The sequence below is a fragment of the Ornithodoros turicata genome, chromosome 1 (genome assembly GCF_037126465.1).
Source record: "Ornithodoros turicata isolate Travis chromosome 1, ASM3712646v1, whole genome shotgun sequence".
Classification (NCBI taxonomy): Eukaryota; Metazoa; Arthropoda; class Arachnida; order Ixodida; family Argasidae; genus Ornithodoros; species Ornithodoros turicata.
This window is the reverse complement of record NC_088201.1, coordinates 5,506,756-5,578,844: the sequence shown is the minus strand read 5'-3', so window position 1 is coordinate 5,578,844 and position 72,089 is coordinate 5,506,756. Positions and strand designations below refer to the sequence as shown.

General features: G+C 46.1%; 1 protein-coding gene across 1 annotated transcript; it reads left to right on the top strand.

Annotated features, from left to right (window-relative positions):
• Positions 1-28,849: 28,849 nt before the first annotated feature.
• LOC135365710 (homeobox protein HMX1-like) lies at positions 28,850-71,352 on the top strand. The gene is made up of 2 exons (XM_064601882.1): positions 28,850-29,075; positions 70,479-71,352. Exons 1-2 carry the CDS (start codon positions 28,850-28,852, stop codon positions 70,982-70,984), a joined length of 732 nt encoding a protein of 243 aa, XP_064457952.1. The 3' UTR covers positions 70,985-71,352.
• The last annotated feature ends 737 nt before the right edge of the window (positions 71,353-72,089 follow it).

The following is a 72,089-nucleotide window of genomic DNA, read 5'->3' as shown; positions in this document are numbered from 1 at the left end:
AACAGGGGCTGTCCGTCTTCTGGGCGCAAGAAAGAGACGACGGTGCGGTTACCCTACGAGGTAATCGGATGTCGTCGGTAGCGAACGTAGAAAAATAACACTTACAGCGAGCCGAGGATGAAATGTTAAGGGAACAGCCTGAGGACGAGAGACGCCGACATTTCCAAGAGGGACTGTTCGTCTTCTAGGCGCAAGAAAGAGACGACGGTGTACTTACCCCCCGAGGTAATCGGATGTCATCGGTAGCGAACGTAGAAATATAGCACTTACAGCGAGGTGGTGAAGAAATGTTAAGGGAACAGCCTGAGGACGAGAGACGCCGACATTTGCAACAGGGGCTGTCCGTCTTCTGGGCGCAAGAAAGAGACGACGGTGCGCTTACCCCACGAGGTAATCGGATGTCGTCGGTAGCGAACGTAGAAAAATAACACTTACAGCGAGCCGAGGATGAAATGTTAAGGGAACAGCCTGAGGACGAGAGACGCCGACATTTCCAAGAGGGACTGTTCGTCTTCTAGGCGCAAGAAAGAGACGACGGTGTACTTACCCCCCGAGGTAATCGGATGTCATCGGTAGCGAACGTAGAAATATAGCACTTACAGCGAGGTGGTGAAGAAATGTTAAGGGAACAGCCTGAGGACGAGAGACGCCGACATTTGCAACAGGGGCTGTCCGTCTTCTGGGCGCAAGAAAGAGACGACGGTGCGCTTACCCCACGAGGTAATCGGATGTCGTCGGTAGCGAACGTAGAAAAATAACACTTACAGCGAGCCGAGGATGAATTGTTAAGGGAACAGGCTGAGGACGAGAGACGCCGACATTTCCAAGAGGGACTGTTCGTCTTCTAGGCGCAAGAAAGAGACGACGGTGTACTTACCCCCCGAGGTAATCGGATGTCATCGGTAGCGAACGTAGAAATATAGCACTTACAGCGAGGTGGTGAAGGAATGTTAAGGGAACAGCCTGAGGACGAGAGACGCCGACATTTGCAACAGGGGCTGTCCGTCTTCGGGGCTCAAGAAAGAGACGACGGTGCGCTTACCCCACGAGGTAATCGGATGTCATCGGTAGCGAACGTAGAAATATAGCACTTACAGCGAGGTGGTGAAGAAATGTTAAGGGAACAGCCTGAGGACGAGAGACGTCGACATTTGCAACAGGGGCTGTCCGTCTTCTGGGCGCAAGAAAGAGACGACGGTGCGCTTACCCCACGAGGTAATCGGATGTCGTCGGTAGCGAACGTAGAAAAATAACACTTACAGTGAGCCGAGGATGAAATGTTAAGGGAACAGCCTGAGGACGAGAGACGCCGACATTTCCAAGAGGGACTGTTCGTCTTCTAGGCGCAAGAAAGAGACGACGGTGTACTTACCCCCCGAGGTAATCGGATGTCATCGGTAGCGAACGTAGAAATATAGCACTTACAGCGAGGTGGTGAAGAAATGTTAAGGGAACAGCCTGAGGACGAGAGACGCCGACATTTGCAACAGGGGCTGTCCGTCTTCTGGGCGCAAGAAAGAGACGACGGTGCGCTTACCCCACGAGGTAATCGGATGTCGTCGGTAGCGAACGTAGAAAAATAACACTTACAGCGAGCCGAGGATGAATTGTTAAGGGAACAGCCTGAGGACGAGAGACGCCGACATTTCCAAGAGGGACTGTTCGTCTTCTAGGCGCAAGAAAGAGACGACGGTGTACTTACCCCCCGAGGTAATCGGATGTCATCGGTAGCGAACGTAGAAATATAGCACTTACAGCGAGGTGGTGAAGGAATGTTAAGGGAACAGCCTGAGGACGAGAGACGCCGACATTTGCAACAGGGGCTATCCGTCTTCGGGGCTCAAGAAAGAGACGACGGTGCGCTTACCCCACGAGGTAATCGGATGTCGTCGGTAGCGAACGTAGAAAAATAACACTTACAGCGAGCCGAGGATGAAATGTTAAGGGAACAGCCTGAGGACGAGAGACGCCGACATTTCCAAGAGGGACTGTTCGTCTTCTAGGCGCAAGAAAGAGACGACGGTGTACTTACCCCCCGAGGTAATCGGATGTCATCGGTAGCGAACGTAGAAATATAGCACTTACAGCGAGGTGGTGAAGGAATGTTAAGGGAACAGCCTGAGGACGAGAGACGCCGACATTTGCAACAGGGGCTATCCGTCTTCGGGGCTCAAGAAAGAGACGACGGTGCGCTTACCCCACGAGGTAATCGGATGTCGTCGGTAGCGAACGTAGAAAAATAACACTTACAGCGAGCCGAGGATGAAATGTTAAGGGAACAGCCTGAGGACGAGAGACGCCGACATTTCCAAGAGGGACTGTTCGTCTTCTAGGCGCAAGAAAGAGACGACGGTGTACTTACCCCCCGAGGTAATCGGATGTCATCGGTAGCGAACGTAGAAATATAGCACTTACAGCGAGGTGGTGAAGAAATGTTAAGGGAACAGCCTGAGGACGAGACACGCCGACATTTGCAACAGGGGCTGTCCGTCTTCTGGGCGCAAGAAAGAGACGACGGTGCGCTTACCCCATGAGGTAATCGGATGTCGTCGGTAGCGAACGTAGAAAAATAACACTTACAGCGAGCCGAGGATGAAATGTTAAGGGAACAGCCTGAGGACAAGAGACGCCGACATTTCCAAGAGGGACTGTTCGTCTTCTAGGCGCAAGAAAGAGTCGACGTTGAACTTACCCCCTGACGTAATTGGATATCGTCGGTAGTGAACGTAGAAAAATAGCACTTACAGCGAGCCGGGGTGAAATGATAAGGGAACAGCCTGAGGACGAGAGCTACCGACATTTCCAGCAGGGACTGTTCGTCTTCTAGGCGCAAGAAAGAGACGACGGTTGTTGAGAGAGTTGTTGAGAGAGGAATGTTGAGGTAATCGGTCGGTAGTGAACGGAGAAAAATAGACAATACAGCGATCCGGTGAGGAAATGTTAATGTGAGCCTCAGGACGAGAGCCGTCCATATTTCGAACAAAGACTGTTTTTCTTCTGGGCGCGAGAAAGATATTATTGTGTGCTTACCTGCTAAGGTAATCGCTCGGTAGCGAAGGGGGAGAAATAGACAATACAGTGAACCAGTGAGGAAATGGTAATGCAAGAGCCTCAGGACGAGAGCCGCCGATATTTCGAACAAAGACTGTTCTTCTTCTGGGCGCAAGAAAGAGAGGATGGTGCGCTTACCTCCTGAGGTAGTAGGTCGACAGCGAACGTGGAAAAATAGATAATACAGTGAGCCGGTGCGGAATTGTTAATGCAAGAGCCTCAGGACAAGAGCCGCCGATATTTCGAATAGGGACTGTTCTACGTCTGGGCGCGAGAAAGAGAGGATGGTGCACTTAATTCCTGAGGTAATCGGCCGGTAGCGAACAGAGAAAACTAGGCAATACAGCGATCCGGTGAGGAAATGTTAATGGGAGAGCCTCAGGACGAGAGCCGTCCGTATTTCGAATAAAGACTGTTCTTCTGGGCGCGAGAAAGAGATGATTATGTGCTTACCTCCTGAGGTAGTGGGTCGGTAGCGAACAGAGAAAACTAGACAATACAGCGATCCGGTGAGGAAATGTTAATGGGAGAGCCTCAGGACGAGAGCCGTCCGTATTTCGAATAAAGACTGTTCTTCTGGGCGCGAGAAAGAGATGATTATGTGCTTACCTCCTGAGGTAGTGGGTCGGTAGCGAACAGAGAAAACTAGACAATACAGCGATCCGGTGAGGAAATGTTAATGGGAGAGACTCAGGACGAGAGCCGCCGAGATTTCTAACACAGACTGTTCTTCTTCTGGGCGCGAGAAAGGGAGGATGGCGCGCTTAGCTCCTGAGGTAGTGGGTCGATAGCGAACGTAGAGAAATAGATAATACAGTGAGCCGGTGCGGAATTGTTAATGCAAAAGCCTCAGGACGAGAGCCGCCGATATTTCGAATAGGGACTGTTCTTCTTCTGGGCGCGAGAAAGAGAGGATGGTGCACTTAATTCCTGAGGTAATCGGCCGGTAGCGAACAGAGAAAACTAGACAATACAGCGATCCGGTGAGGAAATGTTAATGGGAGAGCCTCAGGACGAGAGCCGCCCATATTTCGAATAAAGACTGTTCTTCTTCTGGGCGCGAGAAAGAGATGATTATGTGCTTACCTCCTGAGGTAGTGGGTCGGTAGCGAACGGAGGAAAATAGACAATACAGCGATCCGGTGAGGATATGTTAAGGGAACAGCCTAAGGACGAGAGCCGCCGAGATTCCTAACACAGACTGTTCTTCTTCTGGGCGCGAGAATGGGAGGATGGCGCGCTTAGCTCCTGAGGTAGTGGGTCGATAGCGAACGTGGAAAAATAGATAATACAGTGAGCCGGTGCGGAATTGTTAATGCAAGAGCCTCAGGACGAGAGCCGCCGATATTTCGAATAGGGACTGTTCGTCTTCTGGGCGCGAGAAAGAGAGGATGGTGCACTTACGTCCTGAGGTAATCGGCCGGTAGCGAACAGAGAAAACTAGACAATACAGCGATCCGGTGAGGAAATGTTAATGGGAGACCCTCAGGACGAGTGCCGCCCATATTTGGAATAAAGGCTGTTCTTCTTCTGGGCGCGAGAAAGAGATGATTATGTGCTTACCTCCTGAGGTAGTGGGTTGGTAGCGAACGGAGGAAAATAGACAATACAACGAATCGGTGAGTAAACGTTATTGGGAGAGCCTCAGGACGAGTGCTGCCGATGTTTCGAACATTAGCTGATATCGTCTGTGGCGAACGTAGAAAAATAGACAGTACTGCGAATAGTTGAGGAAACGATAAGCGAAGGGCGCACTATTGCCTGAGTTCCTTATGCGCCATTAAAATTGAATTGATGAGTGAAGGGCTTCGGAACAAAAGTTGGCGATATTTCGAACAAAGAGTGTTCTTGTTGAAACTGCAAAGCTGGATTCGAACCCACCACCTCTGAGCATAAAATTAGAGTATCCACCAACGAGTGGATGTTGTACCCAAAGCCACTCCGCTGGATAAATATCAGTATAGTTTCCCACGAAGTTCGCCCAAATCGCTTCATCCCCTCAAGCAACATACCGCCAAGGGTGGCAAGCGAATCGCTCGGAAGTTAAATGGCGCCAACAACGAACCATTTCCTCATCCGACAGGGATTTGAAGAATAAGCATGTATATATATAATGAATAATAATGAATGTATTCAAAGAAGGAGCCTCGTGCAATGCATACAAGACGGAAAAAAGTGATACCGTCGTTGATTCATAATTAACGTTGTGCACGATATGCATTCCAGTTCAAAGACAATATGGCAGCCCGGATACAGCGATGGCACTCGTACACGATAACTCTATACCACGAAAGAAATTTGGAGCGACGCTGTTGATGGAGAGGGTGGCGTCGCCATCTTGGTGTTCTTTACGTGGATCGATATCATCCACGGAGTGATTAGTGACAGGTCTCCGACAAGGCCACAATGCGCTCCCCTGATTTAATGTTGGCCGCCCCAATCGAATCAAGAAGAGCCGGCTGAAAGCCGATTTGTGAGCCTCTGCAAATTGCATTCGCCCATCGATTTTTTGGTCCGATGCAAATGGAGGGGGTAACCGACAAGTTAATCCGGCTCTGTCAAGAGTTGACGGCAAATGGGCCAGTAAGTGTGTGTAACCCAATCTGGCTCCCGGAGGACAATTACCGCCCACCAGATGGTGCCATTTCTACCTGACGGTGTCATCCGATTTGTCTTCATTGCGGTCGCCGAGTGACAGCTTGTCGTGTCCCCATGGCAACGTGCCTTTGGGCCCCGGGGCGGCCGCCCTCGAAATCAGAGCTCGCGATCGATGCTGCTTTTAATCGGGTTATCGGACGGCAAAGCTCCTTACTCGGGGATTACTCCCGCCGCCACCATTGTGCAACAACCCCACGAGAGCGTCCACAATGCCTCCATTAGCTGGATCACGCGCCGCCGCAATTAAAGGACGCAAGCAAACAGCAGCGCCGCCGCCGCTGCCGCCGGTGGAACACTCAGCGCTTCATTGGAAAAAAGTCGCTGCAACCAAAAACCCCCGCGCCTTTAATGGAGTCTGATAGAGACTTGAAGTGCTGAGATTGGATATCCTGGCAGAAAAGAGAGAAAAACCTGTGCGGAGCTTGAAAACGGAGCGTGCACAGGTACACGGGTTCCTTTGCTTTTTGAAAATGTGATGTGCGCTAGATTCAGTGCGGAGGGGAGCCTTTTGTTATGACTTGCGAGGCAGGAAGTAGTCCGTAATGTACGGGGGGGCACAGTTGTAAAAAAGTTGTAAAAGTAAAACAGTGCAGAGAGATCGTGTAAGTCAAATCAGAGTTGCCTGTTTCTTATTAATAGCCATCATCATAACATAACAATGCTCCTTTTGAGTCGACCAAAAAAGACGAAACAATTTGTTTTAAAAAAGAAAAATAGCGTTTGAATACGAGTCACAGAGAATGTATAGCTGGGAAATTTATTATACGTTTTACTAATGCTCCGTTAGGATTTTGTATGAGATGACTTGAGAGCAGGATTAGATATGTTCTCAACGCATTCTACGATGCTGAACATTGCGTTTTAAATTGCAGGGTGATTGAGTGAAGAGGCGCATTTATCGAGGCATGCCTACGACGTTGACGTATACAGTGTTCGCATTAAGACATTAATTTTGACCAGCATCTATACTCTTTACGATTATGAGGAATAGAACATATCCCTGTAGAAAAGTCAAAACTAGGATGGCCCATAAATTTGAAGGCAAAAAAGGAGAAAAGGCAGGTATTTGGACGCTGAGAAGTGCAGGAACCGGTGATAAATATCTTTAAATAGGTCTTGCACCTTACTCCAGTCTGTTTACTAAACCCATGTCTCATCTCAATAACGCGTCTTGTTCCGAAATCGCGTGTCAATACTTACGTCCTGTACCCAAGGCAATGTGAATGCAACGTGTTGTACCCCACGCAATTTTTGCGATCCTCTTCCGAGCGCACACCATTTTGCCTGCAGCTCTATTTCGTCATTTTTTGAGAACCCCATCCACTTCTTCCCGTTCAAACAGTCTTCTCTTACCTTGGCTGTTTTTTCTCTTACTTGTTGTTTTTTTTTTCTTTTTTTGCAACCGAATTCCCCTCGGAACATCTCCGACTGCGGTGTTTGAAATCGACTCTGTGTCATCTTGAATTTCGATCCTGTTATGCTCCTCAATCCTCCAGTTGAAAATACCCATTCCATATATGTGGCTGGCTTCCGCGCGTCCCGGCTTTTGGCAAGTTCAAAACATTCACGTGACATTTTTGGTTTTGTTTTTAATCTTTAAATGATATTTTTCTTTTGCCTTTATCTCCTTCATTTTGGTACGTCCAGATTTTTCGAGCGGCTTTAGGCGCCGTTCGTAACACATTACCCGCCTGGGTGGATATAAGTTCGTGGCATCCCAAGGTAGTGGGTTCGGCCCAGGGGAAGTCCGAACCTGAAAAGAAGCCTGACGACGCAGGCAACTTGGTGGCATGGTGCGAGCTGCTTAGGCACATTGTTCTGCGCCGGGGACGACATTTTAGCGCATGCTGAAGGGCGTCAGGTGGTCAAAATGAAGCCACAGACCAGGCGCTCATGGTTGACTCGCGACGTAAAGCTCCCCGTTATCATCTTCATCAACATGTGAGAATTAGCTACATCACCACCTGACGAATTATTCCGAAATCAGGTGCACTGATACTCTGACGCACAATTGTGATGGAAGATAAGGTAGTCTGAAACAAGCAGCAGGATGGAAAGAAAATGACCCAAAATTTTATCATTTGTGTGGCCCTAATTCTGGCATGCGGCCTGCTCTGCGTGGATGGCTGCAACGCTATGTGGGTACGTGATAAGGCACTGGCCTTACTGATATTATATCTCAGTTGCAATCAGTATACGTAGATGTACAGTAGGGCTGTGCAGCATGCAGGGTGTTCACCTCGTTAGCCCACATGTTAGGTTCTCTATGTTAAGAATATTGTTAATACAGACACGCCTGTGCTTTTCTAAGCAGACGACACGAGTGTGTTTCTTGTCTGACGAACCAAGATTACTGCTACGACAAGCCCTGTTGAGGACGCCAGCGACCGGATGCTTATATATGCAGTTTTTCGCGTGAAACATTAAATACGGTGTGCCATGGGCTGAGGTTTCGACGCACGTAAAAACAATCTCAGGAGGGCAACATTAATCAACATAGACAGACGTCTGTGGCATCGCTCACGATAGTAGTTATAAAGCCACGCATTTTCACTGTCAATACGAAAGCAAGCACATTGCTTGTTGCTCTAGATGTCTGGAGCAAAAAAAAAAAAAAAAAAACGAATGTATAACATAGACCGTAAAAGGAAAAAAAAAGGTCGTTTTATTAAGAGAAAAAATGAAGCAGTGGATGCTATACAATATGGAAATCGGTAATGACAAAATTGAAGATATAACTTCGTGTATAATATACCCTGGTGTGAACATTATCTTAGAATGCTCCCGTTCACATTGTAACAAAAAGTTGCGACAAAAGCAACACGTATCTTGCAGAGAACACGATATATATATTTGGTCATTTGCAGCATCACCAAAACTCAATTTGGGACATTACAATATATCGGAAAACCCCAACGTTGGAGAACGTTTGCAAGAAGGGTAACTACAATTATGTCTAACGCATCGTAGCACGTACAGGCCCACTTTCAAATAAATTTCATATTTTCAGATAGTCTTCATAAGTATAATAATGCTCCACTGGCAGGAACTAAAAGAATAACGATTTTTTTCCCCCTCACGTTTTAGCACGGTCTCATTTAGGAAACCTTGATGGAAAGAAACAATATCGCGCCAAATCCAATAAGTATATGATTCCAATATTGTCAAATAAGCCAATGTGTAAATCCATATAAATCGAAACTGCTTCCGACCGAATCTTGAAGTTGATATTAGAGTACACCGTATATAACCCAACCGTCCAAGAACTCGCATATACTTTGCTTGCATGAGCGCGCAATGAGCTGTCAGTGCATTTAAAAAGCAAGCTCGATAGAAACTTCCAGGGCATCGTTCACCAGAAAACCTTCAGCCTCCAGCTCAGCCACACTACGCGGGGTTGTACTGGCGAAATAGAAAGAAGGCTTGTCTCTGTTAGGTCTGCCACACGCTTCCGCACCTTGATACTCGATCCCTAACGGTTGCGGCGACTTCTTCGGACTCTTCAAGAGCACAGAGCACGACGCGTCCAGTGGCCAGCGCAAGAACGCGTCACGAGGTCCGACACATACTTCCAGCCAAAACATGAGCTTCCAGTCAGCGACGTCCACTTCGCTTAAACAGACGTGCATTCTCATGTAATAACCGCCGACGACGATGGGCCCGACGAGCCTCGTCGGTCCCCCAGTAGCCTCCCGAGCCAAATCTTTGCACCCGCTCATGTCTTCAACATAAACCGTCGTCGAATGGATGCTTGTCTTGTGTTCATCAACGGAACGACCTGGTTTCGCAAGCGCATCAGAGACAACGCTCGGTGCGTTCTTCAGCACACTCGTCGACGATTTCTGAACGGCGGGTGCTTCTTCGATCACGCGACACGGCCTCGACGTCACATCTTGCGATGCCCCCTTGCCTGTTATGGAACGTCGAGCCCATCCTTTTAGAACGACAGACAGCCCGCGACAGCTCTGTAGATGGCTTTTCATTTCACTCCTAACCAGGGACATCGCGCACTTCTTGCACGTGACATTATGAAACTCGCACTTGCGCGCAAAGTGTGTCAGCCAGTCCGAAAGTGTTCCCTCGAAGTCACACCCACTTTGAGCATTCGTGCAACGAACTGGTTGCGCAAGTCGGTCTTTCTCGAACCAGCACACGGTCTTCACTCTGTTCTTGTCGAATGCCTTTTGGTCGAGAGGGCATACCTTGCGCTGACGAATGCCGGACTGGTAACAGACGAGACAGATGCGATGAGAACATGGCAGAAGCTGGATGCGAAATGCCAGGACGCCGCAGACGCTACAACCGCTGTCTGGCGGGTTGACAAAGTCGATGGGCCGCCAGTTGAGATGCTCGGAGTATCCTGCGAGCATCAAGAGGACCATTTCGATCGGTCTGGAATGGCAACGATGCCAACGCCCAGTTGAAACTGCGCAGGAAAGTGGAATACAGCGTAGAGCTGGAACGCTGCCAAGAAAGAGAGCCAGACTGGGGAGGAAAATTATCGCGTCCGCTGCGAATGCAGACTTCGGCACGATAGCGGCGCGTGACTGATACGAGTAAGGAAGCGAACGCTAGGCGTTATGTTCTGTCTTTAGAGGCTCCTTTTAAAGAACCCTCAGGAGGGCATAAATTGATCCACAGACTGGCCACTGTGACATCGCTATCGTAATCGCAGCTTTATCTCGCGTCGTAAGGTAAGGCCACGTCGTACTTATAAAAGAAACAAAATTTGTTCGAACCAGTTTTCCTACAATTTTTTCCCAATTTTTAGCCGCAATATTTTGCGGCGATATCCGAAGAGGGAACTTGCTTCTCAAGGACGGCGTCTTTCGTGACTTCCGACTCGGCGCGCCATGGGCCTGTTGCTCTGGGCCAGGTGGCGCGAGTGAGCAGCAACATCAGCGCCCCAAATCATGCAGCACTACCCAGTTTAGCAGATGACGCGGCACTTTCAAGTACACGGTTTCGAGTTGTTCGCGCTTTTCAAGAAGCACCGCTTTTTCTGTGGATTTCCTACATGTTTTGTAGCTTCCTTGGCACCATACCGTTTGACACACCATGCAAAACCCGCTGATGGAACTCCTTACTGTTGGGATCCGCGGCCGTTTGGGCCCGAAATGGCGCTGTGCAAACTTCAGTGCAACAGCCCTATTGGTTGGCGCAGCAGCAAATCGGGGTATATACACACGAAACGGCAGTTGTGCGGTGTACACACAGGGGTGACACAAACCCGCCATTGTTGTAACTACCCTCAAGCGGGTGCTTTTGGCAAAACTGCCATCTTGTCCTGGTCGCACGCCATAGAAAACGTCATTTTGGGGTCATGTGACTTTGTTTACATGTCGTTTTGCCGCTTACCGACATATTGTCACCGTCATAACGCCAAGAGATGACCGTATTTTGCCAGCGTAAACTGTGCGGTGCTTCTTCCTTAACATGGTAGCCCATTTCACCTTAGTTTAAGTACATCGCATCGGCTCGGTAAGTCTTAACGCGCGGTCCGCATCCCATCTTTGGAAGTTGTCAACAATACGAGGCTTTATGTGTAAAACTGCGCGTTTTACTGCGAGATTATCGGATAAAAATAATTACCGTGATCGAAAAACATCCAAAACGTCGTCCAGAAACAACAACCGCATTGTTTACAAACGGTTTGGCCACCGATCACGGGTGCCGCCATCTTTAAGGTCACGTGTGCCTTGACGTTTGCTGTGACGTGCGACCAGGACCTGTCCAGGATGCATTGCGTTCGCCCAGTACGCTTTCGTCTACACTCTTACAAATGAACTTCACCACATAGCACGCTCCTAGCCAACCATCATCCCGAATGACAACGTTCTCGCCCCTGATTGGTTGAAAACGGGAGGAGGAGCCTATATTGTGCCATTATGCACGGCACAGAATAGACTCCTCCTCCCGTTTTCAACAAATCTGGGGCGAGAACGTTGTCATTCGGAGTAACTGTTGGCTAGGAGCGTGCTATGTGGTGAAGTTCATTTTTAAGAGTGTACGGAGCAATACATTGGATGCCACCCCTGTGGATGGTCCCTTCGAATCTCAACGCTTGCTCACTTGTGAACCAGTCGGTTGCTCCTTCTTATTTATTTGTTTTTTTTAAGACTTTATGAAAGATACAGGCGGCGACGTGGAGTGCATCTGTATGCGAAGCGGTATGCGGTATTTCATTCCGCCTTAACCCGGTGAAGCAAATATTGATATGAGCGGTAGACAGATGGAGGGTTTAGTACACGTCCTGAGCCGGGGGAAGTGTTCACAGATATCACTCGTTTGCCTTGGTACTGTTGTTTGTGGAAAAGTTTCTAAGTTTGGTGCAGCACCCTGTACCAGTAGTTCATCCAGAACCGCAAGCTCGGGCGTGTTGCAAAAAAAAAAGAAAGCAGAAATATTGGGAGCGCAGTTACATTGTAACAATAGTACACAGGAAAAGGAATTCGGGGATGCGTACAAACATTTGGAGGGGGGGGGGGGAGGTGTTGGAGTGGTCTGGATAAACCACTGCCCTGTACGATGGCGCTTAAATTTTCTTCTTCCTTGCTTCCTTCTTTTCTTTCTTCTGCATTCTTTTTCTTTTATTTATTTTATTCCTCTTCCTTCATCTTCGTTCTTCTTCTTTTCTTTTTATTTATTTTATTCTTCTTGCTTCATCTTCATTAATTTTCTTTTTGTTGCGGAATAGCAAGCTGACGTCCCGTTTGGCTGATCTTTCCTCCGGTTTTTTTTTTCCCTTTCGCCCAATAAATATATTCCCCCCCCCCTAAATTTTTCAAGGAAAACGCTCATACATCACACAAGAGGCAGGGAGTATACGTATTCTCACATGCGTTTGTTATTCATCGATATGCAGAAATTCTCGAATCACTGATACAGGTGTGTTGTAAGTCATCCGGGCGAAGCTGTATATCGGGTGTTTCAGTTAAATCCCCGGGCTAAATAATTCGCGAACGGGTGCACCAATCCACGAACTTTCTTTTTTACAAGTATCTGTCCGATACCACCTACAAGCTGCACACCGTGTGAATGAGTGGGAGGCGCTCATTATTAAAATAAAAATGCAAATGAGTTTCGTAAAAAGCGTAACTTCTAAAGCAGGGCGCTGTCGGCATCAAAATGGGTACTACCCCTTTTGGGACCTTTTAGAGAAAAATCTGCCACCGAAGCGGGTCATTTGTTGCAGTAATTAATTGGTTTCGGTTTACGTATTTTTTTCGCGGCTGGTCGCGGCGAAGCGCAAAAGGGCGTATTTCATTGGTGTAATTCATTGGTGTAAGGACGTAATTCATTGATGGATAAGGGAGTGAAAGAGCGTCCTTTTGTACTTCGCAGCGACAAGCCCCGACAAAAATACGTAAACCGAAACCAATTAATTACTGCAACAAATGACCCGCTTCGGTGGCAGATTTTTCTCTGAAAGGTGTCCACTGAAGGTCCCAAAAGGGGTAGTACCCATTTTAATACCGACAGCGCCCTGCTTTAGAAGTTACGCTTTTTTACGAAACTCATTTGCATTTTTATTTAAATAATGAGCGCCTCCCGCTCATTCACGCGGTGCGCATCTTGTAGGCGGTATTGGACAGATACTTGTAAAAAAGAAAGTTATTCGATTGGTGCACCGGTTCGCGAATTATTTAGCCCGGGGATTTAACTGAAACACCCTGTATATGCAGCTGTATAGGGATATGGAATTACTCGCGTTGCGTCACGTCACTGTAACGTCTTGTTACAAAAGGCTTTCTCACCATGAGATCGCTGAAAACGCTATTTAACGAGCTCGAAGCTCACGAAGAGGTCGTTGAACATGTTGGCTCCTTCCGGGATGTCAGGACGATTCCTCGTGGCGGTAATAGATGAGCCGTATGCGAGGGTGCAGTGATTCATGGAGTCCCCAACGGGGACTGAGCCCAATTAACCCCGTTAGCGGATTTTCCCAAAGCTGTGAAGAAGGGAAATCCTTCCATTAGTGGGATCCCGTCACAAAATGTTCCATTCAAGGAGAAAACCTGCAATCCATTTAACGGGTGCGAGGATCCGTCAGTCCGGAATTATTGCAGTATATGAGGGCGTTTCTCACTGACGCGCGTCTGCATTCGGACAAACTTGGAACTTTCTGACAGCGTTATGAAAAGTTGAGAACGCTCAAGGGTCAGTCCGGACTACACTCTTAAAAATGAACTGCACCACATAGCACGCTCCTAGCCAACTATAATCTCGAATGATATCGTTATCAGCCCTGATTTGTTGAAAACGGGAGGCGTACGCCTTTTTGTGACACTTATGCAGTTCATAATTGTCACAAAAAAGGCGTACGCCTCACGTTTTCAACAAATCAGGGCAGATAACGATATCATTCAAGATTATGGTTGGCTAGGAGCGTGCTATGCGATGAAGTTCATTTCTAACAGTGTAGGTCTTGCCTCACGTTTTATTATAAATAATAACGCGGTCACGTTCATCATCAATAGTAATAATTCTGCGACATTCATTTAATATTAATACATAATATAAGCGATAATATACAAATAATAAAATGTGACGCACGTAGATTTCAATTTTTATTATTACCATCGTTTTATTATTTACGTGCGGAATTAATTTCTGATTTTAAGAAATCTGACGTAACAATGTGAGCGATTCAGTTCCTGCTTGGCAACAAAGTTGCTCGACGCGCGCCTTCCGATTCCAAAGCGCTCACATCTGCGCCGTCACTGCACACTATAGTTAAACAGAAAGTGCTTGATTGGTGGGTGACGTTTTGTTGCCGAGCGATCTGCCTGCCGATATGGTCGAATGTTGCTCGGGTATAGTCGTGCGTATCACGCTTAAAAATGAACTTCACCACATAGCACGCTCCTAGCCAACCATCGTCCCGAATGACAACGTTCTCGCCCCCGATTTGTTGAAAACGGGAGGCGGAACCTATTCTGTGCCGTGCATAATGAGCACAGAATAGGCTCCGCCTCCCGTTTTCAACAAATCAGGGGCGAGAACGTTGTCATTCGGGATGATGGTTGGCTAAGAGCGTGCTATGTGGTGAAGTTCATTTCTAAGAGTATTGACATGTTTCAGGTTTATTTGGTAATGTGCACGCGCAAAAGGGACATGCAAAATTTCCGGAAATTTTGAATCGCTCGAAAAAAAAAAAAAAAGGTTCTTTCCGGGGGGGTTTCCGAAAAATTGGTAAAAATGGAAACAAACGTGGTTACTGCTGCGTCGAAGCATTGCCGGCCAAACCACAGCATACAGTGAGCTAGAAGCTTCAGTAGTCTTCATCCTCTATAGGCATCGACCAACATGCCGGGCTCAGTAATGTACAGTCTTCCCGTCCTGCACGGACTTCCTCAGACACTGGTACAAAGGATTCGAGCCTTCGGGTATGTCTTGGGGTCCCGCGAGGCGCTGAAACCCGCCTAGTATAGTTGCTGAGGACAAGGGACGTTCCCATTGAGGTTCTACGTACTCGGGAAACTGCACGTCACTATCTGCGTCTACGTGCCCATCATAGATGTCACCCTCTGATTCGCAAGCTTCATTCTAGACGGAACGCGACGGTTTATGCTTCTATAACATCATTCAGACCTCATATTCCCAAATTCATAGTCGGCCCGACGGCACCCAAAGTGCCTCTATGGACATTGCCATTGCCGCTTGTCACTGTCTCCATACCCGGCCTCAAGAACAACAAAAAGAGCTATCCTGGTGTTATCCTTAGGCAACTTACCCTAGTTCTTTACTGTGTGTTGAAATTTAGCTGATATATTTAGCTGATATGTTTAGATAGCACGTTTAGCTGATTGCACGTTTAGCAAAAGCTGGTTGTGTGTTGGGGTTATCATGGTGTGTCGGCCGCCGATTCTTCTGGTACACCAAGATGTCAAAATCATACCAGTATGCACCTGCCAATGAAAACTTAGGACCGTATTGCGATTTGTTGGGCCGCTACATCCATGGTAAAAAACGGGAAATGCATGGTTTTTCATTTTTCTTATAGCTATTGGTCTTAGCGTTCATTTAAAAGGTCCTACCTAAATGCCAGTTTCGTAACTCTGACATTTAGCGTGTCGTCTGACAGGTATGCAAACCGGCCCAGGACATAAAGCTCACGTAGAGCTCACTTCATCGAGGCACAACACTGCAACGGTACCGCTGTATACACGGATTGATCGTCGAGCACTGACAAGCCTTTGCCATTCCGTCAGAGTCCGTTACACGTGGATGTCGTCTGTCTCACCGCACCTCATCGACGTCCGCTGAGCTTTGTGCTATCCTGCTATTCTTGACATATGCTGCAGGCTGTGAACCCGGCAATGGGTAATTTATACCGACTCCAAAGCAGCTCTCCCGTGCATTAAAAGCATGGGCATCCGCGGTTCCATATCATCAGTGGTGATAGATATCCTGTGCGCCATGAAGTCTCTACAAGAACGTTCTCACTCCGCTGCCTTTCAGTGGGTACCAGGGCGTTGCGGAATAACTGGGAACCACGAGGCCGACGCTGCCGCTGCACATCAATAACGGCCTTCTACGCCCATTATCCTTTCGAGAGGAGACAGAAGATCCCTCCTCAGGCATTTGTCTGATTCCTGGTCTACCCTACAGTGGCAACGCGACATTCCAACCAGGTCCTCTTTGCGAAGCGTAGACCCAACGCTGTCTGCATAGCTTCCTCGTCCCCTGAAGTCGCTCATCCACAGGCTACGTCTGAACGTGGCCTTCACTCCGTTCTATCGCTACCAGCTAGGCTGTGAGGCTAGCCCTATTTACAATGAGTGTGGTGTACTTGTCAACGTAGAGCACATACTCCTCCGCTGTCGGACTTATATCAACGAGTGGCGTACACTGCAATCGCAGCTTCTCACCCTTGGCAGCCGCCCCTTCAACTTGTTGTGCATCCTCGGCCCTTGGGACACCGCGCCCACTCCAGGGCGGCCTTACGTCATGCAGTTGATTTTTTTTTAGGTGACTGGTCTAATGTACTCATTGTGACCCCGACAGCGCCCTCGGACATTCCCGCCATCACGATCAGGATCGCCATCGCCACTCTGATCATCATCGTCATCACTCATATTAGACCTGCATGCTATGGGGTATAGCGTTCCACTCCTATAGAGTGGAAAACCTCCCCACTTCATCGTCAGAATATAATTATTGTTGTTGTTGTTGTTTTGGTAAAGGATTTCCCATAGTGGCCCTATGGTGAGCTAGAAGCTTCTAGCTCACCATAGTGGCCCCACTGCCGTCTTTTCAGAGGAAGAAGAAGACGGCAAGGAGAACGGCGCGAGCAGGGGTGCGTGCGCGAAACATTGACATCGGACAGCCGCCTTGGCTGAGCAGACAGAGCTCACTCCCTTAGAAGCCGGCCCAAGACGCACGTTTCCATGGCGCGTTAGTCGTGACGTTGCCCACCTCTGTGAGGCCGACAACAGCGAGACCTTTCACCACCACCACCACCACTTCTTTGCCAACAACAGCAAGCCAGTTTCGACATTATCTCCCCTCCCCCCTCACTTCTTTCTTCTTTTATTATTAATGAACTCCCCCCCCCCTCCCACTGGACGACGCTTTTCTTTGTCTTGATGATTGCTTGAGGCTGGATGCTTAAAGGGACAGCCCGGGAAAACCGGAAGTTGATTTTTTCCAACTGTCACGGAAGCTTACATGCTGGGTGGAAAGTTTCAGCTCACAAAACGGCGTGGTTTTCGAGATATCGAATAAAAAATACTCCTATGAAGACATCCGGTTTCGTTTTTCTCCCTCGCATACTCCTTGCCCCTAGGATGCTCTATGTACGTCAGCCGTCACGTGAGCATGACGTCCCCAATGGACAAAGTGGAGCGGAGGACTGCGCCGTTGCTGGGAATGCAGAGAGGTGTTTTTGTCTATGAGTGTACTGAACAGAAGGCTACGTCGTGATACCTCTGTTTACATTGACGCTACTCTGCATTTTAGTCTACATAACGCGTGATTGCTACTCAAAAACATCATAATGGACAAATGCTAGCACGCAACAATCAACTATCGCGCAAACAGGCATGCGCAAGTCACGTGCGGCATAGCTCTTATGCACGTCACGCGAGAGCTCGCTGCGGCCTTTACTCGCTGCGGCATAGAAAAATGTCGATTATAAATCGTGCGATACGATTTCTTCTGAAATATTTTGCAGAGTTGTTGTGAGAAGTATTAGAAATCATAAGGCGGTGTTTCCCAGACCTATGTTTTCGACCGGACTGTCACTTTAAGGACAATGCTACCATAGTAGTAAACGTACCATATAGTCTACACGAGTCCAACGAGTCTTATCTGCCGCTCTGCGATATATTTCACGCGACCTTCCCTCGACACCGTTGATTCGACGGGAGAAACTGCCAAGTCATACTGCCAAAATTCACGAGCCACGAAGCACCATCCCGCCATGTTCATTGTATATCCCTCAAATTCTCTGCGCAGCGAATGCTTCGAGCGTTCCGACGGCCATAAAGAACGCGAGGCGTTGCGCTTTAAACGGGAAAGGCAAGCTGACAATTTACTTGTTGTCCGAGTAATGCGGTGGCCTTTATCCCATTTTCACCTCGCGCACAGAGAGTTAACCCGCGTCGGCCGCTAATCATCCTTTCGGAGGGGGGAACCAAATCCCTCGGCCATCTCGACGACAGCCTTCCGGGAGGAAATTCGATTCGCGGCTTCACTCAATACAAACAGCCTGCGGGAAACGCATCAGTGGAGAAACAGCCCGGAAAGACGAAGAAAGGCGAGTGGATAATGGCGTCGGCGGAGAGTAAAAAGGAACCCGTGTTGGATGACCCGCTCATGCAACAACCGGGGACGTCTATAAAAGGACTTTACGTACGTCATCGTGTGCAAATCAATCGGTTCCATTCTTTATGGCTATGGATTTCATTCGGAGGTTGATACGTATATACGGTACCGGAGGATATTCCACGCACGACTTTCAAAGGAGATCTATACAGTGGCGCCTCGAGCGAGTAAATTGTAAAGCTTCAAGACGGAGTTGGTCTTCAGGAGGTAAGGGAGTGTAGAGGACGAGAATATGACATCGAGTGCATGGGAGCGTTAAGTAACGGCTCCGCAGTGGTACACTCTTAAAAATGAACTTCACCTCATAGCACGCTCCTAGCCAACCATTATCTCGAATGATATCGTTATCTGCCCTGATTTGTTGAAAACGGGGGGCGTACGCCATTTCTGTGACACTTATGTTGTTCATAATTGTCACAGAAAAGGCGTACGCCCCGTGTTTTCAACAAATCAGGGCAGATAACGATATCATTCGAGATAATGGTTGGCTAGGAGCGTGCTATGCGGTGAAGTTCATTTTTAAGAGTGTACGCTCCGGAATCTCTGCTATACACAGGTTTTTAAGCCAAGAGAGCGTTGCGTGTGCAAAGCGCTTCTTCACTCTTAAGAATCAACTTCACCGCATAGCACGCTCCTAGCGAACCATAATCTTGAATGATATCGTTATCTACCCTGATTTGTTGAAAACGGGAGGCGTACGCCTTTTTTTGTGGCACTTATGCTGTTCAAAATTGTCACAAAAAAGGCGTACGCCTCCCGTTTTCAACAAATCAGGGTAGATAACGATATCATTCGAGATTATGGTTGGCTAGGAGCGTGCTATGCGGTGAAGTTCATTTTTAAGAGTGTAGGTGTCACCGAATGATGTTTTCCGGTAGAGCCATCTTCCGATCGGGCTGTCTGCAGCATTAAAAAGCTCGAGCTTAAAAAGATTAATTAAGGTGCACGTTGGTCCAACCGGAGACGAGGGTGCAGGAGGAGCACTCCGACTCGTGGGTATAGGAACGCAGGAGCGCCATATTCCGCAAAAGGAGATGTCCCGCTTAGTAAAAAAAAGAGCGCGCTCCATGCTCCCCAGAGCCGCTACTTAACGCGCCCCATGTCCGTGGGCACGGGCCTCGCGCTCCATTCATTCGGGTTCCGAGTTCGGTACAATAAACACTGTCGTTAAATTGGGCGCGTTAAGTAGCGACTCCGAAGCGCATGGGGCGCGCTCCTTTCTACTAAACGGGACATCTCCTTTTGAGGAGTCGGCGCTCCTATATACCCACAAGTCGGAGTGCTTCTCGCGCTCTCCCCCCTCTTCTCCGGTCGGATCCACCTGCACCTTAATTAATCTTTTTTAAGGCTGCAAAACAGTCGGATCAGAAGACAGCTTGCCCTTCTGCGCCGCTTCCGGTTTGTTCCCAAAATGACATCCGGTTTCGCAGCCAACACGGTCTGCGCCAACCGCTACAGCGGATGATACTGTTATCGCTTCTGATTTGAGGAGAAAGAGGACAGTATACGCATTCTTATGGCAATTCAAATTGCCACAAAGAGGCGTACGCCTCCCATTTTCAACAAATCAGGAAAGTGAAAGCTGTCATTCTGCATAATGGCTGGTTCCTACACTCTTAAAAATGAACTTCACCACATAGCACGCTCCTAGCCAACCATCACCCCGAATGACAACGTTCTCGCTCTAGATTTGTTGAAAACGGGAGGAGGAGCCTATTTTGTGCCGTGCATAATGGCACAAAATAGGCTCCTCCTCCCGTTTTCAGCAAATCAGGGGCGAGAACGTTGTCATTCGGGATGATGGTTGGCTAGGAGCGTGCTATGTGGGGAAGTTCATTTCTAAGAGTGTAGCGTCCTTAATCGCGGATGGACCGGAAGTCTTCGTGGCACCGAAAGTTGTGATGCGGCCTTGTTTATGTTTACACGAGAATGTCACGTATACCAGAAAAGAACATTCAGTGACACCCAGAGGCCTAGAGGCGCTTTGCCCACGCAACGTGCACACCATCACCTGCACACGCAACGCTTTCTTGGCTTAAAAACCCGTTTAGCAGAGGCTCCGCAGCGAGAGGGACAGAGTGGACGGAGGGCGCTGTGCAGAGCCGCTACTTAACGCACCCGTCGTCTTTTTGTTTCCACGGGAGATTTGGTTGGCTATATGGCTTGGAAGAGCGTAATCAGTGGCGAAATCAAAATAACGAGAGAAGGAACTCGCAGATGAGTTGTTTGGGCCCGCCTTCTTTGAGAGCCGCAGTTGTCTGTTCTGAATTCCCCCGCCACCTCTGATACGTGCGCGTTCATTTGCTCGATATTTGGCGCGATTATCCTCTCCCATATCTCAGCCAATCAAATCATACTTACCTCACTTTCAACTTCACGTACACTCTTAGAAATGAACTTCACCACATAGCACGCTCTTAGCCAACCATCATCCCGAATGACAACGTTCTCGCCCCTGACTTGCTGAAAACGGGAGGAGGAGCCTATTTTGTGCCATTATGCACGCCACAAAATGGGCTCCTCCTCTCGTTTTCAACAAATCTAAGGCGAGAACGTTGTCATTCGGGGTGAGGGTTGGCTAGGAGCGTGCTATGTGGTGAAGTTCATTTTTAAGAGTGTATTCGAGCTGCGCGAAAAAAAAAACAAAAAAAAAACAAAAAAAAAACAAAAAAAAAACATGCTTTTCAGAATTGGCGCGTCGCGGTTGCTGCTGGTTTTCTTTGCAGACGAGACCCGATGTGGCACCAGACCCCATTTTCCGCAATAGTGTGAAATCTGAAGCGAGTAATATTCCTATAAACCCGTCACGCTGCAGTCGTCGCAACCTAAATTTCACCGGCTCTATTTTGTCGAAACTATACGACAGCCAATTGGAGACAGTGCACTTAACGGTCCCAAAATCGGCGAAAAATGGGGATGACAAATACAAAGAGAAAAAAAAAAGCAAGAAGAAAGAAATCCGCAGAACAGCAACCGTGACGTTGTTCAAGATTGTAGTTTCATATTTGTTACGCGACACAAATATACCAGTACGAGGTGGCTGGCAATCAGTGTAAAGTAAGCTTCTCCACAAAGTTACTCATAGTGCGGAAAAGCACGCTTTACAGACACCTCGGGCACACGCGCGCCTCAGGAGGAAAGTCGGCGATATTTCGAATTTAAAAGCTATAAAACCCCGGTGCAGGGGACACAAAGAGACAACACAGACGAAGCACTGACTGACAAACAACTTTAATGGCAGGAACACATCTTAAATACACCAACTGCACACCCGACCCCTAGTGGCAGTCAAGGCCGTCATGCTGATATTTCGAAGACAGGTTGTTCATGTTCTGGGAAGAAGAACGGGAAGAAGAACAGTCTCTGTTGGAAATATCGCCGCCTCTAGTCTAGTGGAGTGCTTCCCTTAACATTTCCTCACCTGTTCACTGGATTTTGTACTTTTCTACATTTACGTATACGAAGAGGGGAGTCAAGTCCTGTAGATCACATAAACAAAATACAGAAACCGACACTCAAGATTTCTCTTTAAGTTTAATTTGTACAAGCTTTCGCGTGGAGGTCCACGCTTCCTCAGGTAAGGAAGCGTGACCTCTGAGGAAGCGTGGACCTCCACGCGAAAGCTTGTACAAATTAAACTTAAACAAAAATCTTCAGTGTCGGTTCCTGTATTTTGTTTATGTTTTCTACATTTACAAAAACACTTGTCCTACACCATACTTTCGTAATTCTTCGCTATTTCCTGCTGACCCGACGCACAGTTGAACCACTATCTCCATACCTTTCTGTTTGCTGTTCCAGGGAAGATTTTTTTCTAACTTTTTTTTTTGTCTTTTGTTTTTGGCAGTATCGCTCGCAGTACTGCTCCTGGAAAGATTTTTCCCAATGTTTCTTCGCAACCAACTAACGTGCGCTTGTCCCATCCTACATTTGGCAATACAACTGACCTGCTTGGTAATTCCAAATATTTACCCATATATCATTGCAAATCAATGTAACGCGGGTATTATTTTAATGCGTCATCTTTGAAAGCGACGCGGTCGAACATGTCGGATTTGCCCATCATCCAGTATTAAGTAAAAATTTATGTTTATTATTTTATCAAATTAGATTAAAAAGTCAATGTCGCCATCGTAATAGTCTGCACCTACCTGACAGAAAACGTGATATGGCACAAAACCATAAATGCCAACGGGAACAGGGAAATACAGTACCCAGTATAGGGAGGATGCCCTTCCGATGAACCGAGCCTTCCTGCTTAACACAGCTCAGACTTGTACAAAATACTGCGCAAAAGTATTTAAAATAAGATACTAAATACTCTACGGAAAAAGTATTTAAAATAGAGTACAAAATACTCAAAACTGAAAGTAATTTGAGTAGAGTACTAAATACTCTAAGAAGTATTTAAGGTACTCTTTAAAGTACTTTAGTATTAGCAGTAAACGAAACGCGTATTCTGAACGTGGCCTTACAAATGAAAGGAATAAACTTCATCAGCCATGCATATCTTTCATTTACAACGTCTTGGTGTCAAGTAATAATTGGTGAACTTTGGTGAACCCAAGTAAACTTTGTTGATATGTTCTGACCCAAAACTTCGTAATCCCTTCTGTATGTCGGTTCGGGTCTTTCAACCTCTGGCACGTGTTTATTGCTTTGATGACCAAGGAAGGAAATAAATGCCGGGATTATCTTGTACCTAATCCCCTGGTGATTCACCTGGCAATATGAACAGGAACGGTTTTCCGACGAAGTTGGCTATTGACAAGCAAGGCCAGGCTTGGGATCAGCCTATTGTACAAGAGGATAAATGACAGATTCGCGAATTCCCGAAAAGAAGAAAAAGAAGAAAAAGGGAGTTAAATTCCAGTGAGCTGAAAATCTCGGCACGGCGGGAAGCGTGCTGGATATGGCTTGACGAGGAAGGAAGGTATTTTGAGTACTGAGTAGCAAATACCGAAAAAAGTATTTTAAATACATTAAAAATACTTGTCGCAAAAAGTATTGAGTACAGTACCAAAATACCGGAAAAAGTATTTAAAATACTGTATTTTGAGTACGTACTCAAGATACGTACAAGTCTGATCACAGCTATACTTGAAACCTAGCCTCATCGAACGAACGTGTCGCGCGTAACCGCAAAAATATTGGAGAAAAAAAAAAGAAGCTATACTCCCTCTGAGAGAGAGCGCAGTAATTAAATACGAGAGCAGGAACACAAAGCTATTTTGCCGCTTCAAAGGAAAGAAGCGTCATTTCCCGCCAGAAGGTGCATCGCTCGTTAGCGTCCAAAGTGCTCCTCGCTATCTCTCGGTGCGGGCTTGATGGGCGTTACCGGGGCCCCAAAGCACTCCCGCCTGCAAACGATGCCAACAGCATCACTCATAATTCAGCCAGCATTACACGGGGGTTTGTCACAGCGAGAGGCATTTATATTCACTGAAGCGTCCAATTGCATGTACTCGTGTCGCAAATGCAGTATGGATGGCCCGCGGGCGATGACGGCCCGTTTGTCTTTGTCGGCTGACGGAGTATCATTAAGGCCTTTATTGTCATTGATGAATGGAGAAGACGGATTGTTCCTTGCGGTAGAAAATGGAAAGTGCCGTATGGGATTGTTCATTAGGGGAAAACAGTCGTGACCTCGATTCTCCACTTCTTCGGGTGACTTTTTTTTTTTTTTTTTACGAGAAAGGATGGCGTTTTAAATTCATTTCTGGCAAGGTACAGGGAAGATCACTGCTGCCATGTTCGCTTTTATACGTGTAAAACAGATAGAGTGAGATGGAAAAGTTTCCAATCGTTTCGTGCTTTTAATGCGACTCATTTTTGAGTCTCGCATCGACCGTTTCGAACGAGCGGCATCGAAACGATTTTTTTTTTCTCTCGCACCTCACGATGATTTTGAAATGAGCATCTTCGAACAGCCTCTTTTTTGCACTCGAAAAACAGGGCTTCACCGCATAGCACGCTCAGCGCTAACCATTGCCGCGAATGTTAGGGTTGTGGCTTCTTATTCGAGGACAGAGATGGGGCGTACGCCTTTTTGTGTCAATTTGGATGTACGATAATTGACACAAAAAGGCGTACGCCCTCCTATCTTTTCGAATCAGAAATGATAACCCTGCTTATCACTTCCTGCTTATCACCTGCTATCAGAAGTGATAAACCCACACTCTTAAAAATGAAAGCCGGTTTCGAACGAGAGTTTTTTGATACCAGAGTAACATTGCAATGAAGTAGATTTAAAAAATGCTTTTTGCCGTACACTCTTAAAAATGAACTTCACCTCATAGCACGCTCCTAGCCAACCATTATCTCGAATGATATCGTTATCTGCCCTGATTTGTTGAAATCACGGGGCGTACGCCTTTTCTGTGACAATTATGAACAGCATAAGTGTCACAGAAATGGCGTACGCCCCCCGTTTTCCACACATCAGGGCAGATAACGATATCATTCGAGATAATGGTTGGCTAGGAGCGTGCTATGCGGTGAAGTTCATTTTTAAGAGTGTATAGCTCTCGCACCTAACGAGATATGTATCAAAATTAATATATCAGCTCCGAAATATTGGACTGAGTTAAAGACAGGAAGATCGTGAGCGGTGCTCTCCGCTCAACGAGCGTCAACATTTTGGGCCCGTGCTCCACGGATTGCGGTTTTCATTAGCGCAGGTTAAGTGGCTGACTCAATGCGCTTCAGCCGCCTCTTTCGTATGGAAAATGGGAGCCTCCTCCGAATCCCGCCGTTTCTCGTCGCCTTCATAAAGTACGCATATCCTTTCGGTTTCGTCTTCGGGGGGATTGGATTGCCTGCGGCATTGCCCAGCCATGCGTATAGGCGCCATTCAGAGATGCTGCACTCGAACAAGACACATCCAAACATCTATCTGCGCGATCATTTTATCGAGTATTTTTCTCTTTGACACCGATTTTTTTCTCCCCCACACTCTTAAAAATGAATTTCACCGCATAGCACGCTCCTAGCCTACCATGATATCGAATGATATCGTTGTCTGCCCTGATTTGTTGAAAACGAGGGGCGTACGCCTTTTTTGTGACACTTATGCTGTTCTTAATTCTCACAAAAAAGGCGTACGCCTACCATTTTCAACAAATCAGGGGGCTTAATCGCTTCATCGTCGTTACACTCTTAAAAATGAACTTCACCGCATAGCACGCTCCTAGCCAACCATCATCTCGAATGATATCGTTATCTGCCCTGATTTGTTGAAAACGAGAGGCATACGCCTTTTTGTGACACTTATGCTGTTCATAATTGTCACAGAAAAGGCGTACTCCCCCCGTTTTCAACAAATCAGGGCAGATAACGACATCATTCGAGACGATGGTTGGCTAGGAACGTGCTATGCGGTGAAGTTCATTTTTAAGAGTGCATATACTTCAGACAATTAACGTAACTGCATAAGTGGCACAAAAAGGCGTACGCCTCCCGTTTTTAGCCAATCAGGAGGCAGGACGATGTCATTCGGGATGGTGATTGGCTAAGAGCGTGCTATTTGAGGTATTTTATTTTCTGGCGCCTACACTTTTAAAAATGAACTTCACCGCATAGCACGCTCCTAGCCAACCGTCATCCATACCGTCATCCTAGCGTACCATAATCTTGAATGATATCGTTATCTACCCTGATTTGTTGAAAACGGGAGGCGTACGCCTTTTTTGCGACACTTATGCTGTTCATAATTGTCACAAAAAAGGCGTACGCCTCCCGTTTTCAACAAATTAGGGTAGATAACGATATCATTCGAGATTATGGTTGGCTAGGAGCGTGCTATGCGGTGAAGTTCATTTTTAAGAGTGTATGAACAACAAACTGTCTGGGTAATTGCGCACTAAAACAGCAATCAGCGCAAAAACTATGCAACGAAACAGTTAGTAACATCCAGCAAAGATACGTGAAAGAAGACTGATACTGAAAGATACGTGAGATTCTTCGGAGGGTAACACGTTGGACATTGTCTGCGTTACACGATGAGGGAATGGTAATATGACGAAAAAAGAAAAGAAGACAAAACAAAGCTGAAAGACTACACTCTTAGAAATGAACTTCACCACATAGCACGCTCCTAGCCAACCATCATCCCGAATGACAACGTTCTCGCCCCTGATTTGCTGAAAACGGGAGGAGGAGCTTATTTTGTATTCATTATGTGTTATGTTCATTATGCACGGCACAAAATAGGCTCCTCCTCCCCTTTTCAACAAATCTAAGGCGAGAATGTTGTCATTCGGGGTGATGGTTGGCTAGGAGCGTGCTATGTGGTGAAGTTCATTTTTAAGAGTGTACGCGCTGCAGAGAATGATACCGTTATCACTGGTTTGTGGAAAGCGTACGCCTTTGTTGTTGTTGTTGTTTTTTTTTTTTTTTACAATTAACGCAACTGCATAAGTGTTACAAACGGGCGTACGCCTCCCAGAACAGAGATTGGGAATGATGGTTCAAGACTGCGCTAGAGGTAATTTCCACTACAAACATTCTCTTTGGGTACTTGTCTGTCGATGAATTTTTTTCGTATTACTGATTTCGAACTCAATGTGAAAGCACTCTAAGGGGGAAAAAAAGGAGTAATTTTAGTGCTTTTGGGGGACTATAAATGCACGGGACTAAATGAACATCACAGAGTAGGGACTGCATTTCACGCTCTGTTCTAAGAGGCCCAGGTATCCATAATTCGTGTGCATGAATGAAAATACTTTGAATTAAACCGTCAACCGTGATATGTCGAGTGATATAAAATCTTGCGACACGCATAGGGCACCATTTCGCGAGAAAGAACCTCTATTTTTTCCTCTGTGTGGGTGGAAACTGGCTAAGTTAGCTAAGTTATATGGCCTTATGCCATCAAGTTCACGAACAGCACATATTTACGTAGACTGTTGCATTCAGGAGACCATCTACGAAGTTCTGTGACTATTTACAGTCCTGGGGAGTAAATTTCGCGGTCAGGGGGACTAAATTGGGGAGCAATTGCCGTCTAGGGGACTACACTGTAAACTGAAAAACACCCTTATGGGTGTAAATGGCTTGTCCTATAACTCACACCACTTTTTACGCCGTATGGTCTGGAACACCCTGTTTAGAGCGTGTATTCTGTGTAAAACACCCTTTGAAAGGGTGCTTTTCCTTGAAAATGCCTTCTTTTGAAACCTTTACACACCCTTTTAGGAGGGTGTAAGATTGTTAAACACCCTCCTAAAAGGGTGTTTAAAGGGCGCAAAAAAGGGCATTTTCATGAAAAATCACCCTTTCAAAGGGTGTTTACACAGGATACACCCTCTAAAAAGGGTGTTCCAGACCATACGGTGTAAAAAGTGGTGTGTGTTATAGGACAAGCCATTTACACCCATAAGGGTGTTTTTCAGTTTACAGTGATAGAAGCTGCGATTACTCTCCATTTTACTCAGTTTTTGCTTAGAGTGCAGGTTGAGGAAGAATACATAATTTCTCTGTATTACTCCGAACTGAACCGTACACTTGAACCCATTAAGCAATGTGTGTTTTGTTTTGGTAAAAGGTATCGCGTGTTCTGAGGGTAAGAAGTAAAGAAATAACTAAATAAAGGAAACAGTGGGGGCGAACTAGAATTCCTACTGCAGTGCAGATAAGCAATCGCCGATATGACGAAGTATAGTAAAACAGCACCTGTTGGAAGCATGTGTGGTTAGTTCCTGAGAGCCTCCTAAAACAGAGCTTCATTGCATAACACGCCCCTAGCCAACCACAGTTCTCTCTCCTTTTTGAGACACTTTACAATGACGAAAAAAAAAAAAGGCGTATGCCCCGCTCAAACCAGGAGTAAAAACTTTCTGAGTTTTTTACTCCTGAGAGTGTCCAACTTGGCATTCCGGAAAGAGAACATGACCGCATTACCCGCTCGCGAAAAAAAAAACGTCTTGTTGTGTCCGCCTTATAGAAATGTCTCTTTCGCCAGACCTTCTTGACATCATTTATACTAATACTAGTTTGCATCACCGTATACAGTGCGAGTGCAGCTTAAACATGTGACCGAAAAACCCAAAACGGGGCAGAAGCTCGTCATGCAATCCATCCCGCACTCAATTCCGGCAAGTTATCCCCCTTTTCAAAGAAAGCCACCCGTTCAACAATGACGTCGGCCTAATTGGCCTCCGTCTGAATCCTCGGAGGCTGGAAGGCGGGCCTTTCCACTGGGCACCGAGTGGTTCTCGGGACTCCGGAGGCGGAGACGGTGCTCCAAAGGGAGGAGCTCGCCGGCGCAGGGGCCGGAGAAGGTCCGCGACGAGCCGCACAGGAGGCCGCCATGCTCCCGGTTACGCAGCCCAAGGAGGACTCCGGCGGCGGCATGGTGACTGCAGAACCCAAGGCCAAGAGCGGTAACCCTTTCTCCATTTCGAGCATCCTCAGTAGGAGTGAGCCCAAGCGCTGTGCGTCGCCCCTGCTGTGTAGCTGGGAACCCCCGTTAGCGGGCATCCTACGCAGACCTACGCCCTGGTACCCAGCCGCTTGGCTGCCTTCCACAGCGCCAGGTATGTAGCCTTCCAACTCGAATCCAACGTTGCGTTGGGATCGGGTCGGTGGGTCTTCCTTATGTTCACTTCGCATCCATAAACGGCGTGTTCTTTCTGTTGCTACGAATTTTTTCCCTTCGTTTCTGCGTAATACCCTGTGCTTGGCATGTTCCTTCCCTGAGTCGTTTGTGTCGCGAAATTGCTCGTTATATAACCGGGAGAGATTGTGTAGATTAAACGTAGCTAAACAGGAGGATGCCTCCTATATACGTCTGGTGAACGACAACCGCTGCATAGCGATACGTATGGCATGTATGCGCCAACCTCAACAGCGCTGCAAAACATCGTCCTAAAATCTCCTTACCGTCTAACGGTACCAGTCGACCCTTTAGGGCTGTGCATCTCCACGACGTTACTTACCACAGTTATCCACAGTATACGACACACACAGAACACCTTATAGTATACAAGCGTGTTTCTATGTTTTCGGACTTCCCAGACAGTCAACAATGTTTTTCTCAGAGATTTTCAGTGATATGCTACAGAAACGTTGCAAAATGTTGCCCAATAACTGAGCGGGCGCTTTGTCGTCTGCAAAGCAACGCAAGTGTCTGCTCGTGTTTGTGCTCCGTATGTCGTCTGCTGTCGTTGATGTCGTCTGCTACGGTCTGTGTCATCTGTTGTCGGAATACTACCCAACAAATGGACTAAAAGAATACCGATTTGTGTCTTTACACCAAACAATACTGAATGATTTCTGACTTTACTTGGCGTTACGAAATGTGCCTGTCACAACGACAAAATTACAAAGTGAATCACATCCCCTACCGAGTAATGTTTTACTATTTATTTTACAATCATGAAAATAGGCATTACAGAAAATATGGAAGATAGAGGACCCGGTAGTGTTAATTCCCTGTGGTTGCAAAGGAGCATAAATGCACATCACAAGAGCACAATAAACTAAACAATTATTAATATTCCATACACAACAAAGCTAACAAAAAGTTCAATGCCAACGGTGACCCAATAAGCAGCTACTGGCGAATTCAACAGCCAAGCCATTGAAAATCCACGAGGGAAAGCTCGTGGCTTCACTACAAGAGTGAACAGACGTTACATGACGTCCTCGCAGAGCGCCAAGTCAGACTGGAATTCAGTTTCAGTTTCAGTTTATTTTTCCTTTGCGGATGGAAGTCGGGATAAAAAGCCATTAGGCTTGACGGACTCGGGAATCCGGTATACGTGCTTTAGGTGCATTCAGCTTTGCAGGAACCGCTTCTAAACGTCAACACCATCATCACGGCTTAATGAATACTTTCTCAATGAAAAATTCTAGACCAACGTGTATGTTCGCCTATGCACTGCGAAACTGAAACGCTGAGCCTGTCCGTGTCGTCTGCCGTTTTTGTGCTCTTCCCTTTTTGGAATATAGACCCCAGCACCAACACGCCCGTCTGCCATTTTTGTGCTCTTCCCTTTTTGGAATATAGACCCCAGCACCAACACGCCCTCAACTGTCAACTCTCAGTACGTTAGTGTCATTTAGTTCATATCACACGTTCGTTACTAGTTTCTTTTGTGGTCCAAATGGCAGACTAGAATTTGCACCACACTCCTAAGCACCTCCGAAGGTCTCGCTGATGCTTTTTCGTATCGATCCCCTCATATAGAAAAAGCAAAGCCTTGCACTCGAAAAGCAGAACTTAACTGAATAACAAGAAAACGTCGTCCGCAGGATTATCTCTTTCCTGATTTGTTGAAAATGAATGGCACTTTGTAATAGCCACAGAAAGGCGTATACGCCCGCTCTCTCGTCAAGTCAGAAGGTCATGTTGCGTTCTTACAGTGAACCATTAGCACTCCTGCCAGGCATGCACGTTTCTGTGAGCATTAACCCAAATGCCAAGTGCCACGAAAAGATATACGCCTCCTGTTTTCGACACATCAGGGGGAAGAGCTTGCTCGAAAGGGTGTCACACTCTTAAAAATGAACTTCACCGCACAGTACGCTCCTAGCCAACCAACATCTCGAATGATATCGTTATCTGCCCTGATTTGTTGAAAACGGGAGGCGTACGCCTTTTCTGTGACAATTATGAACAGCATAAGTGTCACAAAAAAGGCGTACGCCTCCCGTTTTCAACAAATCAGGGCAGATAACGATATCATTCGAGATTACGGTTGGCTAAAAACGTGCTATGCGGTGAAGTTCATTTTTAAGAGTGCATGCCGTGAAGCAGACGAAGCAGGCGATAATGAAGCGCGCTTTCAACCCAAGGAATGTGTCGTCAGCCACTCAAACGTTTCCTACCTGCGTATACTGGTGAGGAGAAGGCCGAAGTAAGGCCGAAACAATTGTCCAGTACTGGTACGGCGACGTTTGGGTTATACGTGATCTCCTGGGTTTATAAAAACTGGGTTATAGAAATGTAAAGTTGACTTTTCCGCAGTATACACTCTTAAAAATGAACTTCACCTCATAGATCACTCCTAGCCAACCATCACCTCTAACGATATCGTTATCTGCCTTGATTTGTTGAAAACGGGAGGCGTACGCCTTTTTTGTGACACTTATGCGGTGACACACTTGGGCGGTGAATCGCCCACCCCATCATCATCCAATGTATGTGTGTGTGTGTGTGTGTGTGTGATACTTATGCTGTTCATAATTGTCACAAAAAAGGCGTACGCCTCCCGTTTTCAACAAATCAGGGCAGATAACGATATAATTCGAGATGATGGGTGGCTAGGAGCGTGCTATGAAGTCAAGTTCATTTTTTAAGAGTGTATGTGGGATTTTCAAATCCAATGCCCCTACGATGTCTTTTTTCCAGACCCAATGAAAACCATTTCTGGTGTCTCGACGAGACTAGGATAGCTTAGGATTTCCGCAGCAAAGTAGACGAAGACCGACACAGAGTTATGGGAACAACAACACAGGACACCACGTCAGCGGTCCTGCGTTGTTCCTAACTATATGTGTTGCTGTTCGTCAACTTTGCCGCGGAAATCATAACATATGAACCGGCGCCAACTCCCCCGCTCCATCCCTGTCGTTAAGACTAATTCTTACACTCTTAAAAATGAACTTCACCACATAGCACGCTTCTAGCCAACCATTATTTCCAATGATATCGTTATCTGCCGTGATTTGTTGAAAACGGGAGGCGTACGCCTTTTTGTGACAATTATGAACAGCATAAGTGTCACAAAAAAGGCGTACGCCCCCGTTTTGAACAAATCAGAGAAGATATCGATATCATTCGAGGTGATGGTTGGCTAAGAGCGTGCTATGCGGTGAAGTTCATTTTTAAGAGTGTACTTCCGACCAAGGAATTATCTGTCGGCAAACGACAGTGGAGTCCTATCGCGAAATCCGCAGTTCCAATTCCATTGCGTCCATTGCGTGAAGCGGATCTTGGGGAGCCCCAGTTGAATCCAATAGGGCCGACAGCCATATAACTCCATTTTAGCGCCCGTCTTGACCCACCCACCCATTTGGGATCCAGCCCCCGCGACCTAACATGTGTCGCCCATCACTCAAGGAAGCCTCTTCGCGGAATTTCGTCGTCTCCCAAGGATCGATTCTCCAAGCTCGCGAGGAAGACGCAGGCGAATGTGAGCCCGTGAAATCATAGTTTCATTTTGAGGAACATGAAGAAAGGATTAACGGAGGCGCTGGTTCCTCCTGCAGCGCGCAATATTGCTAACAACCTCATCTTACACTCTTAAAAATGATGGTGGTGGTGGTGATGTTGAAAGGGCTTGCCGTTGTCGGCCTCACGTATGTGGGCAACGTCACGACTGACGCCCTGCACTCTTAAAAATGAACTTCACCGCATAGCACACTCTTAGCCAACCATTATCTCGAATGATATCGCTATGTGCCCTGATTTGTTCAAAGTGGTAGGCGTACGCCTTTTCTGTGACACTTATGCGGTTCATAATTGTCACAAAAATGGCGTACGCCTCCCGTTTTCAACAAATCAGGGCAGATAACGCATTCGAGATGATGGTTGGCTAGGAGCGTGCTATGCGATGAAGTTCATTTTTAAGAGTGTGGGGGAATGTGCGTCCTGGGCCGACTTCTAAGGGAACTGTGCCGACATACTCTTAAAAATGAACATCACCGCATAGCACGCTCCTAACCAACCACGATCTCAAATCGTTATCTGCTCTGATTTGTTGAAAACGGGAGGCGTACGCCTTTTTTTTGTGACAATTATGAAGAGCATAAGTGTCACAAAAAAAGGCGTACACCTCCCGTTTTCAACAAATCAGGGCCGATAACGATATCATTCGAGATGATAGTTGGCTAGGAGCGTGCTATGCGGTGAAGTTTATTTTTAAGAGTGCATCTGAGCGCAATCCTAAAGGCTAAAGCATACTCTTAAAAATGAACTTCACCGCATAGCACGCTCCTAGCCAACCATCAACTAGAATGATATCGCTATGTGCCCTGATTTGTTCAAAACGGTAGGCGTACGCCTTTTTGTGACACTTCTGCTGTTCATAATTGTCGCAAAAATGGCGCACGCCTCCCTTTTCAGCAAATCAGGGCAGATAACGATATCATTCGAGATGACGGTTGGCTAGGAGCGTGCTACGCGGTGAAGTTCATCTCTAATAAACATGATTTCTGAGCTGGAAGCTACGCTCTTAGAAATGAGCTTCACCGCAAACCATAATCTCGAATGATATCGTTATCTCCCCTGATTTGTTGAAAAGGGTAGGCGTACGCCTTTTTTGTGACAATTATGAACAGCAAAAGTGTCACAAAAAAGGCGTACACCTCCCGTTTTCAACAAATCACGGCAGGAAACGATATCATTTGAGATGATGGTTGGCTAGCAGCGTGCTATGCGGTGAAGTTCATTTTAAAGAGCGTACATGAAAATGCTCTATACATTTGAGACCCGACAGCGTTCAACCGTGTTCTGCTACTTGGAACGGAGGGTTAAGTCTCTAACATGGTGAGCTATAGCGCTAAAGACACGGATGAGGCAAGCGCTAGTGTCTGGCAGTGGAAGATCTTCCTTCAAGGCAAAGGGGGCTCGGCACACCGTGGAGAAGCCGCTTGGTCTCATCCGTGTCTTTCGCGCGTCCGTGTCTTTACCAACTAGTCCTATTTATCACCGTTATGCAGGGTTAAATCTCATTCGGGGTTTTGTGGCGCACTGACAACTAAGGTCCTAGTAAATCTCATTGATTTTGTTAACGTCTGTACTGGTGACACGTAGAAAACATGGACCATTCGTAAAGAACGGCTATATAGAAAGCCGGCGAGCTGGTGATATCTCATCTCCAGACCGAACCCTGAGACTGGGGTATAGAAACACCCGTGTTTGTGTGTTTCCTCCCCAGTCTCAGGGTTCGTCATGGAAATGGGACATTCAGCAGATTTTCTCCTCAGCTCCTCATTTTTACGAATAACATAGCTCCTGATTGCAAATGTGCTCAGCACCTCAGCACGAGCTATATGAAGTACGAAGTAAATCAGTATAGCATGGTTTATTCGCGATGTTTAATGATAACAATGAACCATCCAACAACCGACGCTTGCTCTTCGTTGCTCAATATGTGTTGTTCACATCACATCGGAATGGTCGGTTGGCAGACAATATGCTCGTTGCTCGTTAAATGGTGATACCAAATGTCCGGACCAGATGGTGATATGAGAAAGCTCCTTTAGCGCTCACGCTATGCTTGGTATATTTTGTATCACCTTATTGATATGCACCAGACCATGCAGAAGGAAAGCAGCACGTGCAACTTCTTGCCCAATTTTTTTTTTTTTTTTTTCTATCACATCACATTTTGCGAGGTATATATCGCGTTCTTCGAGACCGTTAGTGAGCAGAGCGCTATACACCCTAAAAAGAGAGCTTGACCGCAAGGCACACTCATGAGTGTTATGTCTTCTGATTCGGGAAGTACACCTTTTTTAGCCATTAAACGTGCATGTAAAATTCCACAAAAAGGCGTATAGGCGCCCCATTTCATTTTCAAGAAATCATTCTAAACGACCGTCTATACACAAACAAGTTCTGTTTTCAGTTCTGAGACTGCACCTAACAGAAACAACAAGTGTGCCATTTTTTTTTCGTTTACAAATCAAATCACTATGCCTCATCAGTATGCCTCCGAGTTGCTCTCTCGTTACTAAAAGTATTTTCCTCTCCGAGTCTGGTTTCACGATTTTTGCTGCGCTTGGAACGTTTTTGGAAGGCGAACTGATTTTCGAATCTTGTCCATCGCATCGTATGTACCATTGTGGGTAGCACGCAATGTGTCGAGACACAAGACGTTATTATCATGTCCTATAAACTCTTAAAACAAAGCTTCACCACACGCTCAACTCCAAACATTGCACAGAGTGGTATATCATTCCTGATTTCTGAAAAGCGCCTTTTTTTGTGTGTCAATTAACGCAATTGCATACAAGTGACACAAAAAAATGCCTCTCGTTTTCAGCAAATGAGGGTTGAGAAGGATGCCATTCAGGATGACGGTTGGCAAGATCCACTCGCGTTGTGGCCAATATCCCCTCCTCCTCTGTTTTAAGAGTACACTCTTAAATGAACTTCACCGCATAGCACGCTCCTAGCGAACCATAATCTTGAATGATATCGTTATCTACCCTGATTTTTTGAAAACGGGAGGCGTACGCCTTTTTTCTGACACTTATGCTGTTCATAATTCTCACAAAAAAGGCGTACGCCTCCCGTTTTCAACAAATTAGGGTAGATAACGATATCATTCGAGATTATGGTTGGCTAGGAGCGTGCTATGCGGTGAAGTTCATTTTTAAGAGTGTACTACTGCCAAAATTAGCAACGTTATGTACAGAACCACAAAGAGGGCAGACACTATAGAGGCCACGAGATGTTTGGATAGAACGATATTGTGTAGTAGAATGAAAAAAAAAAAAAAGGCTGTTTCGTGTATGCATTGAAAACGCATCAAATATATACAGAAGGCGTCAGAGCGTCTAACTCCCAACCATATAGCTATGCGAGACTCCTTTGCAGGGTCACCGTACCATGCGAAAAAGAATCTCCTGTGGTTTCCCTGGCTGGATTTTTTTTGCGAGCGCGGCTTTCAGGCACTTTTTGACAACTTTTCCCTCTTTCGATGACTGGATTCAAACATCATCCCTCGACAGAGGCATTCCCTGCCTGCGGATTATCGGCGCTTTCGACAGCCATTCGCGATATTTGATATTTCGCTCCCTCTTTCGTTTTCGGATGTTACAAGTTCTCCCTCTCTCTGTATAAAATACGCAGATATAGATATACTATATGTGTATATATGCGGGGTGCGAGATTTTTTTTTCTTTGGCGACGCGAGTTTCGCTGAGATTATGATTGGCAACAATTTTCGTCTGGAACGAATTCGTACACGTGAGATGAAATAGAGCGAAGTTTCGAGCTTTAATTCCTCGCGTTTAATTTATGAGACAGTGGGTCGATTCGTTCGATACAGTTTTGACGAGCGTTTTAAATGTCGGGTCGAATTAATGGTCTATGAAGAGGGTGCACGTGGGAATAGCGTTGTTCGATGGAGCCAGGTATATATACTTTCTGCGGGAAAGAATATTTTCATAATTTCATCGTTCACGAGCGTAGGCGGGATAAACACGTTACGAGACAAGTGTTCAGCGTTTATTCCGGCCGAAGTACCAATGCCAGCAAAACAGACATTTCAGATTTTCAAATCAAACCCAACTATATTTGGAAATCTACCGACAACATCAGAAAAGTGTTAAGAGCAGAGTATTTCGGATATAAAAGGCACTGCCAATATAATTCGGAAACAGTACACTCTTAAAAATGAACTTCACGTCATAGCACGCTCCTAGCCAACCATCATCTCTAATGATATCGTTATCTGCCCTGATTTGTTGAAAACGGGAGGTGTACGACTTTTTTGTGACATTTATGCACAATTGCACTTATGCACTTATGCATAATTGTCACAAAAAAGGCGTACGCCTCCCGTTTTCAACAACGATATCATTCGAGATGATGGTTGGCTAGGAGCGTGCTATGAGGTGAAGATCATTTTTAAGAGTGTATAGATACACTCTTAGAAATGAACTTCCCCGCATAGCATGCTCATAGCCAACTATCATCTCGAATGATATCGTTATCTGCCCTGATTTGTTGAAAATTGGAGGCGTACGCCTTTTTGTGACACTTATGCTGTTCATAATTGTCACAAAAAAGGCGTACGCCTCCCGTTTTCAACAAATCAGGGCAGATAACGATATCATTCGAGGTTATGGTTGGCTAGGAGCGTGCTATGCGGTGAACTTCATTTTTAAGAGTGTAGGTGCAAGTGAAGGATGCCATTCGGATGTGAACAGTGGCTGGTTGCTTTCCGTTTTTCAGGGCGTTGTAACTGCAGATTACATGTGGTTGGCAAGGCTATGTCTGTTTCAATCATTTCTGACATACAGGAGCCTCCACACGACCCTCATTCCCAATTGTGTCGCTCCTTTTATTAAAATAGGAGGTCTTTTTATGACACGTACGTAGCGTTTGAGCACAAAATAGCGTACGCCCCACTCAAATCATTCGGTTGCCTCTACAACACCAAGAACGACTCTGATGTAAACAGAAAAGTTGACGTTGTTTTGTTCGCGTATCTTGTATCTCGAAATGCTACAGCCGAAGTATTAAGTGTATGTTTGAGTCTTCGAAATATCTCAGTTGCTAAGTTCAAGTAATTCACGCCAACACCTGTAGCGTAGATCGCTCACTCAAATTTAATTGGTTTTCCAAGTTCCTGTGGGCTTTCTGCACTCTTGAAACAGAGCTTCACCACATGAAACGCTGAAGGCCAGCCCTGCAAACGCCTTTTTGTGACAATTGTGCATAACTGTCACAAAATGGCGTATGCCCCCGTTTTCATCAAATCAGGGGGGGATTACGGTTGGCTAGGAGCCTGTTATGCAGTGAAGTTGTTGTGTTTTAAGAGTGAGTATTGCTCCGATATGTGTAATGGTGTACTCGGCTTCGCTTCTCGGAATGGCTAGTCTGTTGAGCTACGCGTAAGCTGTCCTCTCCACAAAGCACTCAGTAGCAGGATTATATGAATTAGGATTAATTTAAAGAAATTTTAAAAAAATAATACCTGTGACACGCTACACTCTAAAAACTGAACTTCACCGCATAGCACGCTCTGCGCCAACCATTGCCACGAATGATAGGGTTATCGCTTCTGATTCGAGGAGAGAGGGAAGCGTACGCCTTTTTGTGTCAATTACCATGTATCCAAATTGACACAAAAAGGCGTACGCGTCGCTCTCTCCTCGAATCAGAAGCGATCACCCTATTGTGTTGGAGGAAAATTTAATATAACGTGGTAATGCATACAAGTGTGAATAGGACAATAGTTATGTAAACATTGCAGCGACTGAAGCGTCACAGTGGTGGGCGTCGGTCGCACGTCGAACTATTCGCGTGTGCTGGCGCATATAATCACGTGTGTTTGTTTTGCCCACCAGTAGGCAGATCACGTCACAATGACGTAGTTCTCGGGGAACTCTATTAGTACAGCAAACAAACAGCAATACAGTACAGAACCCCCCAATACATACAGAAAACCCCACAACTACAAAGAACACCAGTCAGTAAAATCAGACTATATACCCTATATATACTATATACTATATATAGACCCTATTATTCGTGGCAATGGTTTGCGCAGAGCGTGCTATGCGGTGAAGTTCAGTTTTTAGAGTGTAGATTCTAGAATCTGATGCATGAGGCGACTCCCACGCTTGATGTTTGTGTGAAGATAAAAATATATTTTTAAAAATACATCTCAACATTCATTGCGCCATGGTTATATTCAAGAAAGTACCACTGGAGAAGAAGTGTTCTTCGTATTTAAATTAAACGGGAAATTTTCGTACGCGGCGCATTTCAAAAGTAAGGGCCGACTGGCCATGAAAAACAAACGGAAGAAATGTAAAAAAAAAGTTAGTAGTGGTTACAAACAGTGATGGCCAGTAGTTAACTACATGTAGTTATACTACTTCATTGTAGTTAAAAAGTAGTTATCAACTACTTGCAGAAATGTAGTGGCAACTACTAGTTAAATTATTATTTTGAGTAGTTAACTACAGTAGTTAGGTTACTGCAGGCGCCAACTACTTCTGATTTTGCCGCAAGCTTTACGGCAAGATTGTGCTTCCGACTTTTACCTTGAGCTACTTGTTTGTTGAGAACGGAAGTGCAGAGCAATTGTGTCGTGCAAGTGTACTAAATCTGCACTTTTAATGCCTGTCTAGTGAAGCCTCATTTGCTGCGAAATAATTCTGCAACTTAGTTTATCGCGTAGACACAGAAAGAATCCCGCCGCAAGCTTTGTATTTGACGATCGTAGCAATGACTTGAGCCAAAGTTTATCATTGCTTGTGATTCATATTTAGGTGTCCAACAACACTACAAGGGATTGGTGTTGATGGACAACGTTAAGTAGTTATAGATGTAGTTAAAATACATTGCAGTAGTTAAAGAAGTAGTTTTAACTACTCCCCTGAGAAGTAGTTGAACTACTAGTTAAACTACTCCATCGCAAAGTAGTTAGTAGTTATAGTTAAACTACTGTAGAAGTAGTTAGTGGCCATCACTGGTTACAAACACGTTTCATTCACATGCAAACATACGCATACAAACACATACACACACATACAAACACATAAATACACATGCAGTGTGCTACATGCACCCATTTCATTTCTCTGCGTAATCACCATTATATTTCCGAGTTCTTTTGGTACCGTATAGAACAAGGTTTTCGTTTAACCTACGCGTAAAATTCCGCCGTATATATACTATACCAGTACCTCGTTCGCTTTGATAATGCTGCTAAAGTGTCCGCGACACATGTATCGAGCGAATTAGATTACCCGAAACCCAGCTTGTATTACACACCTGAGCTCTAATAGAGTGCTTGATGTACATCACTCAGCCATCGAGGGTACATCGAAAAGCGTGCCTCCCGAGACGGATCCATTGACCATTGATTGATCGTCAGTGAATGAAAGCCGGGCGAGGGAAAAGTCTACGGGGCTGGAAGAGACAAAGTGGACTTGAGATGGCCTCAAATAATGGCATTCAGCCGGTGCACGATAGCAGGATCTCGGTGAAACAGGGGAAGTCAAGTATTAAACTAAGTTAATTAGTATTAAACTACACACTTAGAAATGAACTTCACTGCATAGCACGCTCCTAGCCAACAATAATCTCGAATGATATTGTTATCTGCCCTGATTTGTTGAAAACGGGAGGCGTACGCCTTCTTTGTGACACTTATGCTGTTCATAATTGTCACAGAAAAGGCGTACGCCTCCCGTTTTCAACAAATCAGGGCAGATAACGATATCATTTGAGATGATGGTTGGTTAGGAGCGTGCTTTGCAGTGAAGTTCATTTTTAAGAGTGTAGTATTAAACTATTAAAACTAATTAGTATTAAACTAAGGAAGCTTCAGTGTTGCTTTTTGATGGTGCACGATACCTATATGAGAGAAGCCTTAATGTTTGCTATGCCGGAGTACACACGCGTGAAGCAGAAAACCCCGCTTCCGGTGTTCGCTTATTTTTACTTCTTAGAGAATGAACCTCGAACACGCGATAAAAACGTGACGAGTGCTTAACGCGTATTTGTAGTCGTAGTTTCCGTTTGTATTTATTTTTAATTTTAACGCGATTTTACTTCTCAAATACGTAGGGCAAAATGGTTGAGCAGGTGTTCGTTAGCACTTGCACTCTTAGAAATGAACTTCACCACATAGCACGCTCTTAGCCAACCATCATCCCGAATGACAACGTTGTCGCCCCTGATTTGTTGTAAACGGGAGGCGGAGCCTATTTTGTTGTTATTATGCACGGATTATTATGCACGGCACAGAATAGGCTCCGCCTCCCGTTTTCAACAAATCAGGGGCGAGAACGTTGTCATTCGGGATGATGGTTGGCTAGGAGCGTGCTATGTGGTGAAGTTCATTTTTAAGAGTGTAGGAGACGACGTCTCAGCACGCTTGAAACAGAAATTGGCCACATAAGATGCTGAACACTCTAAAAACTGAACTTCACCACATAACACGCTCTGCGCCAACCATTGCAGCGAGTGATAGGTTTATCGCTTCTGATTCAAAGAGAGAGGGGGGCGTGCGCCGTGTTGTGTCAATTTGGATACATGATAATTGACACAAAAAGGCGCACGCCTCCCCTGTCTCCTCGAATCAGAAGCGATAAGCGGTTCCTGATAATGGTTGGCGCAGAGCGTGCTATGCGGTGAAGTTCAGTTTTTAGAGTGAAGGCCCCAACCACACTCTTAAAAATGAACTTCACCGCGTAGCACGCAACTAGCCAACCATCACCTCGAATGATATCGTTATCTGCCCCGATTTGTTGAAAACGGGAGGCGTACGCCTTTTCTGTGACACTTATGCTGTTCATAATTGTCACAGAAAAGGCGTAAGCCTCCCGTTTTCAACAAATCAGGGCAGATAGCGATATCATTCGAGGTGATGGTTGGCTAGGAGCGTGCTATGCGGTGAAGTTCATTTTTAAGAGTGCATTACCACCGTCATCACTCTCGAATTGTGCACTCATAAAAATGAACTTCACCACACAGCACGCCCCTAGCCAACCATCAGCCCGAGTGACATCGTTCTCTCCACTGCTTTGTTGAAAACGGGAGGCGTACGCCCTTTTAAGACACTTATGCAGCAATGTTAATTGTCACAAAAAAAGGCTTCTCATTTTCAACAAATCGGGGGGCTTAATCGCTTCATCGTCGTTACGGTCGTTACAAGCTAACGAGTGGCGGGAAATTCAAAAAGGTGGGCACGTGACACATTGCGAGTGACGTGTACCCGGGCCTTCACGTATCGCGCGAAGAGCGCCGTGCAAGTGTTTTATCACGTGCCAACCTTTTTAAATTTCCCGCCCGCCTTTTTGAATTTCCCGCCACTCGTTAGTTTGTAACGACCGTAACGACGATGAAGCGATTTAGTCCCCCACACGCTAAAAACAGAACTTCACCGCATAGCACACTGTGCGCCAACCACTGCGAAGAATGATAGGATTATTGCTTCTGATTCGAAGGGAGAGGGGGGGGGGCGTACGCCTTTTTGTGGCAATTTTCATATATCCAAATTGCCACAAAAAGGCGTACGCCCACCTCTCTCTCTTCGAATCAGAAGCGATAATTGTATCATTCTTCGCAGTGGTTGGCGCACAGTGTGCTATGCGGTGAAGTTCTGTTTTTAGAGTGCAGGTGCGAGAACGATGCCATTTGAGATGCTGATTGACTGTTATGCGATGAAGTGCAGTTTTAAGAATGCACGTGTCACAAAAGGTTCACACGTGCTACCAGTTGCATGACGGATCCTGAAGTTGGATGCTCCGTGAAAGCAAACGCCTCACACTCTTAAAGGGACGATCCCATCCCGAAACGCATCTAATGAAACCGATACCACTATGTCGGTATCGGCCGACAATCTACCAGGCTAATTTTTTTTCATCCGAAAAGTGCTTAGATATTAAACGAACGAATTTTAAAGATGAGCGCTGCTTCCGCGACCGCAGAAGCTCCGGCGGCGTGACGTCACTCCCTAAGCGGAGGAGTGAGAGGGCGGCGCGCAGAGGAGGAAAGGCGCCGTTCAGACGCCCCGTAACTGAGACGCCCGCGCGGCCGTCCTGCATTCCTTTTCTCAAGGTCGCGCGCTCATTGGTTCTTAGGGAGTGACGTTTTCTCGCTTTTTCCAGAGAGGGAATTCCGGCACACTCTCAACATCCGGTGTTGGTTCTCGTCATGCATTCCATCGAATAACAGTCAAACTACGCCACTATTTCGCGTGGAATTTTCCGTATCACGGTCAGTGATCAACGAGGAATAAAATGACACTGTAGTTTCGAAATCGACTGGAACAGATGCGACCGTCCTTTTAAAACGGAACTTGACCTTCCACATAACACGCTCCTCGCCAACAATAATCCTGAATGACATATCCTTCCTTCCCTTGATTTCTTGAAAACGGCAGGCACACGCCTTTTTCTGATACTTATGCAGTTACGATAATTGTCACAAAAAGAAGTACGCGCCGCGCTTTCCTCAAATCGAGAGTGACCACGACACCATTCTGCGCAGTGGTTTGCCATTGGCGTGCTATGTGGTGGAGCTCCGTTTTAAGAGTGTGTGTGTGTGGGGGGGGTATAATTTTTTAAATTTAGAAATATATACCACTGCTTTTAACCCTGATTATGTGAAAAATGAGAAGAAGTGAGACGATATTATATTCGCCGTGTAGTGCTACCTCTTTCGAGTACCAAACAAATGCTCGCTTATTCCTCGTTCACACGACAGAGCTTCTCATCCTAAGCTCAGAAGACAAGAACTTAGCCGCGCCGACCATTGCGCCAAAGGATACAGCTATTGCGTGTCAGTAGAGGTATTCACGTGCTCGGAATCTTAGTGCATATCATATTGCCATTTCTCTGGACTATTTTCGCCCAAGACTCGAAATGGAGACCCTGTGGTCTGTGAGGGCCAGCGGACGGAGTGTAAGACGGATGGAAAACACGACCCATTCGCATATCCCCGTCCCCTCTTGGGGGGGGGGGGGGGAGATATGTTTATTAAGAAAAAGAAAGGAAAGGTCAGCCAGACGAAGATCGGCTTGCTATTCCAAACAAAAAAGGCAAAAGAAGGGGAAAAGGGGACGAAAAGAAAAGGGAAGGAAAGAAGAAGAAAAGAAGAATAAGAAAAGGGAAGAAATGGAAAAGAAGAAAAGAAAGGAAAAGCAAAGGAGAAGAAGAAATGAAAAGAAAAGGAAAAGAAGAAAGAAAAAGAAGAAAAGAAAAGGAAAAGAAAAAAAAGAGTTAAGAACAAAGGAGATAAGGTCGAGCGTGTGGATAGCTATTTCTGACCCGTGCAACCCAGAACACACGGATCAGAGGCTGAACATCCAACGAATTAATAGGCCGCAGGAGCAGGCAACGCACTTTCCAACCTATCATGGTTGCCTCACAAAGCGTGCTCTCTCTTTAGCCGCGAAAGACGCCTTTTTTTTTCGGTCCCGAGAGTCAGCGAAGGAGCGCATTGTCCGTCGGGCGTGCTCGCTTTAATCGGGCGCGCTCCTACCGAGGGCCGTTCAATTTTAAATGAGTCTCTCTTCGATCTGACCGGAAAGATAATTACGCAACATGAACGGCAACGAATTACTCCCCCCACTCGATTAGAATAATGCTCCCCTCCGCCCGAATCAAAGTTATCAGAGCCAGATGTCAGAACGCGTGACGGTGTTTGCGATAAGACCATCCGATAAGGCTTGGGGATGGAATGCGCGGGTACAAAAAGCGCTTCCCCCCCGTCATCATCCTGGAATCGACGGGGCGAGAGCTTCTATAGAGAAGAGTCGAATGTGACAGCAGGTCGCTTTTAGGCGGGGCAGAATCCCCCGGAGGCTCGAGTCCGCGGGGATCGCCCAGATGCCGCCGGGGCTGTCTGTTGTGGCCGTGTTTTACGAGGTCTAGGAAAAATGGCTTTCCGACCCCACCGATGCATCTGTGTAGTCCCGTTTCCCGAAGGCAGCCAAGCGAGTGCTCCTGTCTATTCGCACGTCATAATCAAGTGGCTGTGAAAATTGACAAAGGGACTCGCGCTGCGAGGGACTTGTGCGGTTATTCGATATATATACACGCTCTCTTAATTTCTGCCTCGTATTTATAAAGATACTATGAGGGAGCGACAGCTTTCGAGCGGACGGTTATTATACGAGGGTGTTTGGTCCACGCAAGACAACTTTTTATTCTCTCCACACACGCGTATCTTTTTAGATGTGGGTATGTAACACTCGCGATATTTCGAATTGTGTTGTAAAGCTGCGGGTTAACTCACCTACACTGTAAACTGAAAAACACCCTTATGGGTGTAAATCGCTTGTCCTATAATTGACTCCTCTTTTTACACCGTATGGTCTGGAACACCCTTTTTAGAGGGTGTATCCCGTGTAAAACGCCCTTTGAAAGGGTGCTTTTCCTTGAAAATGCCGTCTTTTGCACCCTTTATACACCTTTCTAGAAGGGTGTTTAACGATCTTACACCCTTCTAAAAGGGTGTTTAAAGGGTGCAAAAGAGGGCATTTTCAAAGAAAAGCGCCCTTTCCAGGGGTGATTTACACGGAATACACCCTCTAAAAAGGGTGTTCCAGACCATGTACAGTGTAGAAAGAGGTGTCAGTTATAGGACAAGCCATTTACACCCATAAGGGTGTTTTCCAGTTTACAGTGTATATAGCGTATTCGAGCCAAACACGGCATTGCCCGCCCGGCTTGCGCGGAAGCCGTTCAAAGAAACGCGAATCAGGTAAAGTGTCGTTACAACATGAGGCTCTTATTAGTGCTTGGATATATTGTTGTGTTTTCTGCTGCATACGGTTCTATACTAGCGCAGTTTTCTCCTCGCTCTCTCTCGGCTGATATCAGCCAAACGTGGCACCTGGAATAGACTGTACTAAGCTGCGGTATATTCCGTTATTCGGGCACTATTTTGACGAGATACATTATACTATTATGATCAGAATATATTTAATAACCATTCGGATTCCCCAAAGTACATCGTTCGCGTGTACTTGCCTCCTCTTTTTTCACTAGCCGCATAATAGTGTCGCGGATTACACACCTCACCGCAGCGCACCTCTTGTGACGAATTTCCACAGTCATCATCGTCAATTTATCCGTTGTCGTTGTTGTTGCGGATTACGATTTCTTTGAAAACGAAAAAAAAAAAAAAAAAACAGAACAGGTGGTGGTGGTGGTGTAACTGCTTGCCGTAGTCGGCCTCGCAAGGCGGGCAACGTCACGACTAACGCAGGTCCGTAAAAAAAGAAAAAAAAAGGAAACGGGAAAGACAGGACTGTAGATTCGGATTTGCAGTGAAGTCCAATCAGGGGTTGAGCGATGAGCAGCGTTGAGGCGATGAGCGGTAGAACACCAGAAAATGAAAATGAAAATAAAGATCGGAACAGTTTTCCTTACAAACGTAAATTTTTCACGCGCTGCAGCCAACCGGCTCGCTCGTCATATTCTGGATATAGAACGCTGCTAAACTATCGCATTGAACGCCAAGTTCACCGGGTGAGTCCAGCTGAATCCGATTACAATGTTTTGCATACAAAGCAAAATGTGCCGCGACCCAAACTAAATAAGACTTTTCCGTAAATGACACAGTCAAAAAAAAAAGAGAAAAGAAACACGCCACGAATTTCAGCCACATAACCATGGCTATTTATCGCAACACTTCTCTCTCTCGCATCTAAACCCAACAGTGTGGGGGGGGGGGGGGGGAATATAGGTTTATTGCAAAACAAAACAAAAAACACGAAAGAGGGGAAAGGTTAGCCTGGCTCCAGCAGCCGACTTGCTATTCCCGCTTACAAAAGGAAAATGGAGAAAATGAAAAATAAAGAGACAGTGTTTGAGACAAGCGACATACCTTTCTCGTCAGTTTATTGTCAGCCACTTTAAATTTGGGCACCTGGCCGGATTTTTCGGGATTACCGCGTGAGACGCGTTCAACTCCGTTGTTGACTTCGCCATCGGGGGGGGCATCAAATAAAGGAATCGCAGCGGCAAGGACGATAGAGTGCGGGCGAGTGATTAGGGTTGCAGCCGATTTCCTCGCTAACGACCTAACTAAGCTGTCAATTTTTAAACAGTCGTCTCTCCCCCCCGCCTCCCCCCTCTTGATTGCTTCGTCTGCGATTAAATGGGGACTCCCAAAGAGAAGTAATGGAGGATGCTAGAAGGTACGCTGGACGGGGAGCACTTTCAAATTTGAAGACAGCAAGGAAATGGGAGCTTGCACGAAGAGAGCTGTATCACTATAACGTCATCTCGAGAGAGTCTTTCCTCCTCCGATGCGTAAACGCGGCTTGATGGCGTGTGTGACGTCATCTCTAGAAGTTCATCTAATCACAACGGCGCTCGTGGAGTCTCTGTCCGCAGTTGACCTCCAACGGCAAGAGACTCAAATGTCGCACACCGGACAGCAGGTACACTGGGTGGATCGGATATGCGGAAAAGTGAGCATTACTTGATTGCGAGTTATTGCCGAGCGATTTGCGTACCTGCCGGCGTGGCAGCGTATTGGGGGAATCGTATGTCTTGGGCCTACTTCACAGGGAACGGTGCAGACATTTGCGTCGAGGAAAACACCGAGATAGCACTGCCGGGATTCCAAGTCTCGGCGCGGAATAAGGCGATCATCTTTTAGCCGCAGGAGCTTGTCAATGCATTGGTGAAATGCGTGTTCTTGAGTACCCTCGACTAGAGGACAACGTTATGATACGAAATCGAGAAAAGTGGGTGGAGGGGACACGTACTCGGAGATGGGCGATGCGTGTTCGCTATGCACTCCCGCCAGATATTACGAAACACCAAACATCACGGCTACACTCTAAGAAGAAAAAAAGGGTAGAATTTCCTACCCAAAGTTGCAGCAGGACAGTACTTCTACCATTTTGTGCCAATTCACACGTGACTTCTCTCCCGCGGGTATAAGCGACGGCGTCCCTTTCCCTTTCCTCTCTCTCACGTTTGCTCTAAGAGAAAATGGTAGAATTTCCTACCCAACCTGGTAGAACGACAGGGTCTACTTTGTGTAATTTGTTTCTACTCTGCAGTTATACCCAAAAGGTAAAGCTGGTTGGAGCAGAAATGTGGATGCAATGCAGCTCTACCGAAATGGGTAGAAAATCGTACCTTTTTTTTCTTAGAGTGTATCGCAGCAAACATCATGTAGCGTCGTAGTACCGACATTATGTTCGACTCGTCCCCATTACTATAATTCGGTAGTAATGACGTGTATAGCCGATGAGCTCATTAAAAAAAAAATGCCACAACGGCCTGAAAGTTTTCTATAATTGAACCAACTAGTTTCCATCTCCCGGTTAATTCTCGGGAACGTGTAGAATGCATTATTTCCTCTTCGACGACTCTAAATATTGAGGATGATATAATTCATCCGCTTTTTTTTTTTTTTTAATGATACCGCTGTCTGGCTTCGACATTGAAACACTGCCATTATTCTTACGACATTTCTCGGTTGCAGACACAGGCAGAGAAACTCAGCCCATTATTTTTGCAATCCATCTTCTCCACACACACACACACACACGAAAAAAATCTGTTTGCTTTCACGCGTGTCTTCAGAATTTCAAGTAAATTCACATGCTAAAGGTGCACGCAACGACGAAAGCGACTCTCGACCCGCCACACTGGTGACGTCATTGAATACAGACGACGACTAATGTGGTAGAGACAATGTCCGTGCGCCATATTCATGACCTCATGCGCTCAGCTTGGCCACGAAGGGATTCCAATCGGCGGAATCCCATTCCAGATACACGAGATGTAAAATTTAACAACATAGTATAGCAGGAGGCAAGCAGACCATAGTGTGAACTTTTAAGTCCGTCTTGTCAACTTCGTTGTGTGTTCGTCTCTTCGTTTATCTTTCCGCAGACTCAAGGATATGTTACTCTATATTCAATGTCAAATTTGCTGAAGCATCGCGAGTCATTTAAGAATGAGATATCCCGCAAAGCAGGTTGTGAAGATCCTTTCAATTTCCCAGGGACTTCACGAAATCTTTGCACAGCGGCTTTTAAAGTCTTGGCTACTGGCTTTGCCTTATATGCTCTTTCACGACCTACTCCTCGCGACTACACAAACACAACAATTAAAAAAAAAATGGCTAGGAAGCAAGCGAGCTGGTGAAGATGATGCATAATGTAAAACCCCGAGACTGGGGAACACGAAAGGATAGACACAACACGAAGTCTCAAACCTCTCCTTTCGTGTTCCCTAGTCTCGGGGTTTTTCATTATGCAACAACAATTAAGCCTCACCAACGCTCAAGGAATGATCTGAAAGACTGTAGTTGACCGGAAAATTCAGCGAGTGCCGGTGGCGCGACTCGAACCCACAACCTTTCTGACTGCAGAGGTTGGTATGTTGTAGGTCTATCATATCTCTCATTCCGTCCAAAAAGGCACGTTCGCCTTTTTTGGGACACTTATGCTGTTCATAATTGTCACAAAAAAAGGCGTACGCCTCCCGTTTTCAACAAATCAGGGCAGAGAACGATATCATTCGAGATGATGGTTGGCTAGGAGCGAGCTATGAGGTGAAGTTCATTTTTAAGAGTGATACACTCTTAGAAATGAACTTGTAGTGCTGTGAAACTTGTAGTGTAATGAAAATGTAGTGCTATTGCGCACGTTCTCTGCCGGATCTGGCGCCAGCGTTAGCTAGACTAAAAGTTACGTCGTCTAGATTGGACAGTGGCGGGAGAAGCCCGTTAGCTTCGCGGGACCTCCATGGACAGTAGTAGAGCTTCTGCTCTCTATCTTGGCGTTCCCTTGGCTCTGCTCGTTGTGCAGCTACTTTATGGTCGCAGCTTATCGCCAAATTGCGTGCGTGCGTGCGTCGGGTCCTGGAAAGCATCGGATCTTTCGGCTTTTGCCCGCGCTCGAGTTTGTAATATTCATCTATATAGCTCCACGTGGGGGATACTTCCTGCAAACTATTCCACGTAGTCGGACATATATATCAATAGCATGCACCGTGTTTTATCTACCTTCCGTTGGAATTCCCCCTACGAGCGTACTCGATGCACCAGTCTGTTATGGAAATGGTGGTTTGCACCTTACCCATATATTTGCGAGCCCATTAGCATGGCGGGTCGATTTCCTCTAGCATGTTGGAAACCTGTTGCTCGCTCACTGCATCGCCCACTTTTCTGAAGGACGAGCTTCCTAACATTGTGGTCTCCACAGTGTACGACACTCCAGTGTTTATCTGTGGGCTCTACAGACAAGTAGCTACTGCCTTTCGTGTTCTGCTATCCATGTTCTACTTTGTGTGCATTGTTGATTCTTGATTCTTCGTCGTTTGTACTGGGCTATTGTGGACATGCTGTGCCCATTGCCTGTATGCCGAAGCTTGTTCTCTGTGGATCCAGCGAGAGACGTCCTGGTTCGCGTTATACTGGTACTTTTAGAAAGTAAGGTTAAGGACTTCTTTCGCTTGCACACAGGCACTCTCCCGGTTCGAGCGTGGATGGGTGATCGTGGGTTTTGGGTTCCTCTTGACAAAGATTAATTGTAAGATGTGCCCTGCGGTGAAGACCCTAGAGCACGCCTCTCTGTACGTTTGGGACGCAATCTTCTTCTGGGATGGCTTCCAGAGGTCTTTCCATAAAAGACATCCACCCTATGTCTGCGCACTGTAAGGTTCCTTCCCGGGGCATAACAGGACCATGGGATCATGGCTCATGGGATCTTATCTTGGTTGGCCTGTTGTTGTTGTTGTTCTTGTTTGTCTTTGCCTTGGAGGGCCTGTGGATAGCGCGTCAAATACGAGATCGCAACGATGTCCCAGTGGTTTAAAGTTCTCTTGGTAGACAAAAGTCCTCCTGATTATTAGGCCGCAGGTACTGCCTCTCCTGCGTGTTTTTTTTTTTTTTTGTGTGTGTGTGTGTGATTGTGTGCACCAGACATATATGCACACCTGTCCTGCTTCTACTGTGTGCGGTCTTTGTTGTCTTGTCATTTCTGTTCTTGGTTGGCATCATACATGTATACACATGCTCTGCACATGTTTAGCGTGTTTAAGTGTGTACATAGTGCGTGTACATTACACATCTTCTTCTCATTCTTTTACGACCTACCTTCCTTTTCGACGCTTCTCATTATGTACATACTATGTATATTTCACACTCTGTCATAATGTCTCCGTATAGTGTACACGTCTCCATGCCCTCATAGTGTTCATTAAAGGTAAAAGCGATAAAATATCCCAGTGCCGAGTAAAAACACTTAAAACAAGGACAAAATGAAGGACACAACACAAGCATTGAACTTCAACCAAGTGACGATTTCTTTTATTGATCATAAATCATTTAAATACATATACACCCTGTCGGGAGATGTCTGTCACCGACAGGGTGTAGGGGTATTTAAACAGGGGGTATTTAAACCGGATCAATAAAAGAAACCGTCACTTGGTTGAAGTTCAGTGCTTGTGTTGTGTCCTTCATTTTGTCCTTTTGTTTTAAGCGTTTTTACCGGGCACTGGGGTATTTCAGCGCTTTTAGTATGTTTTTTTTTTTTTTGTCAAGTACCGTCTTTTAGACATCGTTTGTTCCGTTTGACATAAGGGTACATTTTTTTTTTCTCTCTGTGAGCACTCGTAGCAGAAAGGTATTGTGTACAGGCTGGAGGAGATCGTCCTGTTAACATCTATTAACAAATATAATTGTCTCGTCGCGCATTCTCATCGTCTGCTACGATCTCTCGCTGGCATACCAACAGAAAAGCGATATTTCTTCCTTACAGAAGCCGCCTTAGTGTTGCTGAAGGTCGTTAAAGGAACTTTAAAGGGAAATATGACGACAATGTTCCAAATACCATCATACATGTACAACTTGGTTGTGTGATCACACACACGAGTCATCTCCTCTCAGTTCTTCATGCTTATCGCACTAATGAATTTTGAACACTTTTAGAAACTGAAAGGTGGCGACCCTAAACGTTCGCAAAGAACAAAATTGGAGTCGGCCCCGGATTGGCGGACAGACATCACGTGATATTGAGAAGTACAACGTAACGCATTTGAGACAGGTTACTAATTTTACCATTTGACTTTATTTTATTTTTTTATTTTTTTTAAGAACAACAGCAACTCTTGAGAAGTTCGGTTTAAACTGTGCGATCTGCGCCGCCTGTTGGCCTATCTCTCTCTCCGCGTCTCTGTGTCGTGTCGTCTGCTCGCTGTATCGCTGCTGTTTGCAAAACCTCGCATACACGTGATTTAAACGAATGTCTCGTTTGCATTCTTGTGTTCCGGAATGCACAGACCGTGCACCTTCGCAATGAAATGCTTACTGCACTCATGGGAAACACACGATCTCGCCTGGTGTATCGTCTAGTTGCTTTTGTTCTCCATAGATGGCGCGCGAGTCGCCTCAGTGTTGGGGCGCTTCTGGAGTCCGCTAGCTTCCTTTGCTCAGCAATCTTTGAAATTCGATTGCTGAAAAAATGCTCAATATACAGCGGGACTACGTATCTGTTACAAGTCATCCAGGTTACAAGCTTTCAGAAATCCAAACAGTTTCTACAGGTTTACCATTCACTTTACATATCCTGTAACGCAAAGCCAATGTGCGGATTCGAAACTGGACATTTGTGGTGTTCTTGTCGGTGTGGCATCATAGTATACGCGTCAAGTACGGCGTCGCAAGCACGGGAACGGACGTACCTTCCGTTCATTCTCTCGAACATTTTTCACACACGAGGGAGCTACAGGGAAGTAAAATATACTACAGTTGGGACGAGACAAGCCAGAATTATCCAGGCTAGTAAAGCCGTCGGACGTCATTACTCGTGACGTCAACCAGCACCGGCGACGCGTATAGGACTGAGCGTCGTGCCTCTGAGAGACAGATTCATCACAATACTATTATCGCAATCCTATATATGCCAGCTGCCGAGAGTGCCTTTAAATTGGGTCCCGCCCTAAAAAAAATGGCGCTCTCGCTAAAAGGATTGGCCGCATCTTCATTTAGCCATTGCTTCCATTTAGACAGGCGGTTTTTCCGACCCTCCATTAAACCACTCTGGGTCAAAGACGGAAACAAGTCAAACGGAGCAAAAAGAAAAAAAATAAAGAGAGGGAGTCAAAATGTCGGACTTTACTTGAATCCGATGGCTTTCCTCACCCACCCCCCTGGGAGCTTTATTGGTAGAGAGGCTTTATGAACAGGGGGGGGGGGGGTCCATTTGGGGTTCAATACCAGTCTTTATTCGGGACCGAAAGACGACGCCCGCGAGGATTCTCGGCTCTCCCTTCTTTTCAGAGCACGCCGTTTCAACCTTGCCGCGTTTTAAAAGCCGTTGCATACACGAGCATGTAATAAAGGATACACTGTTGGGGATCCCGTATTGCTCGCGATGATGTGCGCAATTTTCTTGATGGGACGGTAAAAGAAGACCAACCTGAATGGGTGATTTTTTTTAAGAAAAAAAAGAAAAAGAGATATCGCTCGAAAGAAATGTGCATACTTTTTAGCGTGTATGGCACGGTTGTTTGATTGTGTTGGCCACTTTACATTCGATCCCCGTGGCTGTCATCCTGGTGATGACGTCACGACAGGATCCTCAGCCGTCTTTTGCTGTAAGTATAGTATATGTCATAGTCGTCTTGGCCAATTTTTCGTGTTTCGTCTCATAAGTCGCGCATTTTACACTCTAAATCTTTTCACGCCTTTAAAGGTGTAATAGCGTGTATGGCGCACGCCTTTTTAGGTGTAATTTTCGTAACACCATAATGGAGCACGGTTTCGCACAAATTTTCTTTACTCGAGTGTTGTCTGTCCTCCAAAAATTCAGCCTGGCAACATCTCAACATTGTTCAACAGTATTGTAAACACTTGCGCGTGCTCGATTATCGATAGCGATGCATATATGCATTAGCTCGTACCTACGATATCCAAGACATAATGAAAGCAAGATTTGCACTGACACTTGATCTTTAGTAATGCTTTCCAAATTTTGTAAAATATCACCCTGGAGATGCAATGTTACGCAACCAGGTTGAATGTTCATAGCGCACACCTTTAAAGGTGTGAAAAAGTTTACAGTGTAGGCTCTCATCTTTTCGGGTTAAATGCCTTTTTTACAAGTTCGGTCGTTACTTTGCGTCACTATAATTTGGGATAAAAATGACGTTTTTGTCTCCTAGATCCTAAAATTTATTTATAAATTTTATTTAAAAAATTATAAAAAGAAATCAGTTCGAGGGGGGCAGACATCGAGTCGGGCTTTTGCCCCGACAAGGTCAGCGCATTTTTATACTGAGATTTAACTATATTGTAATTACGACATAATTGCAATCCGAAGTTTTGCCACCTTCGCCGCCCGAAGACCCGTTACAACTCATCACGCTTTCTTTCGCCAGGCAAAGGCAAGAAAAATAATAAGAAACAATCAGTGTCTTCTTCTCGTCTTCTTCTTCTTCTGTTTCTTTTTTTTTTTTTTTTTTCATTCCACCCTTTTTGCGTGCGCATTATATCTGCCGTCACCTAGTCTTGAACGAGTTGCGAAAAAAAAGTGTCAGACACATTAAAAAATAAATAAAAAAAAGTCTTCGTTTTCGACGGGAAATTTTAATATGCGCGGACCCGCGCTTCGTACGGCTCATCAGACGCGGTGCGTGGCAGCGAAAAATCAGCGCCGTTTCTTGTGGCAGGCTTGAAACACGAGACTCCATCAGTTCTGGGTCTCGCAATAATGGCCAGTGATTATAGTGCTCGACCCGGCGGGGTAAAAAGCACCCAACAGTTTGTGGGAAGACGTCGCTTCAGTGCGTAAATGCCACCTTAAAGGGACGAGCTGTTGTGGCGAATTCCACTGAGAGAAGATACTGTGCCCCACGACGGAGTCAAGTGCTTACACTCACTCTCGGCGATGTCGTGTACCGGTTGGCGTCCCCAAAGGAATGCCATCCAAAACACTCTTAAAAATTAACTTCACCGCATAGCTCGTTCCTAGCCAACCATAACCTTGAATGATAATCGTTATCTGCCCTGATTCGTTCAAAACGGGAGGCGTACGCCTTTTTTGTGACAATTATGAACAGCATAAGTGTCACAAAAAAGGCGTACGCCTCCCGTTTTCAACAAATCAAGTCAGGTAACGATATCATTCGAGATGATAGTTGGCTAGGAGCGTGCTACGCGGTGAAGTTTATTTTTAAGAGTGCACGCTCCTGGCCAACCATCATCTTGAATCATGTCGTTACCTGCCCTGATTTTTTGAAAACGGGAGGCGTACGCCATTTCTGTGACACTTATGCTGTTCATAATTGTCACAGAAAAGGCGTACGCCCCGTGTTTTCAACACATCAGGGCAGATAACGATATCATTCGAGATAATGGTTGGCTAGGACCGTGCTATGCGGTGAAGTTCATTTTTAAGAGTGTGGTGGTGTGGTGCTAGTGAAAGAGCTCGCCGTTGGCGGCCTCACAGAGGTGGGCAACGTCACGGCTAGACCACGACCTAGTGCACTATCAAAACATAGCTTCACCGCATAGCACGCTGCGCGCCAACCATTGCCACGACTGACAGGATTATCGCTTCTGATTCGAAGATAGAGTGGGCATACGCCTTTTTATGTCTACCACCTCCACCTCCACATTGGCTCAAACTGGATACACGATAATTGGCATAAAAAAGCGTACGCCCCCTTCTCTCTTCGAATCAAAAGCGATAATCCTAACAGCCATGGCAATGGTTGGCGCACACCCCCGCAACACTCCCTACTTCATCGTCAGACTATAATTGTTGTTGTTGTTGTTGTTGTTGGCGCACAGCGTGCTATGCGGTGAAGCTATATTTTTAAAGAGTAGATGTTGTGGCGTTTGGTTGGCCGTCAAATTTTGGCGCTAGCGGCGTCCCATATACCTGGAAAAAGCTGTCCAACAATACCGCCGTGACTTTTCGGTCGCGTTCCGCTCATTTTGCCCCCATGCAAACTCACGTAAATTGGCGAGTGGAAATCTCTCCTCCCTTCGAATTTTCCCCAAAACTTCTGTCAATGGAATTCGCCACGTGTAGATGGCACGTGCGAAAGTTCGTGCAACAGAGCGTCTTTAGATAAACGAGGGAAGAGTTCGGCTTCGCCTTTACACTGATGTAAGCGTGCAAACATCCCATGTCATCATCACTTCTCCTTCATTTATTGTTGTTGCTGTTGTTGTGCGTACTACGTATTTTCACCTCGTCGAAAGCTCTCATATTTAGCACGATTACTATTTCCGATTATACCACATCAGTCATACCAGTTGAGCAGCGTGCTTGTCTACTGAGCCTTCTTGTAGCAGAGTTTTCCCTTTAATGTTTGCATTTTTTCCTTTTTTTGCGCTAGTCTCGGCTTGGCTATACTTTACACCAGGTAAACTTTGCTTCCAGCGCCCTGGGTCGGATATTTTCGTCGAGATTATCCCCAATATGTCGGCCGGCTGACTAACCTTACGAGTAAAGCTACTCCGTATTTTTATTTCAAAAGCTCAACAAAAATGGCAGACTCCGCACAATATCAATGCTTATCGAGGTGTCAATCGAAATGACGGACCAACGTCTGCTCAATGCCGTCTACCGTCGAACATCGCTGACGGCGATACGTCGACCATAAGTGCATAAAGCCGGCCTCTCGCGCGATAGCGCTGACCGAGAGCTCGGTGTTATCCGCGAAGCAGCGGGGAGGCGGGCATCAAAGAGGAAGGCGGGCCTTCGGAAGATCGAATTCTGGTGGAAGGGGTTCCGCGCAAACATCTACTTAATGGAACTTCCATTTATAAAAGACACGCTATATTTGCGCTATATTTGCGCCTCTTTCCGGTCAAAACAAAGCCTTTTATGAGCATCCCCCGCGCAATTATGTAACCACGACGGAGTTCTTTTTTTTTTTTTTTTCTTCTAATATGCCGGCCGGGAAATGTGTTTACGGATGTGATGACAGCGCTGTTTTATGTAGGGACGTAACTAAAACAATCTGCGTCTACACCTTTTTGAACGTGAACACAACCCTTGGGAGAAGAGAGCAATTTCTACCGTGGCAAACTTCACTCGTATCATTGGCGTCATCATCAGCGAGCGAACAGTTTCACCACTTGGCAGCTGCTTTCGGGTGTGGCACGGAAGGTTGCCATTGCAGAGTTTGAGAATGGCTGCGAGGAGAATAGGGGGGGGGGGACCCAAAACGCAAGGGCTATAACGGACGCAGCGGTCTGTCCTTGGGCACGGCATATACACTCTTAAAAATGAACTTCACCGCATAGCACGCTCCTAGCCAACCATTATCTCGAATGATATCGTTATCTGCCCTGATTTGTTGAAAACACGGGGCGTACGCCTTTTCTGTGACAATTATGAACAGCATAAGTGTCACAGAAATGGCGTACGCCCCCCGTTTTCAACAAATCAGGGCAGATAACGATATCATTCAAGATAATGGTTGGCTAGGAGCGTGCTATGAGGTGAAGTTCATTTTTAAGACTGTAGAATAGGGTTTTCACAACAGAGCGGTGCACTCTTAAAAATGTACTTCACCGCATAGCACGCTCCTGGCCATCCATCATCTCGAATGATATCGTTATCTGCCCTGATTTGTTGAAAACGGGAGGCGTACGCCTTTTCTGTGACAATTATGAACAGCATAAGTGTCCCAAAAAAGGCGTACGCCTCCCGTTTTCAACAAATCAGGGCAGATAACGATATCATTCGAGATGATGGATGGCCAGGAGCGTGCTATGCGGTGAAGTTCATTTTTAAGAGTGTGCGTTTGCGTTTGTCACTTGCAGCGCAACGGTTAAAAACATAGGATTGCGGGAAAAAAAAGAGAGAGAAAAAAAAACATCGCCTTTCGTAAAGATATCGTGTCCTTAGTAGTAAAACAAAATGGTATAGTAAAACAAAATCATTTGTTTATTGTCAATGTTTTCGCCATTCGTAAACGACATGTTCATGCGGATTCTCTGGGTCGCGAAATCGGCGCAAGTCACCTTTGGGATCCTACACTGTGTTCGAAAAGTAGCGTGCGCACCCAGAATTCAAAGAGCGCGGTTTAGGTCCTGGGCACGCGCAGTGGCGACGACGCTATTTTTTGTTATCCCAAAGCGCTTGCGTGCTCACGTGATCCCTCAAGGCGCTTATTCGAATTTTATGTCTAAGGGGGAGTGTCATATATAGTTGCGAGCTTAGAGTCGCGCCCGTCTGCTGGCCATGTGTAGATGTCGTTTGCGGACACTTTGGGAAGGAAACTTGCTGGTTTTTCACAGACCACGATAGTGGCACCCACCGTCTCGGCTTTGTAAAACACCACCACCTACACTCTTAAAAATGAACTTCACCGCATAGCACGCTCCTAGCCAACCATCATCTCGAATGATATCGTTATCTGCCCTGATTTGTTGAAAACTGGGGGCGTACGCCTCTTTTGTGACAATTATGAACAGCATAAGTGTCACAAAAAGGCGTACGCCCCCAATTTTCAACAAATCAGGGCAGATAACGATATCATTCGAGATGATGGCTGGCTAGCAGCGTGCTATGCGGTGAAGTTCATTTTTAAGAGTGTAGGTTGGTGTTGAAGTATTCCACACTGCTGCCCCGAAGTACTTCGCGCGTCGACTCCGATTAACCCGAAAAATCACGCGACACTCATCTTTCCTTTCATTGTATGTCCGGATATGGTTCTAAAGCAAGACATCGATCGACATTACAAAAATCGAGAATTAGCCTTCAGCGACCACAGTTGAAAGACATCATTAAAGAACGCTTTACTCTCTCCCCCCCCCCTCTTTCAGTACATGCATTGAGAGAGACGCCCAAGATAAACATCGTAACCCTTATAATAAAAAGAGAGAAGAATATTAAACCGCAAAATAAAAACGAAAAGTACGCACGCACTTTGCGCAATCAGAGACATCGTGCGGCAGAGACTGCAAACACAGCACGCCCCACCAGGTATGCATTCATGGCGCGTCACGCTAATTCATCCCTCATCTTTTCCCGCATAGTCGTACATTACATATTGTAGCCGATTATCAGCTTTCTAATTCCACGTCGAATGGAGGCGAACAATGACGCGGAGGGGCTCGCACAATGGAGTGGGGTGCTTTTAGCTAACATGTGCGCGATTTTAAGAGCTCTATGATAGAGTGCATGCGAAGGGGTGAAAACGGGGGAGGGAAGTCAAAAGGGAAGGTCGCTTTACTTGGGATTGAAATTTTGCTCCAACGTTCAGGGGAGACATAATGATGGCCATCGTTTGATGGGCTGCACCGTGTTTTCAAAGCGTCTGTCGAGTGGCGGCGCCACGGTAGGGGGGGGGTTCGTTCGGCGGCTTCTAAGGCGGCTTGTGTATATAGACTAGCCACGTGCTGTGGCTTCAATAAAAGACTTCAATTACGGGGTGCAGCGGGTGGAAAAACCGCGTTGTTCAATATTTAATCGTTACCGGCAACCAGGTTTTCTGTACACACAAAGTTAATTGTGCCAGTTGATTAAGGCGCCGTAGGTACAAACATCGGGCCACTATACAAACGGCCGACGTAAATGACTACGGCATGAAATCTACGAATCCAACCACGGCTGACGACACGGCTCATGACGTATTGTTCGCTAGGCTGCGAAAAGCTGGATTTCCGTTACGAAAACAAAAGCCAAGACGATCCATAAAATCGTAAGTGACATCGCGAACTGGGCTATCGGGCGAAAGAAAAGAAGTATATAGCATTTGCTGGACTCGCGCTCGCCTGTAAAGGGTGCTCCGCCGCATAAAGATCCAGCGTGTGGGGAAGCCACCTTTAAGTAACGCCCTTCCAAAGTTGTAAGGATATCAAATTCACGAATCCCCTCACCTTTTCAGCCTCAATTTATCGCCGTACCTATGTCGAACAGAGACCTCAAACTACACATAAGCGGGAAGGTGCCCTAATCCCCGCCGTCCGCACGGGTCGTAACTTGGCGCGCATTCAATCCGGCGACGGGACAAGGTCGTATTTCATCCGGCACGCGTCGCGTAGGATGACGTCTGCCGTCAACCTTACGACCGTTCTTCAAAAACAAACAAAACGACACTCGGGAATGTTCTCATCGTAGGTGATATATGCGTTAAAAAAAACACACACACACACACACTCCTTCCGCTCAATAAAGTGGTATGGATGACTGTCGCTTTTTTTTTGACACCTTATTGATAGTTTGCTAAAAGATGCCATGACGCGTGAAGCGACGTTTCGGATGAGAGGGAACCGCATACTGTCGTCTGCTAAGTGATGCTTCCTCCCTCTCTCACTAGGGGAAAATAGCATATACAGGCAGGAGACATTTTTGATAGGCTCGCACTTTTGCGACGTTAACGGCAGCTTTTGCTCTCTCTCGAGACTAACTCGCGCGGGATGGGAGCAATAAAACACCGTCTAGCGGGCAATAGGAGTGACGGCGGAAGGGTTAAGATGAGTCCCAAGCAAATTACCCGTGTACCCGCTGCATTCCCTGTACCCAATTCCCGAAGGGAACCTCGCGGGGAAAAGTGCTAAGTGCCCATTATCTCATTGGGCGCCCTTTCGAGTAATAAAGCCCTTCTGGCGGCCGCCGTGTCACTTTCCCTTAGTAGCGGGAGAGTTGACAGTACGCGAGAATTGCGCAAGCATTGATTAATTGAGGGCGTGGTTGCAGAGTGCGGGACGACGGTGCCATTTAAGGGGGGGGGGGGGGCTTCCTGGTAATGGATAGTGAGTAAATAATCGCGGAGGAGGAAACTGGCTTTCGCGTCCGTCCGATAGGTGACGCAAAGCGAATGCTTCGGTAGCCACAGCTTGGTTTCTACCTTCCCTCCATGATAGCCTCGGGTAATTTCGGACTTTGTGTCCCAATACGTCACAGTTACCACTGGATCCGTTCGTGGTTGTGGCTCCTATATACCGGGTGTTTCAGTTAAGTCCCCGGGCTAAATAATTCGCGAACCGGTGCACCAATCGAATAACTTTCTTTTTTACAAGTATCTGTCCGATACCACCTACAAGCTGCACACCGTGTGAATGAGTGGGAGACGCTCATTATTTATATAAAAATTCAAATGAGTTTCGTTAAAAAAGCTAACTTCTAAAGCAGGGCGCCGTCGGCATTAAAATGGGTACTACCCCTTTTGGGACCTTCAGTGGACACCTTTTAGAGAAAAATCTGCCACCGAAGCGGGTCATTTGTTGCAGTAATTAATTGGTTTCGGTTTACGTATTTTTGTCGCGGCTGGTCGCGGCGCAGCGCAAAAGGACGCTCTTTCACACCCTTATCCATCAATAAATTACGTCCTTACATTAATGAATTACACCAATGAATTACACCAATGAAATACGCCCTTTTGCGCTTCGCCGCGACCAGCCGCGACAAAAATACGTAAACCGAAACCAATTAATTACTGCAACAAATGACCCGCTTCGGTGGCAGATTTTTCTCTAAAAGGTGTCCACTGAAGGTCCCAAAAGGGGTAGTACCCATTTTAATGCCGACAGCGCCCTGCTTTAGAAGATACGCTTTTTTACGAAACTCATTTGCATTTTTATTTTAATAATGAGCGCCTCCCACTCATTCACACGGTGTGCAGCTTGTAGGTGGTATCGGACAGATACTTGTAAAAAAGAAAGTTCGTGGATTGGTGCATCCGTTCGCGAATTATTTAGCCCGGGGATTTAACTGAAACACCCGGTATATAGGTCATACTGAGTACTGGGAGGTGGGTGGATCGAATCCCCCCCTTGTGCTGTCTCAGGGTTTCGTTGGATCTTTCCAAACAGACGTCGGCTCCCTGAAGTCGGCCCGAGACGTGTGCTAACCTTCCTGTCTTCCACTGTTGTACTCCCTCCATTTGTCTATACGACGCTCATAGCCACCGTTGCTTCGCGGCGATAACACGGAATGATAAATTTAAAAAAAAACGTTACGGTTAGACCATTCTTCCAAATCAGAAGCCGGGATTATGGGGAAAAAGTTTCACGTGTCACCGGACACATAGCCTATACAGTCAAACTCCTTTATAGCGAACACCTTTTTAACGAAAATACCACTACAGCAAATTTTTTTGCGGTCCCGCTAGAGCCTATAGGTCCAATAATGGACATGCTTTTTAACGAAAATACCTTTACTGCGAATGTTTTTTTTTTTTTTTTGCTGTCCCCTGAGTTTCGTTGTAAAGGAGTTTGACTGTATAGTTTTGTGGCATACACCGGACAATCCCTGAAGCACGCACTGGATACATACAGCTGATGAAATCTGCAAAGACAACTCGGCACCCCACCACATAGTTCCCGACGTTAAGCGACGTAAAGCTACCACTTATTAAATGAGTATTGATCCAATTGTTATCAGCCCCAGTTATTGTGCAACGTTCAATTTATCCTGCTACTCTTACACTGTTAAAACAGAACTTCACCACATTGCACGCTCCTAGCCAACCATCACACCGAATGATATCATTCTGTGCATTGATTTGTTGAAAATGGGAGGAGGCGCCTATCTGGGACAGATTATCTTGTCCCAGATAGGCGCCTCCCCCCTGTTTTGAACAAATCATGACACAGAATGATATCATTCGGTATGATGGTTGGCTAGGAACGTGCTATGTGGTGAAGTTCTGTTTTAACAGTGTAGGACAGAACTTGATCGCATATAGCACGCAGGCAGCCAACCATAATCTCGAATGACATATTCTTTTCTCTCCTCATTTGTTGAAAACGGGAAGCCTTTTTATGACATTTCCGCAGTTTCGTTAACCGTCACGAAAAGGCGTACGTTTTCCACAAATCAAGTACAGTCAACCCTCGATTTATGAACCTTCGATTTATGAATTCCCTCGTTTTATGAACAGGATCACGAGAAACCAAAATTTTTACATGCGTTTTTCCCTCGTTTTATGAACCTCGATATTCGAGTAATGAATGAAATTTCTGGGAACCAACTAGGACTTGCCCTGCGTTTTTTGCCCTCAATTTATGAACGGATCGTTACGAGGTCAACAAAAATCTTCAAATGAATTATTCCGTGTTCTTACGAATGATGCCGGAACGGACGAACTTTTTTCGTGGAATTGCACCCTCGGTTTTTAACCCCTCGAAATCCGAACAACAAACGGGTTTTCCGGGGACGCATTAAGGACGACCAAGTGTAAAGCAGAAGGCATGGTCGAAAGCAAAATGACAATATATATTGCATTATAAACACAATCCCAACTCGCAAATACTGTTTCGTCAGCTCGATAGTACTGACTTAACGGAATTTTCGATTTATGAATCCCTCGATTTATGAACGATTTTTCCGGGAACCGAGGGTGTTCATAAATCGAGGGTTGACTGTATCACTCTGTGCAATATGGTTGACCTTTCCGCGTGCTATGGAGTCAAGTTCTGTTTTTAGAATTTCGTATCTCCTTTTTCCCCCTCACTGCCGACAGTGACATCAGTCCAACTGACTATACATGCATCGATTAACTTGGCCTCGAAACCATCCGAACACAAGAATCATCCGATGAGGCACGCGGGGTTTTTATCTTTTTCTTCCGAGTATACAGATGGGAGTCCGGCTCTCCGACAGGTTTCATATTGCATCGCCATTTCATCATGGGGAACCCTTTCAGGCATGGAAAGATGAAGCAACGACGGGTTATACGTGGCAGTAGAACTGCGGATATCTGTCCGCTGTAATCCTCTCGGGAGAGCATCGCGGAGGCCCCCCACTGAGCGGATCAAACGGCGAGGATTATGCCATACGATGACTTCTGGTGCCCAGATTGACTCGGCACTGGATGAAGTGTACTTGAAATACGTCTGTTTTCACTGTTGACGTATATGGCTATGCATGATGGGAAAATTGTGGGGGGGGGGGGAAATCCTTCGTATTTGAGATGGAAAAGATTTCAGCGGCGGGAAGGATACAACCGGGATTTCCACGTTTTCACCGCGATACGATGGGAGTGGAGACGGAAAAAAGGCAAAGAATGGTTTTCGATGGTACACTGTAAACTGAAAAACACCCTTATGAGTGTAAATCGCTTGTCCTATAATTGACTCCTCTTTTTACACCGTATGGTCTGGAACACCCTTTTTAGAGGGTGTATCCGTTTGAAAGGGTGCTTTTCCTTGAAAATGCCGTCATTTGCACCCTTTATACACCTTTTTTGGAGGGTGTTTAACGATCTTACACCCTCCTAAAAGGGTGTTTAAAGGGTGCAAAAGAGGGCATTTTCAAAGAAAAGCGCCCTTTCCAGGGGTGATTTACAGGGAATACACCCTCTAAAAAGGGTGTTCCAGACCATGTACGGTGTAAAAAGAGGAGTCAATTATAGGACAAGCGATTTACACCCATAAGGGTGTTTTTCAGTTTACAGTGTACTTAGCAGACATGTTACGTTTGAAAAGTACTTAGAAGTGAGCGCGTACACCTACACTCTTAAAAATGAACTTCACGTCATAGCACGCTCCTAGCCAACCATCATCTCTAATGATATCGTTATCTGCCCTGATTTGTTGAAAACGGGAGGCGTACGCCTTTGTTGTGACAATTATGAACAGCATAAGTGTCACAAAAAAGGAGTACGCCTCCCGTTTTCAACAAATCAGGGCAGATAACGATATCATTCGAGATGATGGTTGGCTAGGAGCGTGCTATGCGGTGAAGCTCGTTTTTAAGAGTGTACACCCGCGCAGCCTCTACACATGCCTCGAAATGTAATATCCCTGGCACACGGCCGTTTCCACGGTGCGCTCTTATAAAAACAACTTCACCACATCGCACGCTCCTAGCCAACCATCATCCCGAGCGAGATCGTTCTCTCCCCTGATTTGCTGAGAACAGGGGGCGTACGCCATTTTTGGGGTATTATGCAGTCATAATTGCCACAAAAATGGCGTACGCCCCCCGTTTTCATCAAATCAAGGGAGAGAACGTTGTCATTCCGGATGACGGTTGGCTAGGAGCGTGCTATGCGGTGAAGCTCTGTTTTTAAACTGTAATCGAAAGCGATGATCATCGAATTGAATGATAATCGGACGCCGCTACACGGTCACCTTTGATTATACGGGATGGTCATCAACTCGATGGGGACTCCAGATACATCATCGAAGCTGTCGATGATCATGGAAAATTGCCGGTTGCAGTCTCGTACCCAGCGAGCAAGCAAGCGGTAAACAAAAATTTGCCATAAAGCGCACTCTTAAAAATGAACTTCACCGCATAGCACGCTCCTAGCCAACCATAATCTCGAATGATACCGTTATCTTCCCCGATTTGTTGAAAACGGGAGGCGTACGCCTTTTTTGTGACACTTATGCTGTTCATAATTGTCACAAAAAAGGCGTACGCCTACCGTTTTCAACAAATCAGGGCAGATCACGATATCATTCGAGATTATGGTTGGCTAGGAGCGTGCTATGCGGTGAAGTTCATTTTTAAGAGTGCGGCAAAGTGAGTAAATACAATTAATAAAGTACAAAGTGATGTGTAACATGAGCGACCCCGTGTAATCAGAGTCATATATTTACTTTTTGCTGTTCACTATAGTGCGCACAACGTCGCGCATGCGCAAGGCACCAAGTGAGCCGTCTGAAAGTTCGTCTGCTTCCGTGAAACCAACGAAAAGAAGCAAAAATTCATTTCTGTCAATATTTGCATTTCAACGGCATCCTGCGACCATTTTCTCATCTTCTTGGTCTCTTTGCCACGGCCACTGGCGGCGCTGCCTACCGCAGATAGCAGACGACACGAAAAAAGAGGTTTCGGTTTCCGTAACGACCCCATTTTCCGCGGCCATACTTAATTATGTGCGAAGCTTATTTCTGGAAGCTTCTGATAATAGTGTCCGCTGTCAGACGCGTTGCGAGAGCTGCTCAACCTGCCCGTAGCAGACGCCGGAGGAGAATATGACTTTAATTTAATAAACAAAAACAAGTAAGTAGATCGAGTACAACGATAACAACGCAAAACGCATTCGCACATCATGAGGTAACGAATTAATTACTTAATAAGTTTATAATTCAGTTGAGTAATTTAACGTGTCAACTAACTCTTACATAAACTTGTGTACGGGAGTGTTTCTATATTTGCCAGGCGTTTCACAGAAGCATGAGCAGGTATACCATAGGGATACGTATGTAGGAAAGACAGGAGACACGATAACCATATGGATGCCATACAATGTAAGACGGAAAAGAGTGCGAGGAGGAGTGATTTTCTAAATGCTGTTCCAGCATGTCATACGTCGCGGATGACATTCATGGGGCTGACGAACCCAGGGATGCACAAAAATTAAGCTTCGGAGCGACCTCTTTTGCAGTATCGCTCGCGAAAAGGCTGAGGTAAAGTACACTCTAAATCTTTTCACACCTTTAAAGGTGTAATAGCGTGCATGGCGCACGCCTTTTTAGGTGTAATTTTCGTAACACCATAATGGAGCACGGTTTCGCACAAATTTTCTTTACTCGAGTGTTGTCTGTCCTCCAAAAATTCAGTCTTGCAACATCTCAACATTGTTCAACAGTATTGTAGACACTTGCGCGTGCTCGATTATCGATAGCGATGCATATGTGCATTAGCTCGTACCTACGATATCCAAGACATAATGAAAGCAAGATTTGCACTGACACTTGATCTTTAGTAATGCTTTCCAAATTTTGTAAAATATCACCCTGGAGATGCAATGTTACGCAACCAGGTTGAATGTTCATAGCGCACACCTTTAAAGGTGTTAAAAAGTTTACAGTGTACTGTTCCTTTGTTCAGTTGTTTATTTCCTGTCTCGGTTAATTAAAATTCTAATTGTCGCGACTCCATTAATTACTTTTTAAATTACACGCCCGTTACATTTTTAAACTTCTCCTCGGAGGATGCGGACAGTCCCACAGAACGAACGTTGCGAAACCCCTTTCCTCCCTTGAAACGTGAAAGTTAAACACATCGCATAAGACGCATTACGCGTAGAAACACTACCGGCAGGAAGGCAGAAAACATATTTTCTCCCTATTAGGGAGATCTTCCTGCGGAAGCATGGCGCTCCGGGGTGCATACGTGAGGAGACGGATTAGGGGATTCCCGGAGGGATGCCGCATCTTCTTCCATGGGGCTCAGCCCATAATTACAGTAATTCCCTTATTCCATGCGATTGTTGCATTATTCTTCGCGATATCCGTTGCCGGGAGTCGCGGAAGCGAAGGATCACGGAGTCGCAATCCTCGAGGGTGAATACCGTAATGAAATTGACGTCGTCAAACTGGCGCCTTCAGTGGAATATACGTAGTGTTCCCGGATAAATGTCGCGCTTCCTTTATCCGTATCGTGTGCCGTTTACGGGAGAATGTCCTCGCAAAATTATTTCAGTTTACAGCAGCGGCGTGGCAAAATGAGTATAATACAGCATTCAATCGCTAGTGATAGCTAGTCACGCAACAAACTGGGAGGTTCGACCGGCTGTGCTCCTTTGCACTCTCAGAAAAAAGGGTGGGTAGAGCAGTTGTACCTTTCAGGAGGTAATATTTGTCGCATATGTTGTGCCTAAAAGGTTGCAAAGTTCTACCTGCTACCTCACTCTCTGCCATGAATGATAGGGTTACCACTTCTGATTCGGTGAGCGAGGGGGGCACACGCCTTTTTTGTAGCACTATTTGGATATATGATAATTGCTTTTACCACCCTTTTACACCCTTTATCAGACGCTATGTTGACCTAGGTGGTAACTATCGGAGTTACCACCTTTTCGCACCCTTTTTTCTGAGAGTGTGAGGGTACATATCAAAATGGCAAGGAAATTCATTTGAGAAAGGCAAAATTATTATTTTTTTTTTAAAGAGAACGAAACACAACATGGAGGGGATCTAACGAGTAACTTGAACCACAGCACTCAGCACATCCGAAATCCGAATCGGATATCGTTGAACGTTTTATATCTGACGTATACTCCTCCTATCGCACGCAAACGAAGAGTACGAAGCGCATGACACCATAGCAGACGACATAAGACTCATTGGCACGCACTGAATCCAAAACTAATTTTAAAGGTTGACGTCAATATTAACCGAATGAAAATGCCTAAAATAGACAGCTACACCTAACATGACTCCATTGACGACCATGACGACCATTTTCTCATCTTCTTGGTCTCTTTGCCACGGCCACTGGCGGCGCTGCCTACCGCAGATAGCAGACGACACGAAGAAGAAGTTTCGGTTTCCGTAACGACCTCATTTTCCGCGGCCATACTTAATTATGCGCGAAGCTTATTTCTGGAAGCCTCTGATAATAGTGTCCACTGTCAGATGTGTTGTGAGAGCTGCTCAACCCGTAGCACACGCCGGAGAAGAATATGATTTTAACTTAATAAACAAAAAGAAGTAAGTAGATCGAGTACAACGATAACAACGCAGAAGGCGTTCGCAGATCATGATGAGCATATACCGAAACAGGATACGAAGACTTCGCGTCGCGAGAGACCTTCAACCGTCAAATCTCGATGGTACTGGAAGGAATCATGAACAGCTTAATTTAGTAACTGCGCACTTAGTTCGCATTCAATTAGCTTCATTAATTAAGACTTGGTTGCGTTCCTTGTATTGAAACGGATCTTTTAATGAGCAAGCCAAGCCATACAGAATAGCGCGTAGAAGATAATGAAAAGAGTTGCTGTCGCAACATTTTTTTACAATCAAATCGAAATCCAATTTACAAATACGAAGCCTTAGTATACATATGCAGGGTGTCCCAGAAAACGTGTCATTAAATTATAATTTTTAAAATGCGCCACCTAGAGTGACGTGGTCAACTGCATTTGTTCTCACTGGGTTTTTGCCACCTCCTGATGCGAATGCCATCTAACTTAAGTTTTATTATGTCACTTTTTACGAACTGAACTCGAAAAATTTGCCAAGTAAAGGTCGCTTTTTTACCCCACCAATGTGAAGCGCGAATATTGAGGAGCTATCCCATCGGAAAAAATGCCGAACATCGTGCGTTTCAGAACGCTCACAGCCTAGCGCTTGACCATTTTTTAACCTAAACCCAGCCCACACAGGGACGGTAGAAAAAGTGAGCCGAAACGTGCCGCAAATGAATGTTTTTATTTTCCTGCTTCGGTACCAGATAAGACAGGCTTATCGCTTCCTGTTTCCGCTGGTATCATGCCTTCCCTCTCCCCATTTCAAGAACTCTCACTTTTTTCTACTATCCCTGTGTGGGCTGGGTTTAGCAACCTGCTTTCCTCGGATTGAGAGCGAGGGCGCGGCGCAAAAAGTGGTCAAGCGCATTTGCTTAACTTAAAGGGGCTATGAACTCTACCAAACTAGCCTGCCGACTGTGTCGGCTTCAAACGGCGATTTTAACTTGTTGGCTGTGACACCTTTTGTGTAGATGAATCTGATAGGTCCGTATCGGTGGTGGTGGTGGTGATAGGGCTTGCCGTTGTCGGCCTCACGTATGTGGGCAACGTCACGACTGACGCCCTGGGGGAATGTGCGTCCTGGGCCGACTTCTATGGGAACTGTGCCGACATATGTCTGAAAGCGTCTGAGGAAAACCCAGGAAAAACCCCAGACAGCACAGCCGGCACCGGGATTCGAACCCGGGTACCTCCCAGTCTCGATAGGTCCGTATCTTCACCACATGTAGCACGCTGCTATCCAATGCCATCACCCCAATGACAACGTTCTCGCTTCTGACTTGTTGATAACGGGAGGCGGAGCCTATTATATATTCATTTATGTACGGCATTATGAGTACAAAATATGCTCCGCTTCTCGTTTCCAACAAATCAAGGACGAGAACGTTGTCATTCGTGATAATGGCTGGCTAGGAGCGTGCTATGTGGTGAAGTTCATTTTTAAGAGTGTAGAGCAGAATGTTATGTGTACCTCCGCATTGGCGTCTGATTGGGTGCTACAAGTCTTCAAATGACGTAACAATGGATAGAGGTATCTGGACGGCGGTACGTCTACTCGCCCGTATCCGAAAAAGAGCGCGTCTTTATATTAACGCTGCACACGTTATGAAGGAGAAGTATTAAATAATAAATTGTAAATAGAATTAAGAAGCGTAGAAGAACAATATTACACCTATTACACAACTAAATACCTGCAGATAGGAGTTATTACCTCCTTTAAACTTTAAAAGTTGAGTTAGACGACAAAACAACAACCTTATTTTGAGATGATGAAGGGGGAGTTTCATCGCCAGGGGGCGATACATGAGAGTTAGATGACATTCGCATCAGGAGGTGGCAAAAACCTAGTAAGAACAAATGCCGTTGACCGCGTGATTCTATTTATTATAATTTAATTACACGTTTTCTGGGAACACCTCTATAAAGGTAAACTACAACTAAAAACGAAGGAAGCTTTGGTGGCTAAATCGTACATGTGTCCGAAGCTATACCCGTTAATGAGGGTACAAGGCACTGACCAGCCATCGTGACCTCTGATTCATGATCAACCGTACACCAAAGAATTGCGTGCAAAATATCTGCTACTTGTAGGAAATAAAAGATGTTATCCTTGTACATTTCTAGTGGACATGACAAGTGTGCTTCGGTGTTGATGGTGTCAAGCCAGCCGCATGCTTATCAGCATACCTTTGTATGTACCTTGTTTATGTCTGAGAAACCTTGATGGATGAGCCACAATAAGATGAAACTGTTCTGAGGCTGAAATACAACCCAAGCCTCAAGGTACCCATTATTGATCGTGTCTAGTATATAATAAAGATGCGAGACGTACTAACACGTGTGCAACCTCTGGACAGTGTCCCCAGGCCCCTGCAGTGGGAGACCCGAACCGGCCTCGAGCGCCGACAGTTGTTGCCGAGCCTCTCCTAGCCCAGGCCCCGGTGCAAGTTCTCCTGCTGGCGGCCGGCCCGCAGAATCCGACGACGAAGGTGGCAACCGGAAGAAAGGCGGCGGCGGTCGGCGCAAGAAGAAGACGCGCACGGTGTTTACGCGAAGTCAGGTGTTCCAGCTGGAGTCCACGTTCGACGTGAAGCGGTACTTGTCCAGCTCGGAGCGTGCGGGGCTGGCTGCCTCGCTGCGGCTCACAGAGACCCAGGTGAAGATCTGGTTCCAGAACCGGCGGAACAAATGGAAGCGCCAACTGGCCGCCGAGTTAGAGGCTGCCAACCTAGCGCACCAGCGACTGGTCCGCGTTCCACTGCTGTACCCGGCCGGCGAGCCCTCTTCGGGCTCCGATCAAGCGACGGGCTCATTGGCCTTCTACTGTCCCGGCGCGGGTCCTCGTGCCCCTTTACTCGTCTAGAGCGGTCGGCCCATCGATCGGGCCATCTGGCGGGGGCCACTTTTAATTAGGGGCACCCGTTAATGAGCGGGCCCGATCGGCGGTGCTAATGGGTGCCCGGGGGACGCCCAGTAAACAAGGGCCAAATTGATAAAAATGGGGCCTCCATTAGACGCGTTTAATGGAGGACTAAAAGCCCCCCGCGGCACCCCCTCGGGGCCCCCACCAGAAATTACTCTGGGATTTGGCAGTCCCCGGCTACCAGGCCCAATTACCGTAATCTCTCCCCCATTATTTATTCCCGATCGCGGGGCCGGTCCCCGGGGGCCCGGATTACGCCCCTCGGCGGATTAACGCCGTAACCTGAGATGCGCCATTTGCGTAATGGGCCCTGCTTCCACTGTTTCCAATAAAAGGAGTGGTGACGCGCCACTCGAGAAGGACATACCACGTTACTTTTTCTTACACGAGTCCAGGTGCATGCGGCGCGGCTGCGGGAAACGCCGCATCCCCATCACCGATAAAAAGGGGACCACGCCCAAGATCCCTAGGGAAGGGAACAGAACCGCCCGCTGCGCCATCTCGACGTTGGAAAGTGAACGACGTTCCAATCGATTTAAACGGGGCGGAACCACACAACAGAGAAGGGAAGTCAATGAGTGCTTTTGAGTGTCACTCATCGAGGGCGCCACCAGTGGCAGTTCCTTTTTTGATGGAAGGTGAAGGGCGGCTCGTTAGAGGCCGAGAAGGGGAAAGAGAGCTTCGTATGTGGGATAAAAATTTTAAAAATTGACCAACACGTAACCAAACAGGGGTAGTGGCTACAAGAGGCAAGTGGGGCTATGGTGGTGCTGTGTGGAAATACAACAAGGCACAGGAAAGTGTTTTACATTTTCATTTTTCGCAAAGGCTTCTCCTGAAATTAGACAGTTTCTTTGCTGATTTCTTTCTTTCGACGGGAGCTTGAAGAGGCGTAACGAAAGGATGAAAAGGTTAGAAATTGATAACAAATTGATTTGTTTTTAGTTTTTTTTTTTTGCTTCCTGTTTTTTTTTGTTTTTTGTATGGCACCACGTGTTGTTTACGTGTTGGCACCACGTGTTGTACTGTTAGATCACTATCATGT

Coding starts and splice junctions, on each gene's coding strand:
- LOC135365710 (XM_064601882.1), top strand. CDS start 28,850: ATGCTCCCGGTTACGCAGCCCAAGGAGGACTCCGGCGGCGGCATGGTG. Junction 29,076..70,478: donor GCTGCCTTCCACAGCGCCAG/GTATGTAGCCTT, acceptor ACCTCTGGACAG/TGTCCCCAGGCCCCTGCAGT.